At 34.5% G+C, this 68,824-nt stretch overlaps 12 protein-coding genes across 13 annotated transcripts in view; 2 read left to right on the plus strand and 10 right to left on the minus strand.

Moving 5' to 3' along the window:
* LOC100252793 (uncharacterized) overlaps positions 1–111 on the minus strand; it is a 933-nt gene extending 822 nt beyond the window's left edge. The window contains exon 1 of the mRNA XM_002283278.5: positions 1–111. This exon is cut by the window's left edge and continues 822 nt beyond it. Within this exon, the coding sequence (XP_002283314.1) occupies positions 1–41 (41 nt within the window). The 5' untranslated portion in view covers positions 42–111.
* An 8,068-nt stretch (positions 112–8,179) lies between these two features.
* On the minus strand, positions 8,180–9,096 carry LOC100251008 (uncharacterized). Its single transcript, XM_010661359.3, has one exon. The coding sequence runs from the start codon at positions 8,958–8,960 to the stop codon at positions 8,469–8,471; it is 492 nt and encodes a 163-aa protein (XP_010659661.1). The 5' UTR covers positions 8,961–9,096; the 3' UTR covers positions 8,180–8,468.
* Positions 9,097–11,637: 2,541 nt separating this feature from the next.
* On the minus strand, positions 11,638–12,499 carry LOC100247685 (uncharacterized). The gene has a single exon (XM_002283294.4). It carries the CDS (start codon positions 12,421–12,423, stop codon positions 11,914–11,916), a length of 510 nt encoding a protein of 169 aa, XP_002283330.1. The 5' UTR covers positions 12,424–12,499; the 3' UTR covers positions 11,638–11,913.
* Positions 12,500–17,294: 4,795 nt separating this feature from the next.
* Positions 17,295–18,559, minus strand: LOC100242551 (uncharacterized). Its single transcript, XM_002283306.5, has 2 exons — positions 18,473–18,559; positions 17,295–18,087 (listed from the first exon to the last, which is right to left on the minus strand). The coding sequence occupies exon 2, from the start codon at positions 17,926–17,928 to the stop codon at positions 17,452–17,454; it is 477 nt and encodes a 158-aa protein (XP_002283342.1). The 5' UTR covers positions 17,929–18,087; positions 18,473–18,559; the 3' UTR covers positions 17,295–17,451.
* Positions 18,560–20,369: 1,810 nt separating this feature from the next.
* LOC100264841 (uncharacterized) lies at positions 20,370–20,846 on the minus strand. Its single transcript, XM_002283314.3, has one exon. It carries the CDS (start codon positions 20,844–20,846, stop codon positions 20,370–20,372), a length of 477 nt encoding a protein of 158 aa, XP_002283350.1.
* Positions 20,847–22,705: 1,859 nt separating this feature from the next.
* LOC100245867 (bidirectional sugar transporter SWEET17-like) lies at positions 22,706–24,734 on the minus strand. Its single transcript, XM_059742468.1, has 5 exons — positions 24,701–24,734; positions 24,542–24,578; positions 24,232–24,442; positions 23,952–24,113; positions 22,706–22,855 (listed from the first exon to the last, which is right to left on the minus strand). Exons 1-5 carry the CDS (start codon positions 24,732–24,734, stop codon positions 22,706–22,708), a joined length of 594 nt encoding a protein of 197 aa, XP_059598451.1.
* A 6,587-nt stretch (positions 24,735–31,321) lies between these two features.
* On the minus strand, positions 31,322–32,949 carry LOC100240774 (bidirectional sugar transporter SWEET17). The gene is made up of 5 exons (XM_059742469.1): positions 32,916–32,949; positions 32,768–32,804; positions 32,473–32,683; positions 32,222–32,383; positions 31,322–31,474 (listed from the first exon to the last, which is right to left on the minus strand). Exons 1-5 carry the CDS (start codon positions 32,947–32,949, stop codon positions 31,322–31,324), a joined length of 597 nt encoding a protein of 198 aa, XP_059598452.1.
* A 3,914-nt stretch (positions 32,950–36,863) lies between these two features.
* Positions 36,864–39,773, minus strand: LOC109123903 (bidirectional sugar transporter SWEET16-like). Its single transcript, XM_019224971.2, has 5 exons — positions 39,740–39,773; positions 39,600–39,636; positions 37,640–37,850; positions 37,428–37,564; positions 36,864–36,885 (listed from the first exon to the last, which is right to left on the minus strand). The coding sequence occupies exons 1-5, from the start codon at positions 39,771–39,773 to the stop codon at positions 36,864–36,866; spliced, it is 441 nt and encodes a 146-aa protein (XP_019080516.2).
* A 317-nt stretch (positions 39,774–40,090) lies between these two features.
* Positions 40,091–42,612, minus strand: LOC100257903 (bidirectional sugar transporter SWEET16). The gene is made up of 6 exons (XM_002278995.4): positions 42,449–42,612; positions 42,309–42,345; positions 41,526–41,736; positions 41,246–41,407; positions 40,936–41,055; positions 40,091–40,681 (listed from the first exon to the last, which is right to left on the minus strand). Exons 1-6 carry the CDS (start codon positions 42,480–42,482, stop codon positions 40,349–40,351), a joined length of 897 nt encoding a protein of 298 aa, XP_002279031.1. The 5' UTR covers positions 42,483–42,612; the 3' UTR covers positions 40,091–40,348.
* Positions 42,613–44,817: 2,205 nt separating this feature from the next.
* Positions 44,818–53,508, plus strand: LOC100259659 (uncharacterized). The gene is made up of 15 exons (XM_059742470.1): positions 44,818–45,110; positions 46,991–47,072; positions 47,209–47,276; positions 47,417–47,514; positions 48,377–48,513; positions 48,741–48,808; positions 49,159–49,222; positions 49,319–49,413; positions 49,530–49,598; positions 49,674–49,708; positions 50,771–50,913; positions 51,016–51,105; positions 51,200–51,328; positions 52,064–52,246; positions 53,165–53,508. Exons 1-15 carry the CDS (start codon positions 45,100–45,102, stop codon positions 53,321–53,323), a joined length of 1,431 nt encoding a protein of 476 aa, XP_059598453.1. The 5' UTR covers positions 44,818–45,099; the 3' UTR covers positions 53,324–53,508.
* A 774-nt stretch (positions 53,509–54,282) lies between these two features.
* On the minus strand, positions 54,283–56,381 carry LOC100249438 (uncharacterized). 2 transcript variants are annotated; one of them, XM_019225190.2, is made up of 3 exons: positions 55,661–56,376; positions 54,878–55,116; positions 54,283–54,785 (listed from the first exon to the last, which is right to left on the minus strand). In XM_019225190.2, the coding sequence occupies exons 1-3, from the start codon at positions 56,123–56,125 to the stop codon at positions 54,539–54,541; spliced, it is 951 nt and encodes a 316-aa protein (XP_019080735.1). In that variant the 5' UTR covers positions 56,126–56,376; the 3' UTR covers positions 54,283–54,538. The 2 variants fall into 2 exon arrangements, with proteins under 2 accessions (XP_019080735.1, XP_002283462.1); XM_002283426.4 differs by having other exon boundaries at positions 54,387–54,785; positions 54,878–55,119; positions 55,661–56,381.
* Positions 56,382–58,844: 2,463 nt separating this feature from the next.
* LOC100854576 (pectinesterase inhibitor-like) lies at positions 58,845–59,426 on the plus strand. The gene has a single exon (XM_003633557.4). The coding sequence runs from the start codon at positions 58,845–58,847 to the stop codon at positions 59,424–59,426; it is 582 nt and encodes a 193-aa protein (XP_003633605.1).
* The last annotated feature ends 9,398 nt before the right edge of the window (positions 59,427–68,824 follow it).

Here is a 68,824-nt window from a genome sequence, read left to right on the forward strand (position 1 = left end):
GCTGCTAGAGAAATCAGTCTTTGGGCTGTGGCTGAACCCATCTCTCTCTAGATCTGTCTCTTCTTTCTTTTTGTTTTATCTAACTGCCCAATTGAAAGGTAGTTGATGAAGCCAGAAGTTTCGGCTGGTTCTTTTATAGTTTCTTGATTAAGGGCTGAAGGGGAAGCCAAACCAATCATTTCAAAAATCAATCTTGAGGTCATGAGAGTTTAGTTGAACGTGTGTAATAACTTTCTGCATAAGTTAAAGCACAAAAAAAGGTTTACGGAAGGGAAGGGGTTTATGTAAGAAGCAACACTGTCTTCAATATTAAGCTTTTTCGTACTTTAGAAACTTATGAAAAAAAATCATTCAAATGCATCCAAATTTTTTTATTAAGCTTAAAACAAACTTTTCAATCCTAAGCTGCTTACAAAGGTATCTGGAATTGAGGTGGGATGAATGAGTGAGCTAGGGTAAGGGTGACAAAGTTCAATAGAATTCACAAACAAAACTCAAATCTAACGTGTCTTTAGTAGGTTTTGGTTAAATATAATCGGGTTTGATACAAATTTATGTCGACTTGCATAATTCGTTTAATAAATATGTAGTCCTAATTTAAGCTATTTGACTCATTTTAAATTTGTTTTTTTTCTTTTTAAGTAAATAGGTCAATTAAGCCACAAATATATTTAGTTGAGATATTAATCATATAAACTTATATAAAACCTAATTCAATCTGATTATTAAATGAATTAAATAGATTACATAACATTTTATATGTTTAATAATTAGATAGTATTTTGATTTATATTTTTTTACACTATTGTTATCCATATCGGGTTTGAATTGTTTTATATACTAGAATACTTAGACTTTAACATAATATGAACAAGACTCATCAACATAAATAGCCATTCAAGACTAAGATTAGGATTTATCTAGTTTATCTCTAGATAAAATTTCTAGTGTAATTCAACAACAATAATAACTTACATTAAAAACACTGTAAATGATATTGACCTCCTACATTAATGATTCATTAATTTATCATCATCATTATTATTGTTATTATTATTATTATTATTATTATTAAAAAATATGTTTCTAAATAATTTAAATTATATATCATATTTGATTTGATCATGGATTACACCTGTCAACAATCAAAATAACAAAACTAAATTAAATCAGCAAACTTATAAAAATTAAATTAATAGACATTATGAATAATCTTTTGTAAGTTTCATTCCTTTTTTTTCCCCTCATACGAGACACATGTGTTGCTATCCATTATAAGTCCTCTGAAATATTTTGGGATGATCTAGATTTGAATTTGATTGTTGATGCATGTAATCCATGTTGGTTTGAAGACATGTTGGTTTTTATCTTTATGTTCATGCTTGAAGTATTAAAAATATTTATTTCATTTATTAAAAAAAATCTAAAAAGTAATAATGAGATGGTCTTTGCGCTGATAAAAAAGAATTATTATTATATTTATTTTATTACACCTAAAAAATAAGGCATTTAAAAAACTAATAATTTTACAAAATACAATAATTTAATATATTTTTGAATGTCTCACAATACCAAAATTTATTATAACAATAAAAAGTCTAAAAATTAGTGATGTATTACAAAAAATAATGATTATATTTGTTTTTATTTTATAAGATATTTAAAACTAATATCTTGATAGAACCTAAAACAAGTTGAAAGATATATAACTATAAAAAATTTATTACATGCTTCTCAATATCTAAAAATATCACGTTTTTAATTTGAATGACAAAATTAATTAGAAGCATTGAATGAAACTCTGAAAATGATATTTTTAATTCAAAGGTTTTTTTCATTTAAACTAAATTATCTTAAAAAGTGACATAAATTAAAACATAAGTATCACATTGGGAAAAGCTTAAAGTTTGAAATAATATTACTTAATAAAACAAACAAAAGCCTTGGATAAATTATTTATGTGCTTATATGGCACGACTAATATTCATTGTGCAATGAGGTTCATTTTTTTGTTGGAATATAATCCATAGACACATATGGGTATGGTCCAACACTACTCAATAATCCATCATGACACTTTTCATTAATTATGAAAGAAGTGAAAACAAAATGTAATAAGAATTCTTAAATTCGATACTCCTAATAATTATTAAAATGAATTCTACCAAATGATAATTTTGATGTTCTGCAGATAGAATTAGTGATGTTTTTATACATATATTGATATTAGAGGGCTCACTAAAACATCTCAAGTTTCATATGATTGATGTTACTAGACTTTTTGTTCATATCCCTTGGTGATTTTTGCTCACATCTCTTTAAGGCTATAGACAAGAGTCTATGTGCAAGGTGGGGCTTTGTATATATTAAATGGAATAGTGTGCTGGATTGAGTACTCCGAAATGGTTTACAATTACATCTTACCTGTAATGCATGGTTAGTTCCATGGAAATGTCTTCCACGTCCACCATGGGAGACATCTCAAGAACCACCAGTTTTGTTCTTGCCTCCTTTCCCACCCAATCTCATCCAAATTGGACGATAACAATTTTCTGGTTTAGAGAAAATATACAGATATTGACAAAGTTAAGAGGACACAAGCTGCAGCGTTTTCTCTTCGATTCCTCAGTCTTGGCCTTAAAATTTATTTCGCAAGATGATGAAACCTAACATCGGATAAACCCTATGTTTCAAAACTGGGAACAACAAGATCAACTCATCATGTCTTGGATTCTTGCATCCATATTTGATGCTCTTCTTACACGCATGGTGAACTGTGATACTTTGGCCCAAGTGTGGAAGACTCTTTATCTGTATTTTGCTATCCAAGTATAAGCCAAAGTAACCCAATTCAAGAGTCAACTGCAAAACACTAGGAAATGAGACCTACCTATAAATTACTACCTCCTCAAGATCAGAAATATTGTTGATCTTCTTGCCCTAATTGGCCATAACCTTTCTATCAAAGACCATATAGATGCAATCTTTGAAGGCCTTCCTCAAGAATATGAAACTTTTATCATCCTCTATAAGCCCAAGGATTGATCCGTATACCATTGAAGAAATTGAAGCACTCCTTGCTCAAGAAAGTCGTATTAAGAAAAGCATCAAGAGCTCAAAATTTTCCAACCCTAGCTTAGTTAACTTAGCCACAACCAATGGTTCTTCACACTTTAACAAAAGATTTGGAAACAGTAACTCAAGTATGAATTAGCCTGGTCATTTTAGAGAAAATCAGAATGCATTTTAGTACTCAACAAGATCTCACAAATTATCTGGATATGGAAAGCAAAACTTTCGTGGAAACTTCTCTCAACGAGGAAAAGGATGACATTGCAGTTCTTTGGGAGGAAACAACAAACATCGGTCAACTTTGTAGGGGAATGGGTCATGTGGTCATGCAGTGCTGCTACTCATTTGATTAATCCTTCACTAGACCCTCACAACTTTAAGGGTATCGTCCTCAAGGGAACATAGCTCACCTTCCACGACAGTTCCCTAAACAATTCTCCCCAAGAATCTCTTCTACATTCGCACAGCCTGCAACACTAGAAATCTCACAAGACACTAACTGGTACCCAGACTCCGGAGCAATGAATCACCTTACGTCTGACCTTAATAATCTCATGACCAAAACACAATTCTTTGCATCAGATCAAGTCTTCGTGGGAAATGGTCAGGGTCTCTCTATTCACTACATTGGACATGTATCATTTTCATCTCCATTTGTTCCTTCCAAGTCACTTGCCTTAAAACAACTTCTACATATTCCATAAATCACCAAATAAAACCTTCTTAGTGTTTCAAAATTCGCTAATGATAATCATGTGTTTTTTGAATTTCATCCCACCTCTTTTTTTTGTCAAGGATCTTGCCACCAAAGCAGTCCTCTTGTAAGGCCAACTTAAAGAAGGGTTATATGTATTTGATAATACACAAACAAACCTCACTTCAAACCTCAATCCATCTTGGAGTCAACTCCCTCCAAACTTTAAGGCTCAGAGAATTCCAGCCTAACATGTTTCACATATGCACCTACCTCCTCCAAGACGTTCACTGCAACTGCTACATAACCATCTTGTTCATCTTTTGATCTGTGGCATAATAGACTTGGTCACCCATCTGCACAAATAGTATCTCTTATACTAAAAAAATGTAACCTTGCTCATCTTAATAAAAAGTCTTATACTGTTTGTTTTGCCTACTGCATGGGTAAAATTCAAAAGTTTCCATTTAATTCCCCTTTCAACCTCTTCATACATAAAACCCTTAGAGTTGATACATTCAGATTTATGGATATCGGTATTATATTCATTTTGTTGATGCCTACTCTTGATTTACCTAGATTTACATGCTTAAACAAAAATCTGAAGCATTTCAAGCCTTTCTTAACTTCAAATCACAAGCGAAACTTCAACTAGATCATAGAATCAAAGTTGTGCAAATTGATTGGGGCAGCGAGCATTGTACCTTGACCCATTATGTCCTCTCCAATGGTAGTATACATAGAACCTCATGTCCCTACATTCATGAACAAAACGAAATAGTTGAGCATAAACACATACGCATCGTTGAACATGGCCTTACCCTTCTAGCTCAAGCCTCTTTACCTCTCAAGTACTAAAATGAAGCCTTTCGCACCTATGCATTTCTCACCAATAAATTGCCCACCCCAATTCTAAAAAATAAATCCCCAATAGTGATATTCTTCCACACCGCACCATCTTGCTCTCAGCTCAAGGTGTTTGGCTGTACTTGTTGGCATCTTAGATCTAAGCAACAAAAGTAATAACATTTTTTTTAAAAAAAAAAATTTGATCTTTTAGGGTTAAATAACTAACCTTTAAGTTTGAATGTTCTCAAACCTTAAAATCCAAATGTTGAAGACGACCTTGAAGTTGTTGGAAGTCTCGTAAACCCACGATCTTTGGCTCAATGACTCAACTTTGTTCTTGGAACACTTCCAATGGGGAGGAAAAGATGGTGAAAACTATAACTCTCTTTCTCTTTGGATGGTGGAAGAACAAAAGTTATGGAAACCCTAGCCCCTATGAGGTATTTATATAAGTGACTTGAAGCCACATGGACTTGCGTCACTTAATTTAACCCAAAATGAGGTCTAATTGATTAATTAACCCAATATAGCTTACTAATTAATCAATTAGCCCAATCCAGATACTTTGTTCACTTACCCCTATGCAACCTTATGTAATTACCAAAATACCCTTATGCACAAAAGTGAACCTAGAGCTAATCTGACCCTCATAATCCATGTCATGAACAAGATATATGAGTTCAAAGTAGGGACCACTAGGACCCATAGGAGTATTGGCTTCCTTAGAATCTAATTCTAAAGTTGATTCAATATCCCACTATAGAGAATCAACTGAACTCCAATCCTATGTAAATAACAACAAGATACTAAGTGCTCGGATCTATGACCTGCTATACATTGTGTTCAGTCTCCCCATGAACTGATGTCCATAATCTAATAAGGTGAAAGTTATCAATCTTTCAAGACTACCTCTACTATCCTTGAGTTACAAATCCTCCTATTGTATATTTAATTGACATGTCTTAACTCTCAAAGAGTTTATGCCAAGTTTCATATAAGGAACTACTATGACCATAGTTTCCATGAACACTTCTCTTTAAGATCACCCAAGAGGACACACTGTCTCAATCCCATGAGATATCATAGTGCCTCTATTGAGAATACCTATTGCTACCGATTTCCATTAATAGTGACTCAATCCATAAGGAATATATGATAAGCTTACAATTTCACCCGTAGGTTAAAGTCACTACTAACTTTAGCACAAACTCAATATTCTCTCAAGGTTGAGAGATAACACAATGAAGTAGCTTGGTGAGGTCATGACTACTTGATAGCTTTAAGTCATGACTCACCGTAAGTTATGTCTAATGTGTAACCATACACACTAGTGCACTCGCCATGGAAAACTCATCCCATTAACCAAGACAAACCATCCCTCCAATTAGGAGGTGATGTACTACAACCTCTAATAGGTTGCCTAGACCCATGAACTGATTGTGAACAAGTCATCTATTTGCAAGGAATGCATGACTTAGATCTTCTATGCAACTCCTAATGCACCTAAGTCACGTACAATGCAAAAAATGCAAACAAGAATGCTAATAAAGTATAATACATGGAATAAGGATAGATAAAAATGAAATTAGAACATCATTAAATGAATAATGAATTCTAAATTTATTACATCATGTTATGTTTTTAAGGGTTTTTCTTAACAGTACCTACTACCCTAATCTCAGGCCTTATAACAAGAACAAACTTTAATACCACTTCATCCCTTGCACATTTCTTAGCTATAGTCTCAACCACAAAGGTTACAAATGTCTTAGCCCTGATGGTTGTACCTCAACAAATATAAAGTTCAGTTGATTGAAAGCCCATTGACTACAAATGGGTGTTCAAGGACAAGGAAAATCTTGATGACACCTTTAGTTTTGTTGTAAAAGCAACTACAATACAAATTGTTCTCACCATTACCTTATGTAAGGATCAAAAGATTCGACAACTTGATGTCAATAATGGTTTTCTCAATGGAAACCTTCAAGAAGAAGTTTTCATGGATCAACCAAATGGATTTGTTGATCCTCTAGCCCCAGATTTTGTGTGCAAACTGAACAAGTCCCTTTATGGTCTCAAACAAACCCCTAGATCTTCGTTTGAGAAGCTCCGCCAAGTCATTGTTGATCTTGGTTTTACGTCAACCAAATCTTATCAATCACTCTTTGTTAATGTTACTCCACAATGCTCTACCTAAATCCTAGTTTATGTGAATGACATTTTACTAATAGGTAGTAGTGAGAACCTCATCCAACAAGTGGTCACTTAACTTAATCACAAATTTGCTCTCAAGGATTTTGGAGTTGTTGATTACTTTCTTAGCATCCAAGCAAAGTCTACCTTTGTAAGGTTACACTGATCTCAGACTAAGTACACAGTTGACCTTCTTCACATGACCAATATGCTTCATGCCAAACCTATTCCCACACTAATGGTTTCCAACCAACAATTAATTGCCTCTGGTAGTGATCCCATCTGCAACACTCAACTCTACAGAAGTACTATTAGAGACCTCTAATATGTCACAATTACACGTCCAAAGATTACCTATATAGTGTGAACCGTGTGTGCTAATTTATGCAAGCCCCTCTTGTTGTTCATTGGAAGGCTGTTAAGAGAATCCTTTGCTACTTAGCCTGCACTTTCCACCATGGACTCTATCTCAAACGCAGCTCCACCTCACATCTCAATTTAATAAGATTTTGTGATGCTGATTAGACATCTAACATGGATGATTAACACTCCACCTCTAACTATCGTTTCTTTCCTTAGCCCCAACCTTGTTTCTTGGCAATCCTGCAAAATAGCATACCATCTCCAAGTGGTCCACCGAAGCTAAGTATCCTTGCAGATACTCCAAGTGGTGAATATGTTTCAATATATCCTTGCAGACGTATTCACCAAAGCTATTCCCAGCTCTCAGTTCGTTATCAAGTGAGACAAACTCAATGTAGCACAAGCACAGTATATATTTTTCACCATTACTATTATCTGCCTAATAAATTGTATTAATCACAACGTGGGCAATTTCTAGCCTAAAAAAGGTTAATTATACGAAGCATGAAAGTGCTTTCTATGAGGTGCCATGAAGAAAAATAATGCCTATGAAAGGAGCCCAAGGCCCAAATCATCTTCAAGCAGTTAACCTTAATAATGAATTCAATATTTTTCAATCAGAAAAAAGAAAAATAAACTTGGAGTTGGAGACTGCAGGTTAAGCATCAAGCACACTTCGAATACAAGATATAGAGAAAGAAAGGCCTCAAGATATTCGTAGCAAGATAAGCCAATATTCTCTAGGCTATATATGAGAGTTGTTTTTCAATTTTCACTCAAAACCATCCATATAGAGAACTATTTTCTTATGTTGAAATTTTATATAAGAGAGGTTCTTAGTTGCCATGGCCACAAGACCAGAGTGAACCGTATTTGTGTAGAGGTCTGCATGCACAAACCCTAGTACATGATCCATATGTAAACTTCAATGATTCATCAAACGGCTAATGAGAAATACTGTTGATGGAATCCCACATTCGAAATCGATATCATAGATGACAATGACAATGAATCGATGAAAAATGTATGTGATATATACATATATAATTACATAACTTACATTCTGTACCTTATATATATGAGGAATAAGGTAACATATAACTTTCCCCTTCTTTTCACATTTATCAATAGGAATACTGCTTTATTTTGCCGGGCATCCCAAGATCAACTATAAACAACAATAATTCATCATAATAAGCACAACCCACATAAATTAATCCAGCAAAAAACTCAAAGAAATTCAGGTACGGCACTTGACTCAATTGAATTCCCCTAATAAGAGGATGAAACAAAAGGGTTAATTTGCTCTAAGCTTCCTTACTTGCCTAGGACTGCAATTTATGCCACACCCACATTGAGGAGGCTCCTCAAAGTAGTCAACAGGAAACCTGGTGGACAGAATCCACACATAGAAATCAAGACCATCTCCATTCCTGATGATCTCTGATATGTCTATCCACAAAAAGAACAACTTCACACTGACGCCTTCCAGGCTAGATAGCATGCCATTTGATAAGTAACCTTTGATGGTGGGCTCGTACTTCAATTGGTAGAAGCCTCCAGAGAAGCTGCAACTATGACTGAAATAGGCTGAAAATTGACCTGTTGTGTCGTTGAAATCATAGCCTCTGACCCCATAGGGAAGAAGGCCAATTGGGAAGTTGTAGGCCTCAAGAACGTCATATGCTGATGGGGTGTTATTGAAGGAGTTGGCTGGAGGTGTATGTATGAGGATTAGGCAGAAAGTTGCTGCTAGAGAAATCAATCTTTGGGTTGCAGCTGAATCCATCTCTGTGTTTCTTCTTCTCCTTTTTTGTTTGATCGAAGAAGTACCGCTGATTGAGAGGTAGTTCAAACCAGAAGCCTGGCTGGTTCTCTTATAGTTTCTTGATTAAGGCTGAAGCAGAAGCTGAAGCAAATAATTTCGAAGAGCGTTCTTCAGGTGATGGAAGCTTGTTATTGGATGTGAAGTAACTTTCGCATAAGTTAAAAAGAATGTGAAATAATAATAATAATAATAATAATAATAATAATAATAAGAATAATAATAATATATCAAGATATCAAAATTTATGATAATAATAATAATTTAACATTATTGCATTGACAAAAAATAATTATTACATTTTTCTTATTTTATAAGATACTTGAAAAGTAATAATTTGACAAAATCTAGATAAAGTTAAAGAAAATTGTAACAATCTATTACATTTTTTTTAAGATTAAAAAATGTCAACCTTTCATCATAAGGGTAGAAAATGACAAAATTAATTAAATGCTTGAAAAAAGAATCTCAAAAAGTGACATTTTTAATTAAAAAAATGTGAGCAATTAAAAAACAAACACATTAAAAAAGGCTGAAAATTTGAAAGAAAATTACCTTAAGACTTAAGTTAATAAAACAAACTTTTTTAGATAAACTATTTGTGTGCTTATATTGTATGGCTAGCATTCATTATGCAATTAAGTTGATAATTTTTTTTTTTACATTAGATTATTCATAGAGACACGTAGGCATGGTCCTGCACTCCCACAATACTCTATGATGTCACTATTTGTTTAATTATGAAAGAATTGAAAACAAAAAGAATATTCTTAAATCTGTACTCATCTTCTACAACTATTTAATTTTATTGGCTTTTATAACACACATTCTATTCTACTTAAATGGGAACTATTAAGTTGTAAACTTTGATATGTTGACGACATGATAATTGTCTGGATTTGATTGTACAAAAAGGGGGTGGGGGGAATGAGTTACATTCTTATAGGCACTCGAATTGAGCACCTTCTGTATACATTTATTGACTATTGGGATTTGGGACTTGACAACTAGTAAGTTCCACATGAGCAACATGCTGAAATGAGAAAAAGAAATTAGCAAAAAGACCACAACTTATTGCCACCAGATTATAGATCTATTGTACATTTGGACTCTCCAAATTTTCTGATTAAGCTGCAATTACAATGATCTCAATAAGGACAATCTCAAATATCACCAACAAATCTCTCATCTTTTGCCCAGAAACTGACAAAGAAACACCCAAAACCAAACAAATCAACATTCGAAAAAAATGCCTAAAACGATTCCTATGGAGAAAATAGTAATAGCGTAAATTGATGAGACTGCTAGTAGTTGTGAATATGAGATTAACAAGGATAAATCAAGAGGAGATGGAGGAAATGAAATTATTGAATGAATTTTCGGATGGATTATTTGATGGATTTCTACATTGAGTGGGAGGAACAACAACCCTGGTGATAGGGAGGAACGAGAACCCTAAAACGAGAGAGGAAGACCGGAAATGATCAAAGGAAGCAAATCTTTATAGGTGGGGGATAAACTTGTAATTTCATATTCGGGTCGAGGTGAGGCATATTATTACTAAACTCGATCCTGCCCCAAACCCGATTCAGGTTTAAAAAAAAAAAAAACCGAACCCGTCCCATCCCTGATTTCTATACTCCCATACCCATTCTAATATGGGAGGGTGATTTGAAAAACCCGCAAAATTGTCATTCCTAGATAAGATGATCACAAAATTATTTAGAACAACAATCTCACTTTAGTCTAATTAAAGGAGGTCAAATGCTTACCCTTTGGATTTTGGTACTTCTCCAGAAGCCCTATCTCTCTCTTTATGGCTTTGGCAATGAGGATTTGGTAGGTTGTCCTACCATAAGGAGCACTATAAGTTTTTGTGTTTTTATTGAAGCCAATTGCATTTATGGTATTCAAAGAAAGAACCAATAGTTGTTTGTTCTAATTCTAAAGACACTCTATAGCCTTCACTAGAGCTAGGATCACTAGACTAATGTTTCTATATATGTAGGGACATTGGGTTATCTCTTCTAAAACCACCATAATTATTTTGTGACAATATGAATAATTTACATATATCAATTCATCCAATGTTTCATGCTCACTTGAAACATATGGAGCTCAATTACCTCCTTTTTCATGAAAAAGTTGCTATGCCAATTAGCTAATATTTTTATAAACCTCTTGTTGAAAACTATTTTTATATTATTTCAAGACAAGTTGGACATTCATTTTCATTCCTACCCGAGCTTTAGGGTGAACCTGAAATTGATTGCAGGCTCTGGAGAATCTTGTGGGCTCTTTCTTGCAAGGCATCTCGAATGTGCGAGATAGATTAGCACTGATTTTATGTTTCTTGTGTACCTCCATGAGAATGGGCTTCATATGAATGAGATCATGCATGACAATCACTTAGTCATGTCCTTAATTAATCAGTAACATCAAAACATGTGAATATAGTACTGCTATATTAAACTTTTGTCATTACTTGAGCCGCACATGTTAAGAATTAATACAGAAGCTACCATAACCACAAGAAGTGATGAAGCATATTTGACTAAACTTAGGCCTGCACACACAAACCCTAGCTCATATATACGAAAATCTTCATGCATAATCAAACCAATAATGAGAAACACTGTTAATTGCTGGAAATCCCACATTATCATTAATGACAATGATAATGAATTGATGAAAAATATGTGATATATACACTGTTACATTCTGCACCCTTATTCTTGAAGGTGCATATATGGGGAATAAGGTAATGTATAACTTTGGCTTTCCTTTTTCATCACCAACCGTAAATTAGAAATAATAATCATCAAAATAACCACAACCCACATCGATCAATCCAGAAAACAACTCAAAGAAATTCAAGGACACCACTCATCTCAATTCAATTCCCGGCCCCTACTAATTAAGGAGAAACAGAAGGATTTGTAAGGAGCTTCCTTGCTTGCCTACGACCGCAGTTCATGCCACACCCACATTGAGGAGACTCCTCAAAGTACTCAATAGGGAACCAGGCTTTGCCAACCCCCACAGAGAAATCAATATCGTTGCCCCGCCGGAGGATCTCTACAATGTTCATCCACACATGGAAGAACTTCACACTGACACCTTCCAAGCTATCTAGCTTGCCGTTTGATATGTTACCTTTGATAGTGGACAGGTATTTCAATTGGTATGCGCCTTCAGAGAAGCTGCAGGTATCATTGAGATAGGCTACGAATTTTCCCGTGGTGGAGTTGAGTTCATAACCTAGGACCCCTTCTGGAAGTAGGCCTACTGGGAAGTTGTAGTCCTGAAGAACCTCGTATGCAGTAGGGTTTTCATTGGCGGAGGTGACTGGAGGTGAATGTATCAAGATTAGGCAGAGGGTTGCTGCTAGAGAAATCAATAATCTTTGGGTTGTGGCTGAATCCATTGATCTCTCTTTCTTTCTGTTTTTTCTTCTTCTTTGTTTTATCTAACTGCTGCCAATGGAAATGAAGATGGTTCAAACCAGAAGCTTGGCTGGTCCTCTTATAGCTTTTCGATTAAGGCTGAAGTGGAAGCCGAAACAATAATTTCAAAGAGCAATCCTAGGTAATGAGAAATAAATTTTATAATAAATTAAAAAAGGACTTAAATAAGAAGCGATATTATCCTATCTTCTATATACGTTAAATATTTTTCTTAAATTAGAAACTCTTCTACGAAAAGTACTCGAACACATCCAAAATGATTCATTAAACTTAAAATGATAACATTTTGGCTCAACCTTGCATAGACTAGTTCATCATTGAGGTGGTTGCCTAAGGCCCCTCTAAGTTCTTTGAGCTTGGATTAGTAAGGAATAGAGACAATATTACATTACAAAAAAAAAAAAAAAAAAAAGGGCCAAAACAAGCCAAGAGTTGACATCCCACTGTTGTATGTATATGGTTAAAATTATGTGGGCTTTCGATTAATGTGATTATAATGAAGTTCTCGAAAATACATTTTTCCTAATGCGTATATGATCTTACAATAGTAGAGTATGATTTTAATCAATTCATCGATTGAAAGAGGTATACATGAAAGTATTTGTCTCATGAAGGAACCCTAGTGACTTGTTAATTAATTTTTTTTCATTATCATCATTACATTTTCTCAATTTTAAAGCTAGTTTTTCATTTAGAAATTAAGTTCTCATCTTAATCTAATATTTGAAATGATAATTTATCCAATTGTAATTGGAATTATATGTAGGTATCATCCATCTTCAAGTAGACTCAATTATTAATAAACATTATTGGAATGAAGACCTCTGTTAATCTCTAAGTATGGTTTGATCATTTAGACATTATTTTCTCATGCAGGGTCTGTTATTGTATGTTTTTGATCAAATTTCAGACCTTTAATGAAGTTCTTATCTCAATAGCTTAGTTCTCTCTTACACACTATATATATTCAATGCATCAATGAGTGAGGTCTTCATCAACTCAAAGTCTTGTTTGTATTTCTTCAACTGGCCATTATGGAAAATGATTTTAATTCTGAAATTTTCTCTACTAAATTCAATGTAAGTACTCACCATTATCAATTCTATATTTTGTAATTCCTCCTTCACATGGCATGACGATGGATTACAAATATCAACAATCAAACAAAACCAAATGATCATAATATATGCTCAACACATTGTTTCAATCACAATTCACTTTGAGATCACTCTTGAGTGACCCATCTAGCTAGCACAAAGGCCTTTTAAAACTATATTGTTCTTTCTTTTGGATTACTCCACCTATATGATCACCATTGAAATAATTTTCATTAAAAAAAACTTAGAAGAAAAGAAAGGACTCATATATGAAAATATTGTTAATTTATGTGATACTCAATTTTTAGTTTTATTTATTTGGGAGCGAAGCTGAGAGGGTTAGAATCACTTCCCGACATTTAGACAATTACAAAAATTAGGTGTTTAACAAAATTTCAAAAATCACTTTTAAAGTTTTAAAGAATCATTCAAGTGAATCTTGAACTAGTATTTGATAAATAAATGTTTGCTCTAAAAATCACCTAATTGTTATGGGGAGGGGCATATTGGGCTTTGCAGGGATGGATCTGCCTGAGGAGGTATGAAGTAGTCTGGGATTTGTCTAGTTTCGGATGGGCTCACAATGGGCTTTGAGCAATAGTTTTGGGCTTGGAGTTGGTTGCCTGAGCCCATAAGTACTTATTTTGCATTCTTCTTCATTCAATGTTAAACCTATATTCTTCACTGTTTTCATGGATCAGAAGCTTGTGCTGCCATTCATCTGCCAACTCATCTGAAAGATTTTGGGATGCCTTGGATTTCCAGTATATAGCATAGAGCACAATCTGAGCTATTCCAAGAATGAATCCAATCCCATTTGGTACCTATAATTTAGAACACCATGCCCAAAAAAATTGTTTCAATCATAACTATATTGTGTGCTTCATTAAAATTCTTTCTAGGAAGTGAAATCAAGACCAAAGGACAAGGAAGGGATGTTGATCCATCATCCTTTATGTATGTTTAACCTTATTAGCAAATTGAAGTACTTTCAATTAATAACTTTCAAAAAAATCTTAAACCTTGCTTGGAAATTGTTCTTAAAAACAGTTTTTTATTTAAAAAGCAGAAAACGGTTTTCAAACTTACAAAACAAGTCTAATATTTTTTTTATAGAAACCAATTCTTTAAGAATTTGTTACGAAAATATGTTAATTTTAAAATAAATTTGAGATGTTTTTAGTTTTTTTTTTGTAGCATTTTAAGTAATAACTAAAAATCAATGTTTTTAATTAGAAGCGAAGGGGTCATTGAACCGAAAAATTAAATTATTGGTTTAAGGTTCATCGATCAGACAGATTATTAAACTGCAATTAAACTAATGATGTCATAAATATATAATTTATATATTATTAAAATTAAAAATAAAAATAATAAATTCTACAGATTGATAACTTCTTTTTTATTTGTTGAGCTTTTTCACAAATTTTTTTATCTGTAAAAGTCACCGTATGTCATAAAATTATTTGAAAATCAAAAAATTATTTTTAAACCAGAAAATCACTTTCAAATATGAAATTTAGATTAATTAAAATCAGAATTTTAATTTAAAATTAGAAAATTTAAAATTTATTTTTAAATTATAAACTTATTTTAAAATCATGAACTTACACAATGTTTTCATAAATTTATTTAAAATCACAATGTTTTCACTTTTCAAAAGTATGATTCATCAATTTAAATTAAAATCACAAATTTTAAAAATCAAAAAGTTAAAACAAATAGAAATGTAAAATAAATTATAATGGAAATAAAGTAGATAAATTACAAAGAAAATGGGAGGGGAGACTTACAGTTACAACCGGGAATGAGACTACTAATGGCATCCGCGGTGTCCCCATCAGCCAGCGACGTCGATGCCGATGTGCTCTAGAGCTTGAAGGAGGCGCATTGGACTAGAGCACGAAAGGCGCTGGGCGGCTAGGGGAGGGCAATGGCGCATAAGGGTTGGAGTGGGAAGGGGGGAAGGAGATAAGGTAAAACGTCATTTGTTTTGAATCTATTCGATTCATGAAGAACCATTTGATTTAGCCAATTCATCAATCCGATTGCCAGCTCCAGTGCTTCACGGTTGGCTCAAAGGGTGACCAGTTCAAAAGGTCAAATCGAATCGGAATGGTGATCAGCCAATAATCAAACCGATCAAAAACAGTTCAATCCGATTTGGTTTTCAAAACACAGCTAAAAATATGAAGAATGTTTTGGGAATTCTTACATTATATATAAATATATAATAATTTCATAGAAAATGAATTGAGAAAAATATTTTCATATTAAAGTTTTCAAATAGAATTTTGCTCTTAAAATAAACAAAAATTATGTTTAAGAATTGTTCACAATTTTTTTTTTATTTCAAAATTGTTTTTAAAAACTTTCCTAAACATGTCCATTTAATTACTCCTGATCAACCCTAGGCAGATAAAATTAATTAGGGTTTCGAGCAATAGATTAGCTAGTGGTACCATTTGTAGAACATGGAAGGGTTGAATTAAAAAAAAAAAAAAAAAGACCCTTAAAAATGTCATTTTCACGATATTAAACAATAGATTATATAGTAGTACCATTGTAGCATATGGAAGGGTTAAATGCCAAAGACCCTTAAAACATGTCATTTTCACAACAACTTTACATGGGTTTTTTCCCTTTAATGGACGAGGGTGAGAGCTTACTCCAACGAAGAAGTCTTTCACAAGGATAGCTCTCACTAAAGGAGTCTTTCACAAGGATGACATAAAAAGTCTAAATTATTCCATTTAACGGAAGGGAAAATAACATAAGCAAAGACATATACTTTATGCTTTTTGTCATCACCACCTTTTTCTACAAATTGACATTTTGATGCCATTTTTAAGTTTTGATATTAAATACATCTACTTTTCAATAAGAGAAAGAGAGAGTTCAACCTTAAAAATAAAAAATAAAACTTCTAGTTAACATTTTTGCAAAGGGTGAAGCATACATTAATATATTTAGGATTGCATACAATCCCAAACACATGAATTTGAATTAGATTATATGATAAACTTGTTATTTTAATTTTAGTTAGTAGAGGCTTATCCCCTCAAACATCATGGCTATATTTGGTTCTCAAAAGATTTGAGGGAAAATACTGAGGAAAAATAATAGAACAGAAAAGTAGGAAGAAATAAAATATGAAATAAAATTAAAAAAAAAAGATTAAAGTCTATAAATTATTTTTATCTACTTAGTTAAACTCATTTATAATATTTTAACTAATTTTAATTATATTTTTTTATAGTGAAACCAAACATGAGAAAATCACTTTTTTATTATTTTTTTCTTTCATTAATATTTTCCAAGAATCAAACATAGTCTATTTATATTACCTTCCACTGCCTTAGACTACTAAAATACTTGTTGTTGAAAGTATATATAGTGAAACCAAACATGAAAAAGTCACTTTCTTTATTATTTTTTTATTTTCTTAGTATTTTTCAAAAACCAAACATAGCCTATTTGTATCACCTTCCATTGACTCTTTTTTTTTTGGACTACTGAAATACTTGTTCTTGAATGTACATATATGAGGAAGAAAGTAATGTAAAACATCGATTTAAAGCCCATTTGACTGTGAATTTTAGGAAACGCTTTTAACATTTTTAACACTTGAAAAATTTTATCATTTAAGTGTTAGAAAGATTCGAAACGTTTCTTAGAATCAATGGCAAAAGCACTCTTAATTTCTTTTTTCATCATCAATGGGAAAGATCAACTGTAAATTAAAAACAGTAATTCATTAAAATAAGCACAACCCACATAAATCAATCCAGAAAACGAGTCAGAAATTAAAGTACACAACTAAATTCAATAGTCTACTAGTTAAGGAGAAACAGAAGGATTTATCGTGTTCCTGCTTGCTTGCTTGCTTGCCTAGGAAGTAGGAAAGCAGTTCATGCCACACACACATTGAGGAGATTCCTCAAAGTCCTTAATATGGAACCTGTCTCTTGCCACCCCCGCAGAGAAATGAATATGATTGTCACGCCGGAGGATCTCAACAATTTTTCTCCACTTATGAAAGAACATCACACTAACACCTTCCAAGCTAGATATCTTGCCGTTTGATATGTAACCTTTGATAGTGGGCTCGTATTTCAAACGGTATCCTCCTTCATAGACGCTGCAGCTATCATTGAGATAGGCTGAGAATTCACCTGTTCTGTGGTTGAGCTTGTAGCCTGTCACCACCTCTTCTGGAAGAAGGCCAACTGGGAAGTTGTAGTCCTCAAGAACCTCGTATGCTGTTGGGATTTCAGTGAAAGAGTTGACTAGAGTCAAATGTATCAGGATTAGGGAGAGGGTTGCTGCTAGAGAAATCGATAATCTTTGGCTTGTGGCTGAATCCATCGATCTCCCTTTCGGTTTCTTCTTCTTCTTCTTCTTCTTCTTCTTCTTCTTCTTATTTGAAATTAACCAAGTTTGGGGGGTTCTCTTATAGCTTTTCGATTAAGGCTGAAGTGGAAGCCGAAACAATAAATTCAAAGAGCAATCTACTGTCATCACCACCTTCTTGACATTTTGATGCCATATTTAAGCTTTGATATTAAATACATCTACTTTTCAATAAGAGAAAGATAGAGCTCAACCTTAAAAACTAAAATTAAAAATAAATATATAAATAAAAACTTCTAATTAATATTTTTGCAAAGGATGAAGCATACATTAATATATTTAGGATTGCATAAGGATTCAATGCCAAAGACCCTTAAAACATGTCATTTTCACAACAACTTTACATAGGTTTTTTTTCCTTTAATGGACGAGGGTGAGAGCTTACTCCAACGAAGAAGTCTTTCACAAGGATGACATAAAAAGTCCAAATCGCTCCATTTAAGGGAAGGGAAAATAACATAAGCAAATGCATATACTTCATGCTTTTTGTCATCACCACCTTCTTCTGCAAATTGACATTTTGATGCCATATTTAAGCTTTGATATTAAATACATCTACTTTTCAATAAGAGAAATATAGAGCTCAACCTTAAAAAATAAAAATAAAAATAAATAAATAAATAAATAAAAACTTCTAATTGACATTTTTGCAAAGGGTGAAGCATACATTAATATATTTAGGATTGCATAAGGGTTCAATGCTAAAGACCCTTAAAACATGTCATTTTCACAACAACTTTACATGGGTTTTTTTTCCTTTAATGGACGAGGGTGAGAGCTTACTCCAACGAAGAAGTCTTTCACAAGGATGGCATAAAAAGTCCAAATCGCTCCATTTAAGGGAAGGGAAAATAACATAAGCAAATGCATATACTTCATGCTTTTTGTCATCACCACCTTCTTCTGCAAATTGACATTTTGATGCCATATTTAAGCTTTGATATTAAATACATCTACTTTTCAATAAGAGAAAGATAGAGCTCAACCTTAAAAAATAAAAATAAAAATAAATAAATAAATAAAAACTTCTAATTAACATTTTTGCAAAGGGTGAAGCATACATTAATATATTTAGGATTGCATAAGGGTTCAATGCCAAAGACCCTTAAAACATGTCATTTTCACAACAACTTTACATGGGTTTTTTTCCTTTAATGGACGAGGGTGAGAGCTTACTCCACCGAAGAAGTCTTTCACAAGGATGGCATAAAAAGTCCAAATCGCTCCATTTAAGGGAAGGGAAAATAACATAAGCAAATGCATATACTTCATGCTTTTTGTCATCACCACCTTCTTCTGCAAATTGACATTTTGATGCCATATTTAAGCTTTGATATTAAATACATCTACTTTTCAATAAGAGAAAGATAGAGCTCAACCTTAAAAAATAAAAATAAAAATAAATAAATAAATAAAAACTTCTAATTAACATTTTTGCAAAGGGTGAAGCATACTTTAATATATTTAGGATTCCATACAATCCCTAACACATTAATTTGAATTAGATTATATAATAAACTTGTTATTTTAATTTTAGTTAGTAGAGGTTTATCTCCTCAAACATCATGGCTATATTTGGTTCCTGAAATATTTGAGGGAAAATGCAAAGGAAAAAAGTGGAACAAAAAAGTATGAAGAAATAAAATATGAAATAAAATAAAAAATAGATTAAAGTGTATAAATTATTTTTATCTGCTTATTTAAACTCATTTATCATCTTCTAACTAATTCTAACTATATTTTTCATAGTGAAACCAAACATAAGAAAATCATTTTTCTTATTATTATTTTTTTTTTAATATTTTCCAAGAATCAAACACAGTCTATTTATATTACCTTTCACTACCTTTTTTTTTTAACGAGACTACTGAAATACTTGTTGTTGAAGGTGTATATAGTGAAACCAAGCATGAAAAAGTCACTTTCCTTATTTATTTTTTCTTTCCTTAGTATTTTTCGAGAACCAAATATAATCTATTTGTATCACTTTCCTTTGACTTTTTTTTTTTAGACCACTGAAATACTTGTTCTTGAATGTACATATATGAGGAAGAAAGTAATGTAAAACATCAGTGTAAAGCCCATTTGACAGTGATTTTTAGGAAACGTTTTTAACATTTTTAACACTTGAAAAATTTTATCATTTAAGTGTTAAAAAGATTTGAAACGTTTTTTTAGAATCAATGGCAAAAGCACTCTTAATTTCTTTTTTTCATCATCAATGGGAAAGATCAAGTACTGTAAATTAAAAACAGTAATTCATTAAAATAAGCACAACCCACATAAATCAATCCAGAAAACGAGTCAGAAATTAAAGTACACGACTAAATTCAATAGTCTACTAGTTAAGGAGAAACAGAAGGATTTATCGTGATCCTGCTTGCTTGCTTGCTTGCCTAGGAAGTAGGAAAGCAGTTCATGGAACACACACATTGAGGAGATTCCTCAAAGTCCTTAATATGGAACCTGTCTCTTGCCACCCCCGCGGAGAAATGAATATGATTGTCACGCCGGAGGATCTCAACAATTTTTCTCCACTTATGAAAGAACATCACACTAACACCTTCCAAGCTAGATATCTTGCCGTTTGATATGTAACCTTTGATAGTGGGCTCGTATTTCAAACGGTATCCTCCTTCATAGACGCTGCAACTATCATTGAGATAGGCTGAGAATTCACCTGTTCTGTGGTTGAGCTTGTAGCCTGTCACCACCTCTTCTGGAAGAAGGCCAACTGGGAAGTTGTAGTCCTCAAGAACCTCGTATGCTGTTGGGATTTCAGTGAAAGAGTTGACTAGAGTCAAATGTATCAGGATTAGGGAGAGGGTTGCTGCTAGAGAAATCGATAATCTTTGGCTTGTGGCTGAATCCATCGATCTCCCTTTCAGTTTCTTCTTCTTCTTCTTCTTCTTATTTGAAATTAACCAAGTTTGGGGGGTTCTCTTATAGCTTTTCGATTAAGGCTGAAGTGGAAGCCGAAACAATAAATTCAAAGAGCAATCTACTGTCTAATTGAATGTGAAATAATTTTATAATAAGTTTAAAAAAGGGGTTTAAGTAAGAAACAATATTCTCCTATCCTCTATCTTAAATTTTTAAGTCAACAATAATTTCAAAGAGCAAATCTTTGGGTAACCACAATTTAATTGAATGTAAAATAACTTTTATAATAAACTAAAAAATGGGGATTAAGTAAGAAGCAATATTGTCCTATCTTCTATGTTTAATTTTTAAGCGGAAACAATGATTTCAAAAAAAAAAAAAAACTCTTTAGGTCATGACATTTTAATTGAATGTGAAATAACTTTTATAATAAGCTAAAAAAAAGCTTAAGTAAGAAACAATATTATCGTATCTTCTATGTTAAAATTTTTTTAATTGAAACAATAATTTCAAAGAGAAATGGTTAGGTAATGATAGTTTAATTGAATGTAAAAAAAAAAAAAAAAAGGAGGGGGGGGTGGTTTAAGTAAGAAGCAATATTGCCCTATCTTCTATGTTAAATTTTTAAGCTGAAACAATAATTTCATAGAGTAATTTAATGACAATTTAGTTGAAAATGAAATAACTTTTATAATAAGTTTAAAAAAAAGTACAAGGACTTAGGTGAGAAGCAATATTGTCCTATATATCTTATATGTTAAATTTTGAAATTGAAACAATAATTTCAAATAGCAATCTTCAAATAATGAAAGTTTAATTGAAAATGAAATAACTTTTATAATAAGTTAAAAAAAAAGTACAAGGACTTATGCGAGAAGCAATATTGTACTAAATATCTTCTATGTTAAATTTTGAAATCGAAACAATAATTTCAAATAGCAATCTTCAAGTAATGAAAGTTTAATTGAATATAAAATAACTTTTATAATAAGTTAAAAAAACAAGGGTACGGAGACTTATGTGAGAAGCAATATTGTCTTATCTTTTATGTTAAATTTTTAATCCCAAACAATAATTTTAAATCACAGTCTTCGGGTAATGACGATTTAATTGAATTTGAAATAACTTTTATAATAAGATTAAAATAAAAATGATAATAAGACTAATGTAAGAAGCAATATTATTCTATCTACTATGTTAAATTTTTTTCTTAAATTAAAAACTCTTCCTAAAAGAAAAAAAAAATACTCGAATGCATCCAAAATGATTTATTAATTTGGCCTATTATGGGGGTATCTCGACCTAGGACTAAATGGAAAGAGGTTGAGTGGGCTAGGGTTTGTCTAGTTGGGGACCTTAGGTTGGCCTCATAGTATGCTCTGAATGATGGTTTTGGCTCAACCTTGCACAGACTAGTTCATCATTAAGGTTGTTGCCTAAGGCCCCCTCTAAAAAAGAGCCTTTGTATAGCTCTTGGGCTTGGATTATTAAGGAATAGAGACAATATTACAAATAAAAACCAAGAGTTGGCATATCCCATTGTTGTATGTATATGGTTCAAATTATCTAGCCTTTCAATTAAGCTTTTACTAAGGGCACATTGGGCTTGGCATGCGGGGTTTGTCTTGTTTCGGATGTGCTCATATTGGGCTTTGAGTAATGGATTTGGGCTTGGAGTCGGTTGTCTGGGCCCACAAGTACTTATTTTGCATTTTAATTTTATAAATAGATTAATTACTTGGATAGGCCAAAGCACTTATAAATAAATCACAAAAATTAAAAATAAGTTACACGTATGAATTGAAAAAAAAAAAGCACTTTGGATTCATCTTCATTCAATGTTGAGCCTCTACTCTTCACTGTTTTCATGGATCAGAAGCTTGTGCTGCCATTCATCTTCCAAGACATCTGAAAGATTTTGAGATGTCTTAGATTTCCAATACATGGCATAGAGCACAATCTGAGCGGCTCCAAGAATGAATCCAATCCCATTTGGTACCTGTAATTTAGTGTTAACACCATGCCCAAAAAATTGTTTCATTCATAAGATATGTAGTGTGCATCATTAAAATTCTTTCTAGGAGAAGAAATGAAGACAAAAGGAGAAGGAAGAGATATTGGCCCGTGTTGAACCTTACTAATGAATTGAGGTACTTCGCAATGAATGTAACCTCTAAGAAAAATCTTAGAACTTGTTTGAAAATTATTCTCGAAAATAATTGTGTAAGTTTCTTATAGAAAAAAAAAGTTTTAGAGAATTGTTGATAAAAATATTATTTTTAAAAACAAATTTGAGACAGCTATTTTTTTATGGTGTACTCAGCAACAACTAAAAATTTGAAGGATATTTTGGGAACTTTCACATCATACATTATAGAAAATAAGTCAAAAAAATTATTTTTCATATTTAAAATTTCAAATAAATTTTGTTATTGAAAATAAATGAGAATTATTTTTAAGAATTGTTCTTAAAATTTCTATTTTTCAAGAATTATTTTGTAAAACGTTCTAAAATAGATCCTTCATTTCTCAACCCTTCAAAATTAATTAGAGTTTTTGAGCAATAGGTTAGCTAGGAGTACCATTCCAAGGACATGGAAGGGTTGAATTCAAAAGAAAACCCTTAGAAATGTCATTTTTCATGGCTTTCGAGCAATAGATTAGCCAATAGCACCAATTGTAGCATATAGAAAGGTTGAATTCAAAATAAAATGTCATTTTATAGCAATTGTAGATTATTTTTTTTCCCATTTTTTCTTTCTTTCTACTTTAATGAACAATGATAAGAGCTTACTCCAACGAAAAAGTCTTTCACAAGGATGGCATAGAAAGTCCAAATCGCTCCATTCAAGAGAAGGAAAAAAGATAGAAGAAAAGGCATGTATTCCACACTCTTTGTCATCACCACCTTTTTCTGCAAATTGACATTTTAATACAATATTTATGCCTTGATATTAAATACATCTCCTAGTCAATAAGAGGAAGATAGAGCTCAAACCCAAATAAAAAGCCACTCATTTTAATCAACATTTTTTCATCAAAAAATTGATCAACTTTCATGTAGATCAATCAAATATATACCTCTAGATTCTTACCATGGCTGTAAAGGGTGAACCATACATTAATATATTTAGGACTGCACAAACAATCCCTAATACATCGAGCCGTAAATCTCCATCCATGACGATAAGAGTAATCAGAACCACACCTGCTGGAAATCCCACATTCAAAGTCACAACAAGTATGGCAGTCTTGGCCTGAAACAGATACAGTATATGACAAAGATCATGAATGGATGAAAAATATGCATATGCACATATGATCATAGTCATATATGGGGATATATAGTTGTAATATGACTGTATACAACTTTACCCTCATTCTTGTAGGTGCAAATATGAGGAATAAGATTACATAAACGAGCTCGATGATTATGCCAAAACCATTGACAGTGGCTATCAGGAGGCCTCCAGACTTCATGAGTCCATAGAAAACCCACAAGGATGAAGTTGCTAATGAGCTAACATAAGGGAGGCTCTCAAACTCCTCGGTCGATCGATGTTTTACTATTCGCGAGAACGTCGGCCTGCAAATTGCATTTCAAGTTTTTCGCCAATTGTAAGCAATATTAGAAACTAAGTACTTCAGGACTCTTGAAGATACATATACTAATATCACTACTCACACAGGAGAAAGCATGTACAGTACAGAAATGATGTTCCCTGAAAAGCAAATTAAGCCAAAAGATCAACCATGATTCTCCCATTGGATATGGCCTAAAACCCTGCACATATATATCCCAAAAAGAGATAATATTCTCTAGAGAATTGAATTGGGGTCTTACCTATTACTCCAGAAATGAAGCTTAGGGTTGCCATGTTGATCAGGAAAACCTTGAATTGGGAAAAGAGAGGAGATTGAAGAGAAAGGGCTGCAGCTTCCTATATAGCTCTTTTGTGCTTGGTTTGAAGGGAGAATCCTTGAATCACCTATCTAGGAACCAAGGTTCACCTAATGTCAACATTAAAATTTTCATTTGAGAAAGAAAATGAAAGAAAATTAGCAGCCATGCTTGAAATCTTTAATTCATTTAGGCCTGTGAGACTTCACCTAATCTTTATTTTTAATATTATTAATTCAAACCAAAATTAACCATGCAAGTGTATGTATTTTTTATGGATGATGATAACAAAGTCCATGGAAATGCTCTATTGAACTTATTCTTCATGTCATTTTCCCCATTTTTGTTCTCACAAAAATAATTTTTTTTTTTTTGGCTAAACCATACATTAATTAGTTAATTTTAGAGAAGAATTCTTAAAAAATATTCCACTATTACTCTATATATTAATCAAAAAATTTTAAAATAATCTTGGATATTAAGTTAAACAATTTGCTAGTCAAGTGGGTTGCACCAAAGATTATGATTTTGATGTTAAATTTATTTTTATGTGTATTATAACAATAAAGATAGTATGTACGTTTCATCTTCGTATATTAAACCCTTCTTGTAAAGAAAGGTGATCAAATCCTTAATCCAACGGGTTTAATTTAAAAACTTACACGTCCAAGTGGAATTTTTTTATTGAATTCTAATCCATAGACGCCAACTCGTATGCCTAAGGGGAATCCTTTTTATCAAATTCTAATTTTTAGATTCAAACCCTATGCCTATAAATTATGTTATGGACTCCAATCACCACAAGATTCCTTAGTAATTTTTAAATGAAAATAAGAGAGAGGCAAGTTAAGGTTCAGTTAGATAAATTTCTTGTTTTTTATTTTTTTAAATAGAAAATTATAGTAGTTCATATATAAAGTACAAAAATTCTTTAAGACTCATCTTGTGGGAGTTCATTAGTCTGGGGACCCAAGAACTATGGTTATATATAGCTCTTTTGGAAGTGAATGAGTGGGAAGAATCGATCAAAGGTTGTAATTACTAACACCAAAATATTTACTATGTAAAAGGCCACTCGATTAGCCAGGTAAAAGTCCTTTGCAAAGCATAAAAATGAAATATTATGTAAGGAGATTACTTGCTAAAAGATTATACAAGTCGTGGCTAAAGTTGCAAAAATAAGGGCTTGAATACCACTTGTAAATTTTATGAATCTAACTCTAAAAAAATTGTTTAAAATTTAAAAATATTTTTAAAAAAATCTTTAAAAAATGTATTAAAAAAAATTACTATCTCAAATCTTAAAAATTTTATAAATAATTTTTACAGACATAAGATGAGTTTATATTTTTGTAAAACAATTATTATATTTTATGGTGGATTGTGAAACCTAAATCAGTTTTGTTACATTTCACTTGAGATGTCGAGGATCAAGCTGTCCGATTAGCTTGCGAGGGGCAAGCTCCCTATAGATCTCTCGAGGATCGAGTCGCCCAATTAGCTTGCAGGGATTGAAAGGGGTAGCACCTCTTGGAGAAATTTTTTTATGAGATGAATGACGAGTTTGCCCTTATTATATATTTAACTCTTTTATATTTTAGGGTTTTGTTTTTGAGAGAGTGCAGCCATAATTGAGAGGTGTTTTCTATAGCTTTACTGTTGTAACTCTACTTGTTCTTTTATATTTATAGATTGTTGAATGTTGATGCACCTTGTGGACATAGGGATCACATTGATCGTCACACCACATTAAAAATCTTGAGTTATTTTTATTTTCTATTTATGTGTACGTGTGATTTGGTTAACATTTTACTATAAGGTACATTATTTTCTATTTTTAAAAATGAAAAATAAATTTTATCTAATAGAGCATATAATACTTTATCTTGCTTCTTCTTGTAAGTTAGATTTGATATGACATCGTTTTCTTCTTACTTTGAAGTGTTTTTCACATAATATGGATGTCCCTGTATTTGGTTGTTTTTCATAATCTTTCATATATTGCCTTTCACTCTTTTTATAGACATTTGGGTGTATATATGATATTTGAAGTGTATTTGCATGCACTTTGGATATATGATATTTTCTTTAATCCATAAGTAGATTTTGTTTAGGTTATAGATTGTCTTGCGTAGATTCAAATGGAAGGTAAAATTGTTGTGGATAAGTTTATCTAGCCCATGAAAAGTTTCCTAAATTCATGTATTGAGCTATTTTATTTAGGTATTCTCTTATCTCAAATGTAAATAACATTAGGGCCTTGGGATGTTGGTGAAAAATGGTTGAGAAAAAAGTTTTTTTAAGGTTCAAGGGTGAAGATACAAGTTTTTTTATCAACCTTTTGGGGAAGCTTCTATGCTATGATTTCTCTTTCTATTCATTGTTTTTTGGGTGATGGATTCCACATCCAGCATTGATATATGTTTCCATTGGTTTTTAAGGTGAAAAAACTAATAAGGATTTATTTGTATCAATAATTTTATTAAAATTGAAGAAATTCTCTCTGTAGTTTTTTATCGGTTATTCATATTATTTTTTGTGTCATTTTGGTTGGATGTTCTTATATTATTATTGTTGTTATGTTATTATTACAAGAGATTATTATCATTGTGGAGGAATCTTTTAACTTGTAAAGGTGAATACTCTATAATTACATTTAAATTTCCAACATAAGCAAGTAGGATGATTAAGGTTATATTTGGTTCTCGCAGAACAGTAAGGAAAGGAAAAAAATATAAAGAAAATGGTTTTCTCATATATGAATGTCTTATAAAAAATACAAAAAATAAATAAATAAAATTAAAATTAGTTATAAACTTATACATTTTAAATTATTTAATATATATACCAAAGATTTAAAATAAGTTAAATGAATTTGAAGTAAGATATAAAAATAAATTATCGACTTTAAGTTAATCTATTTTTTATTTTTCTTTACTTTTTCTTTCTCTTGTATTTTCTCTAATATTTTCCTGTAACCAAACATAACTTGAGGATTTGGTTCGTGACCTGCCCTAACGGAGAGCAACATACATTTCAGACCTGCACTACTCTTAACTCCAACAACATACTTCAGTGGATGTAAGCATCAATTTTCAAATGTGAATGAAGTAGCCTTTGTGACAAATAAGAGATCGATCCCGGATCTTGGAGCCCTTACAATTGAAAGACCTTCAATTCTTTATGACATTCTTTCAATATTCTTGAGCCTCCATGTTTGCACAGTTCTTTTCTTTTCTTTCTTCCATGAATGTTAAACATCTAGTCTTCAGAACTGTTTTCGGGTATGAGATGCTTGTGTTGCCATCCATCCTCCAACTCTGAAATATTTTGGGATGGCTTAGATTTCCAGTATATGGCATAGAGCACCATCTGAGCTGTTCCAAGAAGAAATCCAATCCCATTTGGCACCTATGATTTAGAGTTAAACCATTAATATTATATGCCTAATACCTTGTTTAAGTCACAACATACATGCAATCTCAGCCTACACACATTTCATTATATTAAGAGAAGTAATACTTAGGAGAGGAGCCAAAGGCCCAATGCATCTTTAATTAAGCACTAAGCACCGCATTAATCGAACAAGTACTTTTAAAGAATCCGAAAAATGGAAATCGGAGACTTCAGGATAAGGAAGATGCTAGCACATCATTTTTCTTTCCTAGCCTTCACCTAAAATTGAGGATAAATCAAAATTAACCTTTGTACTCCTAAACGCTAGGCTGATAAATTTAATTTGGGACCCAAGCAAGAGCTTAGTACTTAGTTTAGTTCTAGCACATGGATAGTTGAATCCTAAGAGAATATTAAAAATTTGTCATTTTCATGACAATCAATATATGTAGATGAGAGCTTACTCCAAGGAAGAAGTCTTTCACAAGGATGGCATAGACGGTCCAAATCCCTCCATTTAAGAAAAAGAAAAACGATAGAAGGAAAGGCATGTACTCCACACTCTTTGTAGTCAACACCCTTTTCTGCACATTAACATGTTGATACAATTAAACTTTGGTACATATATAAATCTACTGGTCAATAAGAGGAAAACGGCTCAACCCGAAAAGGGAACACTTCACTGTAATTAACAATTTTGCATCAAAATTAATCAACCTTGATGTAGACATTGTAGCATCAAAATTAATCAACATGTAACTAAGAATTAAAAATCCAAAATATGCAATTTTAAACGAAATTAAAAATATAGATCACATGCAAAACTAAAATGAATTATCAACTCAAGCAACTTTCTATCAAAATAAATTAATAAATAGATAAATAAAACAAAATGAATATGATTATTAAGCTCATGAAATTTCCTATAAATAAATAAATAAATGAATAAAACTAATAGATAGAGAAAGATAAAAACAAAAACAAAAAAAAAACAAAATCAAGCACATGCAAGCCATACGAGCTATGCAACCATACAAGTCATGCAAACCATGCATCCATGCATAAAATGATCTAAATTGGCCTAAGGTGCCTAATGGGCCAAGTTTGCCTAATGGGTCAAGTGTATTTAAATGGGCTTGGGGTGCCTAAGTGGGCCTAAGATGGTACCTAAGTGGGCCTAAGATGGTGCCTAATGGGCCAAGTATATCTAAATAGGCTTAGGGTGCCTAAGTGGGCTTAGGGTGATGCCTAATGGGTAAGGTGTATCTAAATATGCCTCAGGTGCCTAAGTGGGCCTAGGTGGTGCCAAATGGGTCATGTGTATTTAAATGGGCCTAAGGTGCCTAAGTGGGCCTAAAGCGGTGCCTAACGGGCCAAGTGTACCTAAATGGGTCTAGGGTGCCTAAGTGGACCTAAAGTGGTGCCTAATGGGCCAAGTGTACCTAAATGGGCCTAAAATGCCTAAGTAGGCCTAAAGTGGTGCTTAATGGGTCAAGTATATCTAAATGGGCCTAGGGTACCTAAATAGGCCTAAAGTGGTGCCTAATGGGCCAAGTGTATCTAAATGGGTCTAGAGTGCCTAAGTGAACCTAAGTCTAAATTAGGGTTGCCAAGAATCACAACGGGGTTAGATAAATCCCTCAACCAAAATCCCCAAGGTGGCTTAGAAAATATAGGCTACACGAGTAGTAATGGACCACCAAAGAATTGATGTAAAGTACAGGACAAATACTTAATAGGATATGTGCTAGGAGGACAAAATGGAGGGCCTACACTTGCTTCTTCTTGTAAGTTGGATTTGGTATGTCATTTTTTCCTTACTTTGAAGTGTTTTTCACATAATATGGATGTCCCTGTATTTGGTTGTTTTTCAGAATCTTTCGTATATTGCCTTTCACTCCTTTTATACACATTTGGGTGTTATTGCATGCACTTTGGATATATGATATTTTCTTTAATCCATAAGTAGATTTTGTTTCGGTTATAGATTGTCTTGTGTAGATTCAAATGAAAGGTAAAATTGTTGGGGCTAAGTTTATCTAGCCCATGAAAAGTTTCCTAAATTCATGTATTGAGCTATTTTTATTTAGGTATTCTCTTACCTCAAATGTAAATAACATTAGGGCTTTGGGATGTTGGTGAAAAATGGTTGAGAAAAAATGAAAGAAAATTAGGTTGTTTTCCAGATACTATTCTAAGGTTCAAGGGTGAAGATACAAGTCCTTTGATCAACCTTTTATGGAAGTTTCTATGATATGATTTCTCTTTCTATTCATTGTTTTTTGGGTGATGGATTCCCACATCCAATATTGATATATGTTTCCATTAGTTTTTAAGGTGAAAAAACTAGTGAGGATTTATTTGTACCAATAATTTTATTGAAATGGAAGAAATTCTCTCTATGGTTTTTTATCGTTTATTTATATTATTTTTTGTGTCATTTTGGTTGGATGTTATTATATTATTATTGTCCTTTCTCATTATGTTGTGATTATTACGGGAGATTATTATCATTGTGGAGGAATTTTAACTTGTAAAGGTGAATAGTCTATAATTACATTTAACTTCCCAACATAAGTAAGTAGGATGATTAAAGCTATATTTGGTTCTCACAAAACAATAAGGAAAAGAAAAAAAAAATAAAGAAAATGGTTTTCTCATATTTGGTTGTCTTATAAAAAATACAAAAGAAAAAAAAAATGGATATAATTAAAATTAGTTATAAACTTATAAATTTTAAATTATTTAATATTTATACCAAAGATTTAAAATAAGTTAAATGAATTTAAAGGAAGATATAAAAACAAATTATTGACTTTAAATTAATCTATTTTTTATTCTCCTTACCTTTTTCTTTCTCTTCTATTTTCTCTCGTATTTTCCTGTAACCAAACATAGCCGGAGGATTTGGTTCGTGACCTGCCCTAACGGAGAACAACATACATTTCAGACCTGCACTACTCTTAACTCCGACAGACTTCAGTGGATGTAAGCATCAATTTTCAAATGTGAATGAAGTAGCCTTTGTGTCAAATAAGAGATCGATCCCGGATCTTGGAGCCCTTACAATTGAAAGACCTTCAATTCTTTATGACATTCTTTCAGTATTCTTGAGCCTCCATGTTTGCACAGTTCTTTTCTTTTCTTTCTTCCATGAATGTTAAACATCTAGTCTTCGGAACTGTTTTCGGATATGAAATGCTTGTGTTGCCATCCATCCTCCAACTCCTCTGAAATATTTTGGGATGACTTAGATTTCCAGTACATGGCATAGAGCACCATCTGAGCTGTTCCAAGAAGAAATCCAATCCCATTTGGTACCTATGATTTAGAGTTAAACCATTAATATTATATGCCAAATACCTTATTTAAATCACAACATACATGCAATCTCAGCCTACACACAATTCATTATATTAAGAGAAATAATACTTAGGAGAGGAGCCAAAGGCCCAATGCATCTTTAATTAAGCACTAAGCACCGCATTAATCGAACAAGTACTTTTAAAGAATCCGAAAAATGGAAATCGGAGACTTCAGGATAAGGAAGATGCTAGCACATCATTTTTCTTTCCTAGCCTTCACCTAAAATTGAGGATAAATCAAAATTAACCTTTGTACTCCTAAACGCTAGGCTGATAAATTTAATTTGGGACCCAAGCAAGAGCTTAGTACTTAGTTTAGTTCTAGCACATGGATAGTTGAATCCTAAGAGAATATTAAAAATTTGTCATTTTCATGACAATCAATATATGTAGATGAGAGCTTACTCCAAGGAAGAAGTCTTTCACAAGGATGGCATAGACGGTCCAAATCCCTCCATTTAAGAAAAAGAAAAACGATAGAAGGAAAGGCATGTACTCCACACTCTTTGTAGTCAACACCCTTTTCTGCACATTAACATGTTGATACAATTAAACTTTGGTACATATATAAATCTACTGGTCAATAAGAGGAAAACGGCTCAACCCGAAAAGGGAACACTTCACTGTAATTAACAATTTTGCATCAAAATTAATCAACCTTGATGTAGACATTGTAGCATTTTGAAGTAATTAAGGTTCTTACCACAACAACAAGAGGCGAACCGTACATGACTATACTTAGGCCTGCACACACAAACCCTAGCACATCGATGCGCAAGTCTCCATGCATTGTGAAAAGAGTAATGAGAATTACTATTGCTGGAACTGCTACATTCAAAATCCCAAGATATATGGCAGTCTTGGCCTGAATAAATATCAAGATAAAAGACAATGATCATGCATTAATGAAAAATATATATATGATCATGATGTTACAACTAGTCTGCAACTTACCCTTACTCTTAGAGGTGCATAAATGATGAATAATGTAACATAAACAAGCTCGATGATGATACCCAGACCATTAGTAGTCGCTAGGATGAAGCCCCCTGGCTTTATGACTCCATAGTAACACCACAAGGATGTGCCCAATAATGCAATTACATAAGGAAAGCTCTCAAAATCCTCGGTTGATCTATGCTTTACTATTCGCAAGAACGTTTTTCTGCAAATCGCATTTCAAATTTATAGTAAGTTGTATTGATCATAAATTAAGATTCTAGGTTCTTGAAAGATATATGCTACTTACATGGGAGAGAGAACCACAGTCACTGAAATGATGTTCCCTGAAAAACAAAGTGAAAAACATTATATACGGCTCTCTTAAGCATGGTCCAAAACCCTAAAAAAGAAACAAGAATAAAGCATTGTATAGAGAGAATCAAACTGGGTTTTACCTATCACTCCAACAAAGAAGCTCAGGCCCTCCATGTTGAGGAAGAAAAAGGGCTGCAGCTAGCTAGTCCTTTTGTTGTTTTGGAAGTATAGCATTATGGACTTTAGGGCTTTATATTGAAGTGCTTTCCCATGTCTGCACTAAAAGCGCTCACATCTTAACAGGGTCAATTTTACGGGACTCCATGTACCTAATCCTTGGTGTTATCTTACTGAGATCAACTCTCTTGTCCTAACCCTAAGACCAGCACCCATGAAATTGTAGTCATCCTATGTGCTGAATTTATTAATGGTTCATGGAAAATGGTAAATAAATTGCTTGAAATGCGTGCTTTATATATTAAGTGCTCAGATCATACAATAACATATATAAGCTCTTATGGAAGCACGTTGGTGTATTGTGTTTATCTGCAAAAGTAGGTTAGCCATATTTTATCTCATTAATATATACCAATTTTTATCTCACGAGAATTATTTTTAGTAACAAAAGAATGAATTAAGACATTATTTAATCCCATGATTTAATTTTCTTTGCAAATTATTTTTAGTGCATAATCCTTAAGAAGAGTTGGGACAACTCAAATCACCAGGATCTTTGATGGAAAATCTAGCTGCCAAATTGTTCAAGAAGAGTTGGATTACCTTCAATTCCTATAATGTCATTGACATAATGCAACCACATACAAAATAATTTGAAGAGAAAATAATTTTGTCTGAACTGAAGGAGAAAGTGCCTTAATTAGCTCTTGGTACCATGCTCATGGTGCTTGTCTTAGGCCGGAGATGGCTTTTTTTAATTTGTACACATCAAAAGTTGGGTCATATATACATCATCGGACAAAGTAATGTGTAAGAAAGTATTATTTAATTTTAGTATTGTGTAAGAAAGCATTATTTACTTTTAGTTAACCTAAACACCTTTTATATTTTCTTTTGGTTGGCTTAAACACTTGTGAGAGGGGGATTCGAAATCCCACTCAAATGGACCTAGCTAAACCCGAAATCCTAAACAAATGAGCTTAGCCCCCTATGCGTGTAAATCTCTCACTTTGTTGATCATAAGCCCATGAGACTAAGGAAATAGGAGACAATGTAAGCCCAAAAAAGGTTCCAACCCCTTAGCTTTTTCACTCAAAAACACATACACACTATTCTAAATTTCTAACATATATGCTATTGGTAGATGGGCCAGGCACAAGTATGGACTTTCCTTTTGTGAATAGCTTTAGAAAGGCACAAGGTTTGGATTAATTTGGACCAAGCTTGTGGTGGAATAATTTTACTCGTAGTTGGGAAGAATGGAGAATCACTTCTTAGAGAGGAATTGAAGATTCTTCATAGGTATAGGCAAATGGTTTATAAGGTAGATAGATTGTAATGTGAGGAAGACGTAGGACCAATAGCAAGAAGAAGTGGAGGCATCTTGATGTAACAATGCGAGACCGGTTTCTACCATGTGAGAGTGACAACGCTCAACAATAGCATTATGTTGATAAGTATCGGGCGAGGACTTTCGGTGTTGGATGTGAAGGGATGAAAGAAATTATTGAAGGGGGTTGTACTCATTAAAGCACAATCAAAGTAGACACCATCAATAATTCGAGTGTTACAGAATTAATTTTCAACAAAATTAACTTTAGATTTGACAAATGCGATAGATATATCATATTTATGACAAATTAGATATAGGAATTTACTTCATGAAGTGGTCCATAAAGAACGCATGTATGATATCAAAATCCAACCATTGAAGTAATTGGAACAGGACCCTAATATCGGCTTGTATTAATTCCAAAGAGGAGAAAAAGATGATGGCATAATTAAGGAGATTGTAGGAGAAAATTAGACGGTGTAAAATCTTGCAAAGAAGGATGGCCTAGTTGTCAATGCCAGTTTCCAAAATGGGATTTGACACCAACCCATGCTTGAGTTGATTGAGAGGGCCACCCTACTCCACCCCTTGACTAGAGAGATATATGCTACTTGATATATGATGTTACCTGAAATGATGTTCCCTGAAAAGCAAAGTGAAAAACATGATATATGGCTCTCTTAAGAATGCTCCAAAACCCTAAAAAAGAATAAGGCATGGTATAGAGAGAATCCAATTGGCTTTTTACCCATCACTCCAACAAGCCTACCATGTTGAGGTAGAAAAAGGGCTGCAGCTAGCTAGCCCTTTTGTTGGTTTGAAAGTATAGCCTTATGGAATTCAGCTTTGAAACCATGCACTTGATTAGCAGCGTGATTTAGGGCTTTATAGTAAAGTGGCGTTATATTAAAGTTCTTTCTTTTGGCTTGTTCCACCTTGTCTGTACTAAGAGCACTCACATGGTCAATTTGTGGGGCTCCACCTAATCCTTGGTGTTATCTTATTGTGATCAACTCTCTTGTCCCCAACCCTAGATCCAATTACAACTTGAAATATGGAATTTGAAGACAAAAACCATGACTCTAATAGTCTAATTCAATCATTTTCTCAAGTTATTTGAGTAAATATAATTGTAAGTCACTCTTATCAATCATTATTCCATACAATAAATCTAGTCACATTCCTTAACTTCGATGCAACATCAATCTTGTTTGGTATTAGAGTGATCAGGATAATTATGACATATGTCTTTAGAAATTCTAAATAAATAAAAATTTGTCTTTTTAAGGAAAAATATGGATCTAAGATCTATCAGATTGGAAAGTATGAAGGCCATGGTTGAAAATTATAGAAAATTATATCCAAATATTCTTTAAAAAAATATTGTATTTTTGACCTTTTAACGCCATTTTTAGAATTTGTGGGCTACTATTAAATTGTGGATTCCAAATATTAATTAATAATTCAGTCATACTTACAGACAAAAATTAAACAAACTAATGAAGATAGAAACCTCCATTAGCATTAAACATCTTGATTGTATATATATATTCCACTTAATCCTTATTTCATGGCCAACATACCGGCTAAGGAATGGGAAATATTTCTCTTATTATATATATGAATTCAATTTTCATTTCATCATGGAAAAAACCATCTTAAATAGTAAAGTGGCTTTATATTAAAGTGCCTTCTTTTGGCTTGTTCCACCATGTCTGTACTAAGAGCACTCACATGGTCAATTTGTGGGTCTCCACCTAATCCTTGGTGTTATCTTATTGTGATCAGCTCTCTTTTCCCCAACCCTAGATCCAATTACAACTTGAAATATAGAATTTGAAGACAAAAACCATGACTCTAATAGTCTAATTCAATCATTTTCTCAAGTTATTTGAGTAAATGCAATTGTAAGTCACTCTTATCAATCATCATTCCATACAATAAATCTAGTCACATTCCTTAACTTCGATGCAACATCAATCTTGTTTGGTATTAGAGTGATCAGGATAATTATGACATAGGTCTTTAAAAATTCTAAACAAATAAAATTTTGTCTTTTAAGGAAAAAGATGGATCTAAGATCTATCAAATTAGAAAGTATGAAGGCCATGGTTGAAAATTATATGCAAATATTCTTTTTAAAAAATTGTATTTTTGACGTTCTAAAGCTATTTTTAGAATTTGTGGGGATTCCAAATATTAATTAATAATTCAGCCATACTTACAAAAAAATTAAACAAACTAATGAAGATAGAGACCTCCATTAGCATTAAGCATCTTGATTGTGTTGTGTTGCAGATGTAGGAAGGTTCTAGGGTGTAAATTTCAAAGAGCAACAACTATCAGGTAAATCCGTGTACCTCTTCTTAATATTTAGTGGATTATAACTTTACCGTCTTTGAACCCATGCTTTTTATATCCATAAAGCCTTTGAAAGATCATGTGGGTGATTTTCCAAGTAAATCGATGTCAACTCATTGTGCAATTAAATTTCTCTACTTCATCTCTAATGCTTAAAGACAAAATTTAAAAATAAAAAAATCGGGTTAAAAAAAATAAGAATTGCCTATTCACCCTTCTAGATATTCCATAAGCAAGATCTACAAACATTCGGTATTCAATAGATCAACCAAAGAAATCAATTGGAGACTGAGCAAGATGGTAGAGTCTGCGTAGTAATTTTAGCTAGGAATTGATGTTTGTTGAATCCTTGAGAAATCCTTGAAAATATGTCACCCCCGTTAACTATGAGAACTTATTGCAATGGAGTAGTCTTTCACAAGGATGGCATAGCAAGTCCAAATTAGAACACTCGAGGAAAGGGAAAATGATAGAAGAAAAGGCATGTACTCTACACTCTTTGTCATCACCACCCTTTTCTGCATATTGACATATCGATACCTTAAGCTTTGGTATGAATACACCCCATAATCACAACTAAGAAGAATAGGGTTAGAACCCTCGTGTATATTTAAGCTAGGCATGCATGAAGAAAGAATTTAGGCCTTTAAGATAGGAACACAAGCCAATACCCTCTATTTCATATGAACTGGCCTTTTCACTATCAAAGGTGCCATTATGTGTGCGTGTGAAATTTGATAAAAGAGAGTTTCTTAACATAGCCACAAAAGGTGAAGCATACATGGCTATAGTTATGCCTGCACGAATAAACCCTACTACACCGATCCGTAAATCTCCATGCATTGTGTATTGAGTGACGAGAAATACTGCTGCTAGAAACCCCACATCCAAAACCCCAACAAGTATAGCGGTCTTGGCCTGTAATTATTACATATCATGAATGATAATGTCATATGAATTGATGAATATATATAGTTATAATTTGCAGCTTACCCTTATTTTTGGAGGTGCATATATGAGGAACAAGACAACATAAACAAGCTGGATGAGTGCCCCAAGGCCATTGATAGTGGCTAGCAGGTACATTCCGGGCTTTGTGACTCCATAGTAGATCCCCACGGACGAAGACAATAATGTGCTAACATAAGGAAGGCTCTCAAACTCCTCAGTTGATCTATGTTTCACTATATGTGAAAATGTCTTTCTGCAAATTGTATTTCAAATTTTCTGTTAAATTAATGTTTCCAAAAAGGTTCTAGATTTAGAAGATATTTATAGTACTACTCACATGGGAGAAAGATAGAGGAAGATTGTAAAGATGCTCGCTGAAAAGACCAGAAAAACAAAAAATAAAAAACAAGGTGAAGATTCTTTAATGTGATAGTTGTTGGATGGGGAAAAAAATTAATTTTTCTTACATAAGTGTGTGCGTGTGTGTTTGGATATCCCTTAAGCATGTAGACATAGTCATGTTTTAAAATCGCGAGTGTCCTTTGAGTTTAAAGTAGACAATATATATACAATTAAAAGTGAGTCGTCACAACTAATATCAGAATTGATCTCCAACCCTGATGTAAGAGTTTGTTTAACCCCAAAACAAATATTTATCTATTTGAACTCGTAATCTCGTGGGATATATACACCGAGGCTATGTGTTTTCATGAAAGGTGATTGGGATATCCTACTTCGGATGGAGAAAAAAGTTTTTAATACTATATACATATAAATTCATCTTAATCATGTAAACGTGTTTTAAAGTTGTAAGGACTCTTTCGATTTAGAATAGACAATATATCTACACAATTGAAAATGAACGGTTACATTTAGTTCATATATTTTTGTGGTCTATAATCCCAAATATATACACATATGTCAAAGAATTAGGATTTAGATTAATGGCCCATTTGATTTTATTCGCATAACTAATCAAAGTGGTCAATGTATCATTATATATTTATATATATATCAAATGAGGACCAAGTATCTTGATATGCAATGAGGACCAAGTATTTTGATCAGGAATTTATTTGTCATATTGTTTGAGATTTAGTTTGACATATATTGTTTAACAACTGATTTCATGTCAAGTGGATTGCACCAAAACAAGACTATGATTTTGCATTATATATATGGATTCACATGTGATATGCATGGACAATGAAGCTTTTATTTGTATTATGATAAACCCTTGATCTTATGAAAGCCGATGGAAGCTTAATTTAAATTGAAGATCAGACAATCACAACTCATCTTTCTATGTTAGTTAACATGTTTATGTGCTTATGTATCGTATGATATTAAATAAAACTCATCAAATGACAAACCTTAGCCAATGAAAAACATGGTAAAATTTATATCTTCAAATTAATATAGCAGCATTGACACCATACATTAGAGTGAATTTTGGCAGCACTTCCTATGTTCTAGTGAAGGGTTATGTGTTCATAGTCTTCATTCTCAGCATCCTTCTCTTGTTGCCAACTTGACTGGAGTTCATATGAGCCCAAAGATAGTGTTTTCATGATCTTCTATAAGCTGTATTGTCTAGCTATGGAGGGATTGGGGAGGCTTCTTCCCTTGATGAATCTGTGATTCTTCACTCTTGCCTTGCCACCATCATCATAGACTCCCATCTCAACCTCCCTTTTCACCAGTTGGGCTGAGTAATCTTCATTCTTTTTTTCTCTCTTCTGATTTTGCTGGCACTGACTTTTTTCTGTAGATCGTGTTAAGGATCAGCTGGGCTGACCCCAGTATGAATCCTATAGCATTTGGCACCTGAAATAGTACTCAACAATATTCCCAAAAGAAATCAGAATTGTCAATAATTCAAATCAATATGCCCAGAACAATTTTTAACATTTCAGATCAGTGATATATAATTTTAGTATGAAACACAAACAGCTTATATAATTCTAGGCAAGAGGTACAGCTATAGCATAGTTTATCTTACATGGGAGCAAGATAAACTAGTAGAGAGGCCATATTTCCTGCAAAGCAAACAGGGAAAAAGAAAATCAGCATAAAAACAAAACCCCAAGAAGCATATATCGAGAAAAGGGAGAAAAAAAAATATTCAAGAAAGAAGCAAACCTATAATACCAACAATGAAGCTTGGATTAGCCATGGAAGCAGCTGAGATTGAATTGCAGTTGAAATGGTATAAGAAGAAGAGGTGTGTGCTGATGCATGTGAAGAAGGAAAAACAGAATGATACGTGTACCGTCTCTTTTTCTAACACGATGATCTGCCTTTCCCTGCATTTATCATTTCCAGACTGTCTTTTGTCCTTGGCTAGGCTAAATTAATTTCAAATCTTCATACCTCTTTCCAATGAAGTTTGGGAAGTCTTTTTCTTCATAAAAAATGATCAAATTTTCAGACTCTTCTCCAACAAATGATGAGTTATATAACACTCTGTATGTCTCAATGATCAAATTTGAGTTTGAAGAAGAATCTTAGAGAGAGTTTTCAATCTATTAATCTCACTTAAGAGGAAGTGGCTATGAACTGCAAATGAGTACTGCCAACTTCTAAGTATACAACTCACATGCCCTTCTTTACAAAAGGGTACTGTTATGTTTTATGCTGTCATTTTAAAGGATTCGATTTTCCCGGTAACTATAGCTTCATATTACAAGAACTGCACAGGAGAGTGATTCTGTGCTGCATTAATTCTTGATGTTCTAATGAAGGTTGTGATCATATGTCACCCTTCTCAATGTCCTTATCTTGCTGCCGATCCTGCAGCTCACATGGACTCCAGGAAAGAGTTCTCATGATCTTCTGTAAGCTGTATTGTCGAGATATGAAGGGCATGGGGAGGCTTCTTCCCTTGCTGAGGCTATGATTTTTTGGACTGGCCTTGCCATCATCCTTAGAGACTTGCATCTCAACCGCTCTTTTCACCGTGTGGGCCGAGCCTTCCTCCTCCACTCTCTCCTCTGATGTTGCTGAAGGCCTTGACTTGTTTCTGTAGACTGCGTAGAGGATCAGCTGGGCTGACCCCAACACAAATCCTACGGCATTTGGAACCTGAAATCATACCAGGCCATCACTCTTAACCATATGCCAAAAAAACCAGCATGATCATATGAAGTATTCATAGAGGAGAATGGTGTGTGATGGTTGCAGTACTCTTTCTCAGGTTGTGAATCATTCAAATGAGTCGGAAAATTGGAACCCTTTTGCAGAACTCATTGCAGAAATATCAGCAAAGAGCTTCACAAATCACCAATGGAAAGTCTTCATAATATGGGAAAAGGGTGGAAAGAATTGAGAGAACTCACTCCAATAAAGAAATCCGTGACAAGCACTGCATAAACAGACCAAACACCTCCATTGAGGAATAGGAAAAATGAGAGAAAAAACGGCATGAACTCCACAGACTTCGTCTTTATCACCATCCTCTGTCGCGCACAAAATTGAAACAGAATTATATTAGTACTCACCACTGCCATTGCAGATCTCATGTTTCCGGGTTCTTGCTATAGCAATTGGCATCAAACACCTTATAATCAGCATTAAAACCACCCCTTTTCTCGCCTAATGTGGATAGCCATCATTCAAAAGGTTACCAAGCAAAGTAAGAAGCCTTACCATGGCTGAAAGAGGAGATGCATACATGACTATAGTCAATCCTGCACAAAAAATTCCCACACAGATAAGCCGAGAACTTCCATGGAAGGCTAGGAGAGTTAGTGCAATCACTGCTCCAAGAAAGCCAACATCCAATACGGCTGCCACTTTCATGGACTTGATCTGAAAAAATCAGAGGAGAAACACAAAGGGTCATTGATACAATATACTAATTTCACTCCATGCATGACAAATATGCAATTCCATGACTTAGATATCAAAAAATCTATTAATATCTCACCTTTACATCCCTGGGAGCATAGATCAGAAACAGAGTGACATAGATGAACTGCATAATGGCACCAGCACCATTCACAGTAAGGACAAGTAAGCCGCCAGGCTTGAGAATTCCATAGAAAGACCACAAACTTGTGCTTAACAGAGTAGTTATGTATGGAATTCCTTTGTAATTCTCTGTTGATTTCTTCTTCACTACTCTACGAAAAGTCCCTCTGAAAACCCCAATTTCAATAACAAATTATTGGTTTTTATTTCCAAATTGGGTATTCTTAGAATTACATATCTTGATCTGACCATAAAAGTACTGTACTAAAAATTGACACCAGAAGAAAAGTTCTAAGTAAAATGAAAAAGAATTCACCAGCTCACACACATGCCTCTGAAAATTATTGGTTTTTATTTCCAAATTGGGTATTTTTAGAGCTACATATCTTGATCTGATCATAAAAGTTCTGTACTAAAAACTGACAGTAAGAATTGATCAGCTTTCATACATATCATACAATATGAAACTGATGAATTTACGGTGTAGTGGTACATGTAGAGCATCAAATTCATCATATTCTGCAATTATCAGAAAAACCCAAAAAAAAAATAAAAGTAAAAAATTGAACTGGGCCAAAACCCCCTGGACCCTAGCTTGAAAAGGTATCATTGAATTGGATCTAGTTGGAAAATATAAGCCTACAAGAGACTTAACAAATACACCAGTTGCCATGCAAAAACATGGAAGTGCTTATAGCTCTAGCAACTTCATATTTTTAACAAACGGTTAAGTGCTTACATGGGGGAGGCAAAAACCAGTATAGAGATCACATTTCCTGCAAACCAAACAGCAGAAGGAAAACATCACCATACACAACAAAGAAAACCCACCAAGGAAAAAACTCAGAAAATTTAAGTTCAACAAACAATCAACTAAACCTATGATGCCAATGATGAAGCTCAAGCTAGCCATGGAGCAAAGGAGGTGGAGGTGGAGGTTGGTGACACTCAATTAATGAATGAATAGATGTAGGAAAGAATGATTGTAGGGGTGTCTGTGATGCATGTGACAGTAGGACAGAGGGGCAATTGTGACTGACTATGGGATAAAGATGACTTGCAATTCTTTTAAAGGAGTGATTCTCGATGAAGATTGAAGTCTAGATGTGTGACACGCTCGGGTATGGGGATTTGTGACGGTTCCAATTAGGGCACGTGGACCACATCCTGTTTGGACACCATGATTTTGCTTCTGTTTTTGGGGATATTGAAGAAAAGTGGGAGTTCGGAGGACTTCTAGATGATGTGTTTTTACCTTGGTCCTTGAATAAATTTGGAATCTTGAGGAGTACGGGTAAAATGATGCTTTCCCTTAGTGGGTACGTAGTTGAATTCCCTTTCGTTAGGTTGTTGATTGGTATTTCTATTTATAGAGAACTTGTCACTTCTTGGGGTTGGTAGTAGTACTTTTCATTTAACAAATGAAGGTTTCGTAAAAGGCCAACATGTTCCAAACCATTTCGTATCCAATTATTTACCTATTTTAATCTTATTCAAGATTAAATAATTTTTTTATAAGTTAAAAAAAATGCTTTTCATGATGATATTATTTTACAATTTTTTTGGTCAAAAATTATTTGGGTGATATTTTAAAATAGATTATTCTTTTGTTAGGTTAAGTGGTTTATGTGAATATTTAATAATTAGTATAATATGATATTAAGTCATTTTAGATTATTAAAAACCAAATACTAAATTTTATTAAATATTAAAATTATGCTTGGTTCTCAAGAAAGCTAAAGGGAAAATAAAAAAATAAAAGGAAAGAGAAAGTAAAAAATAAATAAAATAAAAAGTAAATTTAAAGGCAATAAATTATTTTATATGTATTCATGACAAGTCATTTTCCAAATGCTTCTTCAAATCTTCGTGTTAAGGCGTCTTATGGTTCTAAGACTGTTTTTCTAAAATAAAATCAAAGGTTTTTGTAAAAGGTATCAGTCACATCTGTAAACTAAATTTAAAGTTAATAAATTATTTTATATGTTCTTTAAACTTATTTTACTTATTTTAACATTTCAATATAAAAATTAAATAATTTAAAAATACATAAATTTCTAATTAATTTTAATTATATTTTATTTTCCTTCTATATTTTTCATATTATAACAAATACAAAAAAATAATTTTTTTTAACAATTTCTTTTCTTTCTTTAATATTTTATAGGAACTTTCACAGGAATAATTTAAATCAAATATAAATATTTTGATAATACTATTCTCGTACTAATTCTAACTTTCTGGTTTATATTTATATAATACCATGTTTAAAAATTTATTAGGTTAGAGATTTGTTACCTTACTATAAAATACATTTATTATTATTTTTAATATGTTATTTAGAAAAGCTATTTTTGAGGACTTTTCGATAATCTCTTCTTATCCTAACTTATTATCTTCTATACTAAAAAGTGTTTGTAAACCACAATACTTTTCTACTTGGACAAACACAAACTCTATATACATATAAAAAAAAATGAGAAGTTTTTCTTATTTTGCTTTATTTACCATATGATCTCAATTAAAATAAGTGGGTAGAAAAAAAAAGAATAATTTAGGGATTTGATTCATATGGATGATTCTTTTTAAAAAGGGAAGTGTTTTTTTTTTACTTGTTCAATGTATCTTAATAGCTTTCCAATTAAATAATATTATTTCTCAATTTGATGTTAAAGCAAAGGTTGTTAGATATCACATCACAATTTAATAAAATTGATCTCAAGATTAAAGTGAAGATATTATAGATACGATAGTCTATCATTGGCGAAAATTAGCATGTCGGGCTAAGGATAAGGATTTTGTCTTTAACTTTTTGATACATGCGGTCATCATTTGCAAAAATTAGCATGTCGGTTAAGGATAAAGATTTTGTCTTTTAACTTTTTGATACATGTGGTATGAGAGGTAAATAACTTTTACGCTATATTTGACTTTCGATCGAGAAAGAAAATAGAGAAAAAAATATAGAAAATAGATTTAAAATTAATAAATTATTTTTCTTTGTTTCTATAAATTCATTTAATTTATTTTTCTTTATTATATAAAGACTTAATAATTTTAAAATGTATATATTTTTAATTAATTTTAATTAAATTTTATTTTCTTTACTATTTTTCATAATAAAATCGAATATAAGAAAATAATTTTCTCTCATTATATCGATTTTTATTTAATTAATTTTTTTTAAAATTTCAAAATAATTCTAATTCTTAAGAAAAATAGAATTGAGAAGTGAGAACCTTCAAGCCGAGGTGAAGTTGGGTTAATCTCGAAAGGGATCTAATCTTATTCCTGAACCGACTTGATCCACACCGTTACCCAAACAGAGGCAAAAAGAATCGCTTGAGAACAAGTGAACAACGAGGGCTCCATTCTAAGCTGCGCTAGTGAGCTCACCGTCACCCCCACTTTCCTGTTCCTCATTCGAGGTTTTAAATTCACCAACCCTGTAAAACCCTAGAAGAAAAGGGGTTTTTTTTTCGTCCGAATTCTTGAAGATACTCACATTTTCTCTCCATTCACCTCTCAAAATGTTCAAAAAGTAAGCGCGCTCTCTCTCTTTTTCTCTCTCTCTCTCTCTATATATATATAAATTTTATTTTTGAATTGTAGTTTTTGTTTATGATTGATTGTAGATTGATTCGTAAATTGGGATTCACTTGATGCGTTGAATTTATTGTTATTGTGTGTATTGTGAATTGATGTGGTTTGGTTCCCGGGAAAATCAGAGATGGAAAGGGTAAAGAGAGAGTTATTGAAGGTGGGTTCTTTTCTTGAGGCTCTTTTTTTTTTTTTTTTTTTTTTTTTTTAGGCGTTTTCCTCTGAGAATCAAACAGAATTTGGAGCATTTGAGACAACCCATGGCATTTGTTTGAATTGAAACCGTTGGAATCACTCAGATGCATTGACAGCTAATACTTGGTGAGATTTGTATATTGAGTCACACTTCAATTCTAGCCCCAAAGAAGAGAAGAGGGTTTAAAGAGGGAAAAACCTTGGCTACAAATTACGTTCCCTTGTGAGTCCATTTGTCGAAGCCATAAACACATTGTTTATAGATCATGAATCTCAAATGATCGATCATTAGGTCCTTGTGTCACAGAACTTCGATAAGCCCTTGTACTTGAGAGGAGCATTGCTGCGAGTTATTCAGCTTCATGGAGTTCATTAGTATCTAAATTTTATTGACATGGGAAATTTTAGTTCGTTTGTTTGGAATTGCAATGTCACATGGTTTGTACATGAAAGCAATGCTGTCAACTTTTCTACCTGAGGGTTTTGTTTATGTAGAGCCTATACACTAGCTGTTTCCTGAGGAACCCTCCAAACACAGTTTCTGTTGTCATGATTTTGCTTTTATTAATTCTATAAGATGAATAGCATTTACTACCTCCAAGCACACTTTTTGAATTATTATAATTTTGGTCTTCTCATAATTAGATAAGATGGATAGCATTTAGTTCCATTGAAACTTGGGATGAACTCTATCTTCTAATATGGTGTTCTAATGGAGTTGATGTGGTGGAACTTGGAACTTGAGTGCCTTGCAAATTGGCTTGCTTTTTCTTTATATCCCTGTTAATTTGATGCTGTTGACTGCAGCATGCTAAAAACCCTTACAAATTGACAGCATTAAGCTTTCTAACTAGAAGGTTTAGGATTGTTTAGATTAAGATCTATCCTAATGGCGCTGTAGCTATGTACTGTAAGGGATTGGAGGATAAATGAGCCTTGTATCCTGTGAGTTTCTATGGAAGGTGTATGAAGTTGCAATCCTAGTCTTTTCTGCTGTGCATCATTTGGAGCTTCCTCACCTCATTCAAGGTTCCTTCCATATATGCAATGTTTGTTGGGATTCCTGATGACAGATCATTTAGTTTCCTGGAATCCAGTTATACCTTATTTGCACATGGAGTGCACCACCTCATCCCACATAACAAATTTTCTCTTCTACCATAATAATGACTTCTAGTTAGTTTGCACTTTTTGTGCAATACCTTAAGTGGGCGATTGAGCATACTTATGCTATGGAGGTCAATGTTGGGCTACTGCTAGAGGATTGAACAGTTCTGTGTTGCTTTGGAAAAAGTGGAACCATCATCTCCTACAACAAGGATTCTCTTGTAGACAAATTTCAATTTAGAGTCTGGGTGCTTTGTTGGTTTTATTTTTAATGGCATTTTAAGGCTGGCCCTTCTTGGATTTTTCTGACATTTGCAGCAGCATGGTCTTTTGTAGAAGTCTGGTCGTCTTCTTTCTGTTTAAACTTGCTGTGTACCTTCTATCATGTCACTATGATTGTTCCTGTTTGTATATTGCAAAATTTGATGTGCATTCTCTTGTATTACTATAATTGTGCCTATTTATGTATGCCAAAATTTCTCTATAAACTTTTGATATTTCTTTTCTTGTATTCTATAGGTTCTCATCTGAAGATGTATCCTCACAAAATCAAGTTAAGGCATCGGTGCAACGCAAAATTCGGCAAAGCATTGCAGATGAGGTTTTAACTCTTTAGAGGCATTCTTGTTTTTTATTGTACCAATGAATGACGACTGATTCACTTATTTAAAAAAATGATAATTGTCTTCTAAAATGACTTTGTCTATGTCTTTTATAGCCTTTCATTTTAATGGCAGTACCCAGGACTCGAACCAGTTTTGGATGATTTGCTTCCGAAGAAGTCCCCTCTCATTGTTGCTAAATGGTTCTCACTGTCTTATTAGTTTTGTTGTTTCCTTTGATGTTCTTGTTAGTTTGTTGCTGTTGAGTTTTGGTTCTTCATGATAATTACTCTATCCAACATATAAGAGATTTGTTCTGACAAACCCTTTTTTCTTCTATTAGTCAAAACCATCTGAATCTGGTGTTGGTCAACAATGTGCCACTGTTTTTCAATGTTCGGGATGGACCTTACATGCCTACATTACGACTTCTTCACCAATGTAAAGTATTTCTTTAATTGTCTATTATATCTTATGTTATTACAAATTGCAATTTTTGTTAAATAATTTATTGTCGTGGATTTTCTGCTCTTGCATGCTGCTTTTCTTTAGGATGGTCTAGCTTCATGTGTTTGGATGAAAATGAGAGTCAATAGTAGGAGAGAAACTTGCACCTGATTCTCTAGTGTGTGGCTAATATCATTTACTTTGGACTTTGGTGAAGCTGCTAGAAAGAACCCGTGCAGTGAATATCTATAATAGTATGGAGCTTTTGAACTCATGGTGCCCATAGTTTTATATGTAATTCATCTTTTATTTCTTGTTTAGTAAGAAACTAGGTCGTAACATGCACACACTTGGTGCTTCCCACTTAAACTCATCTCATATGCCCAAAGTATTTACTGTTGGCTGAGATAGGAAGTGTCGGGCATGCTTTGTATTTCATTTAGTTTTCATTCTTTCTACACATTTTTAGAATATTTACAGTGTCATTTTGTTTAGATTTTGATTAAAACTAGCATTCCTGGCCCTGAGCCTTCCTGAACTTATCCTCTGTAAACTATTTTAAGCTTTTATGGTAAGAGAAGAAGATTCAGAATTGTGCCCCAGATTGTTCTCAAAGCGAGACTCTTCTTTTTTATTCTCAAACCTCACTAGATGTCTTTTAAAATGGGCTTCCAGGGTCCTAATCGAAATTCAAGAATCCTGTAGGGGAGATCCTATGAATTTTTCCCTGATTGGGGATTGCATAAAGGCTTCATTCTTCTTCTTCTTTTTCTTTTGTGTCTATCATTTTCCTTTTATTCTTTTTCAACACTTTACCCTGATCTTTGCTGATTTCTTATCTTACTCTGCTTTGCAGACCCCAATATAATGAAAAAACTGCAAGTGGACAGGGGTGCAATTAAGTTTGTCCTTGCTGGAGCAAATATAATGTGTCCTGGCCTCACATCTCCTGGTGGTGTTTTGGACGATGATGTGGCTGAAGAAAGTCCAGTGGTACGAATACTCTATTATCCTCCTTAATATCATGCTGTGCTTGGAGTATTTGTGCATTGTCAACTGTATCTGTATGCTATAGCTTGTCTCGGGATGTCAGTTCCTGTTACTATTCTGATCTACTTTTGATTAGTTTTCCTGTTTTCCTTTTTGCAAAGGCATGAAATAAAATAGTTGAGGTTTCCCTTTTTAATATTTTCCTAATTTATTGAATTGAATAATGCCAGGCCATAATGGCTGAAGGAAAGCAACATGCTCTTGCTATTGGGTTCACAAAAATGTCAGCAAAAGACATGTAAGTTAAACTACATTATCATGCTTTCTTGTACAGAAGTCAGGCATTTGTATTTGTATGTTTTTGTTAATATTTACAAAGAGGGAAAGCATAATACAACTCAAATAAGAAATAATGATGTGAAAAAGAATGGATAGGAGACTTGTTACCATAAGATGTATTTTGGAATTTGTTAATTCATGGAAGCATAGCTAGTAGAGTCTACTTCTATTATACCCACTTGTTCATAGAAAATATTGTAAAGAAAAGGAAAAAAAAAAAAAAAAAAAAACTGTACTTGGATTATGCCTACTTCATTTTCCTCTATGTTGGCATATGTAAGAAGTTAAACGAGTTGCTTGCGACTGCAGTAGAGCAATCAACAAAGGAATTGGCGTGGATAACATGCATTACCTCAATGACGGGCTGTGGAAGGTACTACTTTATACTTAAACCTTCATCTCTTTCTTCCTCCATATGCATTCAATGGCTCATTTTATTCTTTGGAAGGTTCTCATTGTTAAATCTCAGACTTCTTCATTTCTCCCTCGGCTTTCTATTCATTTTCCTTCATATTCCTCAGTAAGAAATTGTCAGAGAACTCCAAAACCATCTTGTGAACTAACGTATAATGCATGGATCTGTCGCATATAGATCTGGGCTCAAACCTTTATTTCTGGAAATGCGTTCCCAAGACAAACGGTTAGAAGTTGATATGTTATACTTCTGGTTATATTTGCAGATGGAGCGCCTGGATTGAAGCTGCTGTGGCTGGAGGGACTGCATTCATCGATGATCTGCAGTTTTCACCGTATCTTTAACCAAACCTTGCCTCATGTTATCCTTTTATTTTTGTTCCATATATAAATGCATATTTGCTGCATAGATGGGTTGCTTTGAATGGGCCTATGCAAATTCCAAGTATGTTTTTCTGTCTTTTTTTTAGTGAATTCATTTTGAATTGTGGGGGAAATCAAACAGGTACTGGAGCTAGATTCCCAGTTATTCATGGAAGATTCACATGAGCCACATGAAAATGAAATGATTTTTTGTATGGATGTTGTTTGCATTTTAGACTGATAGGGTAAGTAAAGACCATGTTCTTCAGTAGAAGCTATAGGAAGCAAGGGAAATGATTTCATTTAGCTGAAGTTCTTGATGATGGTCATACAGGTAGTTTTGTGTTTTAAAAAAACATAAAACAGTTTTTAAAATTAAAATTTTGATTTATTGTAAAAGAATATAATATTTTTTATTTTTGTAAATTGCTTTGTCAACTAAGAAAGAATGGCATTATCACTTTTACGGCAATAGAGCGAGTTTAGGATGGGTTGCCTTCATCCCACATTTATTCATAATAATTTTTATATCTTTTTCGTTTAAAAACCATTTTTAAAAATTGAGGTAGTAAAATTTTTTTATTGACTCAAATATATTAAATTTTAAAAATATAAGATAAGTTTGGACCTTTTATATAAAAGTTATTATATTTTATATAGAAATTGTAATTATTTTTTATTTTGAAAAATAGAAAATATAAACTATGTATAAATAAAAATTTAGCCTTTTATTAACAATTTATTTATTTTCAACTTAAATATGTTGTTAAACTTCAAAAGTTAAAGGAAGATTATATCAATTAAAAAATGTTTTTCAAAGTAGAATATTTAAAATTTTATTTTTGAGAAGTTAAACACACACAAAAAAAAAATAATAATAATGTTAAATCAGATAAGATAGATTAATACCTTTCTAGTTTCTTCTTTTATTATTATTATTATTATTTAATTAGAGATTCTTTTAATCAAATAGAAAATTCTGCAGAAGAAATGGTGATTGTTAAGGGATTTGGACTGAATAATATGAGGCCACACAGTTGGGCCCAGCCCGCCTTTCATAGGTCCACATTTCTTGGGCTTCTAATCAGAAACCCATATTCCATAATCCCCCATTTCAACGACACGTGTACGGCGCAAGATTAAGGTCCACAGAGACACAGCACAGACCTCCGTAGTGAATTCATCTATCAAAAGCCTCTAAAAAACCCTAATCTCATTTGCCTCGAAGGTCGAAGAAACCCTAACTCTCATCTCTCTAGCGGCCTCCAACTTCAACTTCTCACAATGGTTCTCTTCCACTCTCCCTCACTTTCCCTGGCTTTCTCGCAATTTCTCTTGCTTTCTCACTTCTTTTGTTTTTTTTTTTTTGTCACATTTCAATGTGCGCAGGGGATCGATCTTGTCGCCGGAGGCAAGAGCAAGAAGACCAAGCGGACCGCCCCCAAATCCGATGATATTTACCTCAAGCTTCTCGTGAAGGTACTCTCTCCGGCACTCTTTCTGTGTGTGTGTATATATATATTTATGTGTTGTGTATTGGATTTGTGATTGAGTGATTGGAGGTTGTGATCAGCTGTACCGCTTCCTTGTGCGGAGAACTGGAAGCAAGTTCAATGCGGTGATACTGAAGAGGCTGTTTATGAGCAAGGTCAACAAACCTCCACTTTCTCTCTCCAGGTTGGTCCGTTACATGGGGGGAAAGGTTCGTTTTTTCTCTCTGGATCTACTCTCTTACTTGTTGATAAATTTATGGCGTGTTTGGATTTTGCTTTGTAAAACTTGTGGCGTGTTTTCTAGTGATTTCGAATTTCTTATGTGCCACCTTGTTTTTTAGGGAATATTTTTTTCCCATGAGAAAAGTACGAATTTCGTCGGTGAAGTGGTGATATTTTCCCCGTTTTAGTTGATCATACATTATACTTAATTAAAGAAATAACAGGTATTTCCTGGGAAGATTTTCCAGGGCTACGTTTTGTTCAAACAAACGAAGAGCCCAAACAGTAATTAGAAATTTGAAGAAGGATAGAGCCTTTTTGGCAGGGGAAAGCAAACAAATGAGAACGACGTATTACATTGTAAAAAATTTGTTTGGTACCATGTTTTTTAAGGATTGTTTATGAAAACATTTCCTGAAAATGGGTCGGTTTTTAGAAATCTTTAAGATGTTTTTCTTTATTTTTTAATAAAACGGTTTGGGAAACCATTTTTATTTCTGCAACCATTTTTATTTCTGCAACCATTTTTATTTCTGCAATCATAGAGGCCGATAACATCTTGTTGATGTTCTGGGGATTTGGGTTTTTTTGGTCAAGTTTTCAGAAAACATTTTCTGAATTTCTGTTTACATTATTTCTCTTTTGGGTTTGACTGGAGAAATTTTAAATTGCTAAGGACTATGAAGATTTGCTTGGATCTAATCCTGCATTTGATATTGCAGGAGGGAAAGATTGCTGTGGTTGTGGGGACTGTTACAGATGATATTAGGGTTTATGAAGTTCCTGCATTGAAGGTTACAGCATTGAGGTTCACAGAGACTGCAAGAGCAAGGATTGAGAAGGCAGGTGGAGAGTGCCTGACTTTTGATCAGCTTGCACTCAGGGCTCCACTCGGACAGAACACGGTATAGTCTATATTGCATTTCTTTAATCAGAAAGTCATGTTGCATTTTGATTGAATTTGAAATTTAGTACAGTTAGAAATTTGTCTTGGTTTTATTTCTTAGTTTAAACTTCAATGAAATTGAAAATTTGGTTCTAAATTTTTAGCGATGGAAGTTTTTGTACCATAGGAAGTGCGGTCAGGGTTGAAGCAATATTTTAACACATTCCATCTTAAATTTTCCTTCTTATTTGAAGGGAAAAAACTTGAAAATTAAGTCGTAACTGCAGTATGTCAATAAAATTAACATGGAAAGCTCCAGTATTCAGGATTGAGTTGTGTTATTGAACAGTCCCTCAATAGTTTTGATATGTCTCAAATGCTTGCTAAAAATCCAGGAGGGCTAGTAGTAGCTTTTAAAAATTTTTGTTTTGGTTACTAGCATTTGAGTTTTACATACCAAGTGTCTGTAAGTTTCAGGGATTGGTTGTTGGGATTTGGCACATTGTGAATCCAGAATGGGGCCAGCTGAAGTTTCAATATCAGCTGTAACTCTACATATTTGGCTGTGTGGTTATGCATTCTCATGTCATAACCCGGGCAAAGTGGAAGACCTTGGGACCCTTTGAGTCTCAATATCTTCTGCCTCCAACTGTTTAAGATTCAATGCTAGCTCACTAAAGTATGACAAAGCCATGGACACCTAACTTCTTTGTGCTTCCTATAGTAGCTCATCTGAATACTTTTACAGAAAGTGACTGTTGCTGAAAAGTAACTACACTTTGCTATAAAAAACCTGTGAAGTAACTAGCCAGTCTTCACCCATGAATATGGGGGGGATCATCTTTTGACTCCAGTGCTTATTAATTACAATGAGGAAATGGAAACACACCGAGTTTAGTGGTTTGATTTATTAAACCATTTTCGGTTGCATTTGCAGGTTCTTCTCCGAGGCCCTAAGAATTCTCGTGAAGCAGTGAAACACTTTGGGAAAGCTCCTGGTGTGCCACACAGCCATACCAAACCTTATGTGCGGTCAAAGGGACGGAAGTTTGAGAGAGCTAGGGGCAGGAGGAACAGCAGGGGGTTTAGGGTTTGAGTTAATTATAATACTTAGTTGTGAGGTTGTTTGTCATTTCTTACTATGGCAATTCAAATTTTGCTAGACTTCTAGGAATCTATTGAAGTCATTTGTGGTATTTTTATGTTCTTATGGGTTTTCATTTTTTATTTGGACAACCGAACACCTGCTTAAGACTTAAATATCATTTCCCTACTTTGCAACTGATTTGTGGAATTAAAAGAAACTATGCTCAGATGGTAGTTGACTATCAAAACTTTCAATAAAAAAGTGTTAAATGACATGATCAGATGCTGATAAATTTGATTACAGAGGCAAATGATGCTCCTGATTGATTGAGCATTCTACTCAACTGAATGGTTGGATGTTGTTGGTTAAGATTTGTATTGACTGGATCTGATTGGTGGAAAAGGATGTCCTAGCAGGATTCTCTATATTGAATCAGGCTTGCAATTAATCATCATAACTCTCTGGGTATTCAAAGCTAATGCCAACCTAATAAGTCATATGCCTAGTACCTTATTCCTTCGAATTGTGTGGTATCATGCGGTGTTATGCAGTGGGGATGTGGTATCTCCAACTTGGTAACTGAGGCAGCTAGGGGTTCAAACAGGGGATTGAAATTGTCCAAAACTAAAGGCAGATGGTTTGTGATCGAGTCTTTAATCACCAGAAGGCTCGGTTCTGTGCTGAGATTTGATCAAGGTTGCCCTGAAATCGATTATTTTGGCCTACCAATCCTCCACTTAAGAGATATAATCTTCATGTGATTTCTTGGGACTTTAGAGTACGGTAATAAAAAAATAAGCTGGAATGCCTGCACCAATCCATATCTAACAAAGCCCAAAAAAAGGCAGAAGTTCTAACCAGAGAAGAACAAAACCCGGTAATGTATCTGAAGATTAGGTAATTACCCAGTTGATATAACTCAAAAATGGCAATATCCAAAATCATTTGATGAAATGATGATTTGGATATGCAGAAAAAATGGCTTCTGGGCTTCCAAGTCATATAGAAATACAATATCTGTACACTTCTTTGATCATCAATATGGTGAAAAGCAATTGCGGAGAGCAGAAAGGAAAGCAACAAGAAAGAACTCCATACTTTTCTTGGACACTGAGGATACAGATATAACAAGCGAATTTCCTACTATATAGTGGTACCAACTTGAGCTAAAGATGATAACATGAAATCCAATGCTCACAAGAAACACGACTCAAAAACAGCAGATTAGAACTTCCTGATGAAATCCACAATGTAATTGTTGATTTCCTCTGCTTTTTCCTGGTTGATGAAGTGACCGGCTCCTTCAATTATAACAATATCCTCCAAACATGGCACATCTTTCTTGAAGGCACCAGAGTCTACATATTCCTTCACCCCTGGAGTAGTATAGACCATGTCCAGATCGCCTACGACAAATTTAACCGGAACTCTCACTTGCTCCCCTGTCCATGGTGCCGTGAGCTCCCAATTTCTGCAACAAGGACAGAAAGCATTACATCTGAATACAATAGGCCAAAATTGGAACTGCCCTGAAATGAGAAGAGGCAGGCCTAAGAAACATACAAATCCAAAGCTCTGTAGTAGTTCAACCCTCCAGTGAAGCCTTTCTCATCATATTTTCTGGCATAGTAGTTAAGGTCTTCTTCTGAAAACCAAGAGGGCAAGGGACTGGGAGGAATGGCTTTGATTCCAAATGGATTTTCTTTAGGCAAGCAGGGAGGACCCGGTTTGCGATCTGTTAGAATTCTCTTGAGTACTTCTTTGCTACCGAGACGGGCAATCTCAGCTTCAATCTCCCCAGGCTTCTACAGGACAAACAGCAAAAACCAATGTAAGAGAAACAAAGGGCAGTATACATATAATGCATCAGAGCCAAAATCCTGAAAAGGCAAATGAATACACAATCTTCTGATATTTGCAAGGACTGTAAAAATCCTGAAAACCCAATTATTCTCTCATTAATCTGTGGATGTTACACTCATTTATCAAAGATTTAGACTACATATGCTTCATTATTAAGACTCATTCCTCCTTGCATGTAAAGAAAAACAAAACCACCCCTTGATCAGAATCACAAATGGAGCAGACTGCAACTTTTTTTTTTTTTCATTTCAAATTCAAGTAGGAATTAATGATTTGTGTGCTTAGGCAGGTGTGTCATAATTATCTGAAAGAGGGCTCACAGGATCAGGACATGAGAATGACCTCTAGGAATCGTTTCTCAAAATGGAAAAAAGCCTTTTATCATGACTGTTAGATTGTGCTTCTAGAGAAAGAATTCAAAAAAAAAAAAAAAAGAAACCCCACAAGCTAAATCTACCAAAAGGGTGGAGAAGATAGAGAAACCTGAAATCTGCACATGTAGTAGTCATCTCCAAAGAAAGCTCTCATCCCTTCAATTGGCCTAATCTTGGGGTTCCTGGGCCTGAAGGGGACAGTAAGGGACACATATGCCTTCACTCTATCAGGCCTAAAGAGGCACATATACCACCCTATCTGAGCACCCCAGTCATGTCCCACAAGGAACACCTTATCAGCTCCAAGACAGTCTATAAGAGCAATAAGATCACCAACAACATGAAGGCAAGTGTAGCTGGTGAATGAAGCTGGAGCTTCGGAATCACTGTAGCCCCTCAGATCAGGAGCCACAGCATGGTATCCATGTGAAGCCATGGCAATGATCTGATGCCTCCATGTATACCAAAGCTCAGGGAAGCCATGTAGGAACAGCACAACTGGGCCTTGTCCTTTCTCTGCTACATGCATTTTTATGCCATTAACACTCACCATTCTATGCTCTATTCCCTCCATCTCCCTCTCTCACTCTTGTCTCCTGAGTCTCTCTCTCTCTCTCTCTCTCTCTCTCTCCCTCTCCCTCTCCCTCTCCCTCTCCCTCTCCCTCTCCCTCTCCTTCCTCTCTAGCTGTGATTCATGTGGGGAGAAACTTGGGTTTCAGGGTTTTAAAGTAGAGAGGAGAGTAGGGGAGAGTAAATGCACTTCATTCAGAGTAGAGTGTGCCATTAGTACTTGGATAGAGGTTAGGAAAAAGCCGGTGTTTTTTTCCTTTTCTTTGGAGACACCAATAGTATAAAACCCTAGCTATAAATGCCAGAGAGAGAGACAGTCCACCGAATGGAGTTGTTTCAATTACGATATGGACTACAATTTGCCATGCTCCGACGATCACTTATTTGGATTAGACTTGGATGACTATTTCGGTCCCAAAAACCAACTCACCCAAGTTGAAGTCAAGGTAAGGGTAACATAGTAATCAAACCCACAAAATTTCAAGCCCGGGTGCAACCCTAAACCAACTCGCAACCCCAAACCAACTCACCCAAGTTGTAGTCAAGGTAAGGGTAACATAATAATCAAACCCACAAAATTTCAAACCCGGGTGCAACCCCAAACCAACTCACCCAAGTTGATGTCAAGGTAAGGGTAACATAATAATCAAACCCACAAAATTTCAAACCCGGGTGCAACTCCAAACCAACTCACCCAAGTTGAAGTCAAGGTGAGGGTGACAAAATAATCAGACCCACATAAAGTTTAAAACAAAATTTCAAACGCTCATAGAATCCCAAACCAACTAACCTAAGTTGAAGTCAAGGTGACGGTGATATGATAATCAAACCCCATCAAATTTAAAACAAAATCTCAAACCCATTTTAACTTTGATCAAGTCCTCCCTACACTAGTCCCAATATTGGGAGTATTTGTCCTATTATCATATCTCAATATACCAAATATTTTTTACTTTTTCATCTAGATTTAAACCTTTTATATCTATTTTTATTAATATTTAAAAGAGAGTTTATAAACCCCTCTAAATGAGGTGAGTGTGTGTGTGTATATACACTAATTTTGTACTTAATTTGTGCTTGATTGGTTGTTATAACATATAGCAAATTTAGTTTGTGGTAATATGACATCAAATTTATCACATTTTTCCATATACCTTTCATTATTAAAAAGAGAGTAGTTGGCGTAAAGTAGTCAAGTCTATTCACAATAATTCTCTCAAAAGAGGGTTAGAACATGTGATGCATGCCCATATACGTGTGTGCAGGCTCTGCCCATACTTCAATCCATGTCCTTGGAGTTCTTGTGAATGCATGATGGTTAATTATGACCCTATTCCACAACTCTTAACTAATCTCCTTTAAGTAGAAGGGTGGAATATGGACATTTTTCTAAGGGTACAAACGTTTCATAAGGAAAAACTTTCAATAATTTAGGGGTCACCCCTCATTAATACCACATGGGAGCATTAAATTGTCAAATTCTTTTAATTGGATTATAAGATACAAATCATTATTCATAGTCTTGTAGGTAGAGAGATATAAATAACATTCATTAATTTGAGTTTGACATATTCTTATTTTGTGTGTGATGAATTTATATATATATATATAGTATCAAAAAATTTCATTTCTATTTCTAATACTTGTCCTAATTCCAATGATTGTCTAACCCTATCATAAAAGCAAGAGTTTGCATAATAGACATGTCAAATACCCTCAGTCAAACTAACCTCAACCTCAATATATTTTATGGTTTCATCTATTTCTTAGTAAAACTTTGCTTTTAGGGTTGGTGCTTTTTTTTATTATTGTCAACAAATGATAAAATGCTCTTAAAACTTTAAATTATTTTGATAATAAATGTACCCTCTTCAAAAAAATACTAAATCTTAAAGCCACTAGGACAGTTCTTGATAACCTAATTAAGCATTTTTGTATGATTTCAATGCCTTTCACCCACTATTTTTTAGTTTTTTACAAATAAGAAATTTAACAAAATCTCAATAACAAATAATCTAACTAAAATTCAACTCTACTCTTTAATGCTCGCACTCGCATGAAATATAAAATATATTTTCTTAACACATATTTCTCACAAAATCCTGGTATTTTGTTTTCTTAGTACTTCCTTAACACGAACTTTATCGAATCTCGAATAATTTTATTATTGTAAACATGATTTTACAGAAATATTAATATATATATATAGTGTTAATTACTTAACATGATTTTATTGAAACCCCAATATTTTGTTCTCGTTAACACCTCCTTGATAGGACTTTATTGAAATTCTAATATTTTATTTTTCTAATGATTATTTAATATGACTTTATTGAAACCTTAATATTTTTATCCTTGTAACATTTACCTAACATGCATGGCCTTCATCAAAACCCTAATATTTTGTTTTCCTAATTCATACTTGGCATGACTTTACCCAAACCCTAAGCACTCGCTTGGCCTAGAATGCTTGTCCACAAGTGCTAGAATAGAGCTAAATGGAGCTTGTAAATTGGGTGGCCAAACACAAAACTCTAAAATGAAATGGTCAACCAAGCAATTACACCCCTTCTTCAAAACCAACACGTGATTAAAGACATCCTTCACATGCCCTACTTGTTTGATGTTTTTCCCTTCAAGTTCTTAGCCCAATACCCACCACCCCCAACAAGAAAATCTCCCAAAATTCCCACCAACCAAACAAGAAAACCAGCTACAAAGACATGAACACAATCTCTGGTGTCTTCTTCATCCTAATTCTTGCCTTCTGGCCACATCAAATCTTGGCCCAAGAGGACCAGGACTTAGGATTAATCATACCAAATCAGAAATCATCATTAGGGGAGGAGCTGATCGCCCAAGTTTGTGATCATGCAATCTACAAGGATCTGTGCATAAGTTCCCTACAATCAGTCCCAGAAAGCAAGGATGCAGACCTCTTTGAGCTTACCACAATTGCACTAAAACTTGCTGCAACAAATGCTACTGAAATCAAAAAATATGTTCAGAAGTTGCTTAACAAGTCTCATTCAGACCGCTATACACACCAATGCCTAGCTGATTGTTCCGAAAACTATGAAGATGCGCTGGATCGGATTGAGGACTCATTGAAAGCTCTGGAATCCAAGGGATACAATGATGTTAACACATGGGTGACCGCTGCCATGGCGGATGCCGAGTCATGTGAGGAGGGGTTCCTTGATCGTCCAGGCCATAAGTCTCCATTGACTGGTAGAAGCACAATATTTAACCAGCTATGCAGTATTGCTTTAACCATTACCAACTTCTTATCTGGTAGTGTTTGATCTTTTGGCTTTTTAAGTACTATTCTCTAGCCATGGTTGTTGGTCCCATTTCATCTATATTGATTGATTTTCAGGCTCTACTTTCTTAGCTTTCTTTCTGTATTTCATGCCAAGTTCTGTGGCAAAAGGGTTGATGAAATTAATCTTCAATCTATAATGCCAGAATGCATTTAATTCAAACCCCTTTTAAATCTACAGTCTTTAACAGACTTTAGTATGCATAATGAATGATATTTATGTTTTACCAACTGGAATCCATGCCATCCTTTTGGGATTTTTCATGATTATGTGGCTAGGGAGCAACTGACCAAATGGGGGGACCCAAGAAATTAAGTACATGAGCATATATGCAATGGGGCAACAGAAGCGAGGCTTCCTTAATTGAAACAGTTTCATCAAATTGGTGAAGTGGTGCAAGCCATGTTAGGTGACCATGTTAGAGTCACTATCGATGATTGATCGATCCATCGATCTCATGAACTCGATTTGGTGATGAACAATGACCCTCTGGAAGTAAAAGGCCAACAAGCATGCATGGACACAAAGCTTAGTAGTAAATGATTTCCAAAGCATAGCTAGAGGTCCCTTGTGGACCAAGCTGTGCCTGGCCATATTTGTACATATCTCAAAAGGAATAGCCAACAGTTTTCCATCTAAAAACTTTTGTATTCTTTCACCAACTCTGTCACTTTCCATTGTGCCAAACACTTGGGTTGAAGATGGACCATTAGTATAAGGCGGTTTAAGTTTCCAACTTCTGAAATAAAATGGAAATCTTGAATTGATCATTCAGCAGCCTGCAACATATGGCAATAAATACCCTCCTTCAATGGAGAACTGCAACACTGAAACAACTCCTGAAAGTGATGCATGGATGACTCCTGATTTTATTTGCATACATTAATGGCCTCACCAACTTGTACTTCAACTTCTTCATGGCCAATACTTTGACTGTTGATGTGCAACATTATTAGATCTTTTCATCATTTTTTCCTGATGTTAATTAGATTAAGCTAACAAGTGATTAATCACATTAATGGCGGCATAACAGATTTCGGTTTATAGTTTCTGGTTAGCACCTTGGCCAAGTTACAGATTGGAAATTCAAGGCGAATGAAAGCCACAAAAGTATGGTTTTTAATCAAAATGTCATCAAGAAAGGGATTGTCCCAAAAGGATTAACGCCTTGTTTAGTAATTGTTTTTAAAAAAATAGTTTTTAACAATAGTTTTAGAAAAATATTCTGTGATATTTTGTAAAATAAAAGTCTATTTAGGAATTTAAAATGTTTTTAACCTCTTTTTAATATTTTTAAAATAATTTTTATGTTCACAACTTTATTTTTAATAATTATATATATGTTAGTATAATTATTTTTTAAAATAGCTCTCAAAAAACAACCGAAAATAACTAAAATATATTCTTTGAAAACACCATGTTATTTTCTGATAACAAAAAACAATTTGTGGTTGTCTACCATATTTTTCAGTTTTTTTATATTCTAGAAAATAGAAAATTGTTCTTGAAAATAGTTTTTAAAAATATGTTTTAAAAATAATTTTTATGTCTAGTGTTTTATTTTTTAATCATTCTATATATTTATATAATCATTTTTTTAAATAGCTTTAAAAAATAAGTAAAAATAATATAAAACAATTAAAAATAGAAAACAAAAAACAATTTTTTATTACCAAATGTGTTTTCCTAATTTTTTATTTTGGAAATAAAAAACTGTTCTTGTAGTTATCAAACATACCTTAAGATTTTGTTTTGTAACTCATTTTTAAAAAACAGTTTTTGAAAATTATTTTAAAAATTTTCTCATAAAAATATTTAAAAAATTAAAATATTTTTAATATGTTTTCATATTTTTAAAATAAATTTTATATATAGTATTTTATTCTTAGCCATTTTCTATATTTATACCGTTAGTTTTTAAAACAGCTTTTAAAAAATAAATGAAAACAATTAAAACAAAACACTTTTAGTTTGTAACAAACATGTTTTCCTTTTTTTTTTATTTAAAAAATAAAAACTATTCTCGAAAACAATAAACCCACGAGCCCTAAGGCGCCGTTTGGTTGTTACTCAACCATTTTGAGTAAGTTAGAAGTCTTTCAAGTTTGAAAGAATCTACAAATTTGACGGGTGAAGTGAAGTTCAAAGGGGCTTTGACTGAGATGCTTGCAGAAGGGTAAAAGAGATGTGTAGAATGGTGCATAAATTCATCTATGGTAAGTGTCACACCCCTGAATCTCACTCTAAATTTTTCACGAGTGTGAGGTGCTAAGTGATAAGGATATACAATCAAGTTGAGAAAGTCAAGGGAGAAAATCAAGGGATTTCCACGTTTGAATATCTGTAGTTATACCATTTATTTGTATTATTAGATAGTTACTCAATTTGTTTTGTTTCCTATTTCTTTGTAATCAGTTTCATATTTTCGTGCTCATGCAATCTGTATATATGCTAACCACATCAATGAGAATTGGTAGGCTATAATTCTTCAATTTCTCTCTTCCAAAAATCCTTTATGGTATCAGAGCAAAGGTTTGCTCTTTAATTTTTTATTTTTTTTTTATTTTTTTCCCAGCCACATCCTTCAATCTTCAGCAAGCCTTTCATCCTCCTCATTCCAATGGCTACTGAGAATACTCAAATCATCATCTCTAATGCCCAGGAACCCACAAAACCACTAACCATGATTACTATCCATAACTCCATTAAACTCACACCCACCAACTATCTTTCTTGGAAAACCCAAATGGAAGCCATTCTCATCGGCTATGATCTACAAAAATTCATTGATGGATCCCACCCTGCTCCTCCAACCACCATCACCACCAATAATGTTGTCTCTACTAACCCTGCATACCAAACATGGCTACGTCAAGTCAAACTATTATTTGGCGCCCTTGTCGGCACTCTCTCACCTACTCTAGTTCCTCTCATCACCCAATCAAAAACCTCTTATGAAGCCTGGCAAATATTGGCCAACACCTATGCTCGCCCATCTCGTGGCCATATCAAGCAACTCAAAGACCATCTTAAAAACATCACCAAAGGTTCTTAGTCCATTACAGACTACATGCAGTCCATTAAAACCCGGGCCGATGAACTTGCTGCTCTTGGTAAGCCTCTTGACCAAGAAGATCTGATTGAAAAAGTACTTGAAGGCCTTGATGAAAATTATCAGTCCATCATTGATGTTGTCAACGGTCGTGATTCCACCATCTCTTTTGATGAACTCCATGAAAAACTCATCAACAAAGAATTGTCTCTCCGCAATAAGATAAGCCCCTCACCCCTACCGGCATCTACTCATGCCACCAATGTTCGCTCCACTCCATGGTCTGTCACCAATCGCACTCCTCGGCTCCCTGGGTCCACATCCACACCCACTCAAGGTATCATAAGAAATTTTCCCACCAACACCCGCGACAACCGTCCTCCTGCTCGTCCATTCCTTGGTCGCTGCCAATGGTGCAGTACTCAAGGTCATGTAGTCTCCCGTTGTCCTCTTTTCAAACAACAGTTTCCATAGGTGCAACCACCTCCTCGTCCCGGTAATTCATCACAATTTCGACCACCAGCTTCCTGGCAAGCTCAAGCAAATGTTGCAACCACCATTCCCCCCAACACCACATGGCTACTTGATAGTGGAGCCTCACATCATGTCACCACTGACCTACACAATCTTGCTCTCCACAGTCATTTTGATGGCACAGATGAAATTATGATCGGCGATGGCTCTGGTCTCCCCATATCTCACACTGGTTCCACCTCTCTTACCACTCCCTCTCACTCCTTTACTCTATCTAATGTTTTATGTGTTCCCACCATGAAATGTAATTTTATTTCTATTTCTCAATTTTGCAAGTCTAACAATACTTCCATTGAGTTCTTACCCTCTTCTTTTCATGTGAAGGATCTTCACACAGGGGCAATCCTTTTGCAGGGTCGAACTAAGGATGGTGTGTATGAATGACCACTCTCCACTACCCAGTCACGTCCTTTAATTGTGTTTTCTAGTGTCAAGACCACTTTGTCCGAGTGGCATCATAGGCTAGGTCATCCTTCTTTGTCAATCTTCAAAAATATTATGTTTTCGTTTCATTTAGATGTCTCTCGTCCGTCTAATTTCAATTTTAATTGTAATTCGTGTCAATGCAATAAAAGTCATAAATTACCATTTTCTACTTCTACTCTCTCTACCTCTTCCCCTCTTGAAGTTATATTTACTGATATATGGACATCACCAGTCTACTCTACTGATAACTTTAAATACTATGTCATCTTTGTCGACCATTTTACAAAATATATATGGCTTTATCCCCTCAAACGCAAATCCGACACGCATGATGTCTTTGTGCGCTTTAAGGCCCTAGTCTAAATATTCTTTAACCGTCCAATTATAACTCTCTACTCTGACAATGGGGGGGGAATATCAAGCTCTCTCCTCATTCTTAACAATCAACGGGGTCTCACGTCTTACTTCTCCACCTCACACTCCTGAACACAATGGGTACTCTGAACGTCGTCATCATCACATTATCGAAACGGGTCTTTCTCTACTTACCCATGCATCCATGCCTCTATCATATTGGCCTTTTGCCTTTTCTACTACCGTCTACCTCATCAATCGTCTTCCTACACCAACTCTAAACCACCTCTCACCATATTTCAAACTCTTTGGCACATTCCCTAACTACTCCAAACTTCGAAGCTTTGGATGTCTCTGTTATCCTTGGCTTTGCCCATACACATCCCACAAACTCGAGTCTCGTTCCTCCTCTTGCGTCTTTGTCGAGTACTCTCCCACTCAAAGTGCCTATCTATGTCTTGACACATCCACCGCTCGTCTATACACTTCCCGTCATGTCTGCTTTGTTGAGTCAATCTTTCCCTTTATCACTTCTCATACTTTTCTTCCTCGCGCCACTTCATCCACCATCTCTGAGTGGTGCTTTATGACTTTACCAGTCGTGGACACACCATCTGTGAATGTCGGCTCTACTCCCCCATCAAGTCTGCTCACTCCTACCGCCCCAAGCCAACATAATACCACCTGTGCCACACCTACACCAGAGCCCGATAGCCATTCCAGTGCGCCCGTACCAGAAACCAAGTGCGACTGTGCCAATAACCCACCCCTCCCGCCTACTCAAAATGACCCTAATCAACCACCCGTTCTCTCACCCTCACCTCATGTCATAGTCACTCGGTCCAAACACAACATCCATAAACCAATTCAAAAGCTTAACCTCACAGCCTAACTCCAACAACCTACCCTTGAACCCACCACTGTTACCCAAGCCCTCAAGGACCCTAAGTGGCGACAAGCTATGTCTGCAGAGTTTGATGTTTTACTACGTAATGGGACATGAGACCTAGTGCCATCTCATCCCACTCAAAATTTGGTTGGTTGTAAGTGGATCTTTCGCACTAAATATTTACCTACTGGCTCCATAGATAGGTACAAAGCTCGATTGGTTGCTAAAGGCTTCCACCAACGCCCTGGCATTGACTACTTTGAAACCTTCAGTCCAATCATCAAACCTACCACTGTCCGCCTTATTCTCAGCCTTGCGGTCAACCAGGGTTGGTCACTAAGACAACTTGATGTCAACAATGCCTTTCTTCAGGGCACTCTCACTGAGGATGTGTTTATGTCTCAACCACCGGGCTTCATTGATCGCGATCATCCTCATCATGTCTACAAGCTACGCAAGGCTATCTATGGCCTCAAACAAGCCCCACGTGCCTGGTATCATGAGTTGCGCCAATTTCTTCTCCAATTTGGCTTCATCAATTCCATTGTCGATACCTCCTTGTTCATCTTCAATAACCGTGGCACCATTTTTTATCTTTTAGTCTATGTCGAAGATATCATTATCACTGGGAATAATGTTGAAACAGCACAGACTTTCATTCAACAACTTTCTCAGCGCTTCTCTCTCAAGGACCTTGGCCCCCTGACATACTTCCTTGGAGTGGAAGTTACCTCCCACACCAATGGTCTTTTCCTCAATCAACGCAAATACATTGTCGATCTACTTAACAGAACTCACATGACTGAAGCCAAGCCTGCTCCTACACCACTAGCAACTAGTCTGATTCTCACTTTATAATCAGGAACCCCACTATCTGACCCGAACGAGTATCGAACAGTGGTTGGTAGCCTCCAATATCTCTCCCTCACTCGGTCGGACATTGCCTATACGGTGAACAAACTCTCTCAGTTTATGCATCAACCGACAAGTGACCACTAGAATGCAGTCAAGCGTCTGCTGCGGTATCTCTGTGGCACCTTAGACCACGGCATCACACTTCGTCGGACCTCCCCACTAGCACTTCATGCCTTTTCTGACTCTGATTGGGCAGGTAACAAAGATGATTTCACCTCCACCAGTGCATACATAATCTATTTGGGTCACAATCCTATTTCTTGGAGCTCTAAGAAACAACGAACTGTGGCTCGCTCTTCCACTGAGGCTGAATACCAATCGGTGGCCTCTACTGCTGCGGAAATTCGTTGGATTTGCTCTCTCCTCACCGAACTCGATGTCACTCTTCCCCAATAACCAATTATTTATTGTGATAATGTTGGTGCAACACATCTCTGTTCCAATCCGGTCTTTCACTCGCGCATGAAACATGTTGCCCTCGACTATCACTTTATCCGAGAACAAGTTCAAAATGGTTTGCTACGAGTGTCACACATCTCTGCCTCTGATCAACTTGTCGATGCTCTTACCAAACCTCTTGCTCGTCCTCAGTTTGACTCACTCAAGGCCAAGATTGGACTTACTCCACGGCCGTCCATCTTGCAGGGCCATGATAAGGATATACAATCAAGTTGAGAAAGTCAAGGGAGAAAATCAAGGGATTTCCACGTTTGAATATTTGTAGTTATACCATTTATTTGTATTATTAGATAGTTACTCAATTTCTTTTGTTTCCTATTTCTTTGTAATCAGTTTCCTATTTTCGTGCTCATGCAATCTGTATATATACTAACCACATCAATGAGAATTGGTAGGCTATAATTTTTCAATTTATCTCTTCCAAAAATCCTTTACTAAGAACCCTTCCTTAGCCAACCTTTCTTCCCAACCTTTAGAAAAACACAGTAAAAGCAAACTAAGAACAATGTAACAGGGACACAAACGAGATTACAAGAACCTTTCCCATCTTGTATTAAACTCTCTACAAGACACAAAATTGTTTCCCCTGAGTTAGAGAACAATGCTCACACGCCAAGCATTAAGAGAACCATATCCCCCATCTCTCATCTCTGTTCTCTCAAGGATGCAAAAACCCTTTTAAAATACCTAGCCTGCAGTTACATTTTGAATTTCCAAATTCAAAACTTGGAGCCAATCTGGTGGTTATGCAATTGGTCAAAACCGCCCATAACTGCCTTGCATAACCACCCACCACCCAGATAGTGGCCTGCTCGTGAACCACCCACTTGCACCAACCAACTGCAAGTCAATTGACTGCTTGACTTGATCACTTGCTGTCCCAGCTAGCTGCCACTAGCTAGTTGTCATCTCCTCAAGCCTTTCTCACCAAGCTGCTGGAGAGTCCCCCTAACAAGCTGCCTCCTTCCCCGTAAGGTGCCTCTTGTGATCAAGTGTCCACCAACGTATCTTTGATCAAGGCCTTTTGAACCAGGCAGCATGCACTAACTGACCAAGTGTTTGGTGCATTAGTGTGTCTTCCCCACACTAATGTGTGAGCCCATGCCATGTCTAGGTGCCCATGGCCTGGGCATGTTGCTTGCTTCCACTGTTAGGTCCAGCTCCATAGCAACAAGTCATGGCATTGCGCCCATGGCTAATCCCTCTTGGTGCACAGGGCATTGTGCCTTTGTGCTATGCGTAGGCATTATGGGTGTGAGTCAACTGTTGTCTAGTGCCCCATTAGACCATGGCATTGCACCCATAGCTTCCTCGGCTGGCTCACCACACAAGGCTGAGGCGCCCTCGTGCCTGCGCGGGGAGGAGGTAGGCCACACCAGGCCCCATGCCTTTACGGCCATGAGGTGTACACCACACATGTCGTGGAGCCCATGTGTGTATGCTCATATGTCGTCTGTGTGTCCTAGGCACACCCAAGGTCGTGCCATAGTGCCCCCTTGGTGTGGTCAAAGCTTTCCCTTGATGCTCCATTGCTCCTCCTTAAAGAGTAATACAAGTTGTTTTCATAGTTTCTGGAGGAGACATCAATATGTTTGAGGAGACATAATGAAATATTAAATAAATATAAATTAAATTACAAAAATAACCCTCAGCCTTACACCGCATAAGCTTGGTGCGCGCGTGGTGCTCATCTGGTGCACACGCGATGCCTGTCTGGCTTGCTCACGATGCGCATCTGGCTTTCTCGCGATGTGCGTCTGACTTGCTCACGATGTGCGTCTGACTTGCCTGCACCGCATGTCTAGCTCGCGCATGGCCTCCTGACTTAGCTCCTAGAGTTTGAACCACCAAACCTTCAGATCTTCCTTGCTCTCTCCGTCTAAGCTCTCATGGGTGTAAGACTTACCCATGAAACCCTTTCCTCCATAGTTGAGTTAAGTGGTTAAGGGGTTGAGTTAAATGGTTAAGGGGCTGACAATAAGCCTCCAATCAATTGATTCTATTTATTAGAGCAAAAGAGTTTTTGAGTGGTTAAATTTTAGAAGGAATCTTTCTTTTTTTTGTCTTTTTTCTTTTCCATTATTTTTTTTATCCCTAGTAAGAAGTGGTAATGCTTCCACATTCTTTGGGTCTGCTTATTAGGAACTAAAGAAAAAAAAAAGTTTTTAAAGTATATTTTAAATTTTTAATTATTTTCTCAAGTTTATTTTAAAAAAAAATCATACAAAAAATATTAAAAATAAGACCATATAAAAATTATTTAAAAAATATAAAAACAAATTAAAAACATTTGGATTCTCTTATCAAAATATAAAAATCAGATTAAAAACATTTTAGGTTATTTAACCAAAATATAAGTAGTGAGAATTTTCAAAACTATTTTTTAAAAATAATTTTTAAAAACACTTCCAACCTATATTCATTTTAATCTTTTAACACTTTCTTTTTTTTTTTTTAAGATTTATTTGAAAATACTTGTTGAAACTACACTTTCAATATAAATTTAAAAACCCTATTTTTAAACATATGATTTCAGACCCATATTTATTTTGGTTGGTTTGACATCTTACAGCCAAAAGCATCAAAAGATCTCACTTTCCCAGAAAATTTTCTCAGAGATTTACACAGAAAATGGAGCCATCTCAGTGATGACAGACACATGGTTCAAAACCCTAATGCCCAATCCAGAGGTGGATCCAATTAAATGCCAAGAACCAGAAGACTGCAAAATAAGCAGCAGTGGGATTAAAA

The sequence above is a fragment of the Vitis vinifera genome, chromosome 14 (genome assembly GCF_030704535.1).
Source record: "Vitis vinifera cultivar Pinot Noir 40024 chromosome 14, ASM3070453v1".
Classification (NCBI taxonomy): Eukaryota; Viridiplantae; Streptophyta; class Magnoliopsida; order Vitales; family Vitaceae; genus Vitis; species Vitis vinifera.

Excerpts from the sequence above, each read along its gene's own strand:
- LOC100251008 (XM_010661359.3), bottom strand. The coding sequence starts at position 8,960 with ATGGATTCAGCTGCAACCCAAAGATTGATTTCTCTAGCAGCAACTTTC.
- LOC100247685 (XM_002283294.4), bottom strand. The coding sequence starts at position 12,423 with ATGGATTCAGCCACAACCCAAAGATTATTGATTTCTCTAGCAGCAACC.
- LOC100242551 (XM_002283306.5), bottom strand. The coding sequence starts at position 17,928 with ATGGATTCAGCCACAAGCCAAAGATTATCGATTTCTCTAGCAGCAACC.
- LOC100264841 (XM_002283314.3), bottom strand. The coding sequence starts at position 20,846 with ATGGATTCAGCCACAAGCCAAAGATTATCGATTTCTCTAGCAGCAACC.
- LOC100245867 (XM_059742468.1), bottom strand. The coding sequence starts at position 24,734 with ATGGCAACCCTAAGCTTCATTTCTGGAGTAATAG. Across the intron at positions 24,579-24,700 it reads CTTCATTTCTGGAGTAATAG|GGAACATCATTTCTGTACTG; the intron begins GTAAGACCCCAA and ends TTTGCTTTTCAG. Across the intron at positions 24,114-24,231 it reads TTGCACCTACAAGAATGAGG|GCCAAGACTGCCATACTTGT; the intron begins GTAAAGTTGTAT and ends TATCTGTTTCAG.
- LOC100240774 (XM_059742469.1), bottom strand. The coding sequence starts at position 32,949 with ATGGAGGGCCTGAGCTTCTTTGTTGGAGTGATAG. Across the intron at positions 32,805-32,915 it reads CTTCTTTGTTGGAGTGATAG|GGAACATCATTTCAGTGACT; the intron begins GTAAAACCCAGT and ends TTTGTTTTTCAG. Across the intron at positions 31,475-32,221 it reads GTTCGCCTCTTGTTGTTGTG|GTACCAAATGGGATTGGATT; the intron begins GTAAGAACCTTA and ends TCTAAATCATAG.
- LOC109123903 (XM_019224971.2), bottom strand. The coding sequence starts at position 39,773 with ATGGCTAATCCAAGCTTCATTGTTGGTATTATAG. Across the intron at positions 39,637-39,739 it reads CTTCATTGTTGGTATTATAG|GAAATATGGCCTCTCTACTA; the intron begins GTTTGCTTCTTT and ends TTTGCTTTGCAG. Across the intron at positions 37,851-39,599 it reads CTAGTTTATCTTGCTCCCAT|AAAGACATTTTCACATATAG; the intron begins GTAAGATAAACT and ends TACAATTTGCAG.
- LOC100257903 (XM_002278995.4), bottom strand. The coding sequence starts at position 42,482 with ATGGCTAGCTTGAGCTTCATCATTGGCATCATAG. Across the intron at positions 42,346-42,448 it reads CTTCATCATTGGCATCATAG|GAAATGTGATCTCTATACTG; the intron begins GTTTAGTTGATT and ends TTTGGTTTGCAG. Across the intron at positions 41,408-41,525 it reads ATGCTCCCAGGGATGTAAAG|ATCAAGTCCATGAAAGTGGC; the intron begins GTGAGATATTAA and ends TGATTTTTTCAG.
- LOC100259659 (XM_059742470.1), top strand. Across the intron at positions 49,709-50,770 it reads TGGGCCTATGCAAATTCCAA|GTCCACAGAGACACAGCACA; the intron begins GTATGTTTTTCT and ends CGCAAGATTAAG. Across the intron at positions 52,247-53,164 it reads CTCCACTCGGACAGAACACG|GTTCTTCTCCGAGGCCCTAA; the intron begins GTATAGTCTATA and ends TTGCATTTGCAG.
- LOC100249438 (XM_002283426.4), bottom strand. The coding sequence starts at position 56,125 with ATGGAGGGAATAGAGCATAGAATGGTGAGTGTTAATGGCATAAAAATG. Across the intron at positions 55,120-55,660 it reads ACTACATGTGCAGATTTCAG|AAGCCTGGGGAGATTGAAGC; the intron begins GTTTCTCTATCT and ends TTTGTCCTGTAG. Across the intron at positions 54,786-54,877 it reads TACTACAGAGCTTTGGATTT|AAATTGGGAGCTCACGGCAC; the intron begins GTATGTTTCTTA and ends TCCTTGTTGCAG.
- LOC100854576 (XM_003633557.4), top strand. The coding sequence starts at position 58,845 with ATGAACACAATCTCTGGTGTCTTCTTCATCCTAATTCTTGCCTTCTGG.